The 72,089-nt window shown below is 40.9% G+C and overlaps 1 protein-coding gene across 1 annotated transcript; it reads right to left on the bottom strand.

Moving 5' to 3' along the window:
• Positions 1 to 37,405: 37,405 nt before the first annotated feature.
• LOC114570210 (uncharacterized) lies at positions 37,406 to 47,596 on the bottom strand. The gene is made up of 6 exons (XM_028600465.1): positions 47,553 to 47,596; positions 43,271 to 43,570; positions 39,920 to 40,243; positions 38,000 to 38,134; positions 37,686 to 37,912; positions 37,406 to 37,411 (listed from the first exon to the last, which is right to left on the bottom strand). Exons 2-6 carry the CDS (start codon positions 43,542 to 43,544, stop codon positions 37,406 to 37,408), a joined length of 966 nt encoding a protein of 321 aa, XP_028456266.1. The 5' UTR covers positions 43,545 to 43,570; positions 47,553 to 47,596.
• Between the last annotated feature and the right edge of the window lie 24,493 nt (positions 47,597 to 72,089).

The raw sequence follows: 72,089 nt of genomic DNA, 5'->3' as shown, positions 1-72,089 counted from the left end.
AAAACTACTAGTGTGACCACATCCTTAGAGATGTTCACTTTTGATCAGATCACCCATGAAGGATGCATGTTTTTAAGTTTAGAGGCAGAAAATAGAATTTGAGGCACAAACAGAAATCTGTTTGTGCCTGTAGTTCTGAGATATAATTTCTCAGTCTAAGACCCATTTCCCATCGAAATACCAGTAAAATAATACACCAAAGAAACATGTTTGTACTTCGGGAGTGTTTTAATCCAAATCAAAATCTTTTTCCTTAACTTAACTATTCATTTGGTGCCTAATCTTAACTATTGTCGCCTCATGACACTTACCTTTAGTCCGCTAAACTTTACTGCCCCTAAAAGGAACATCTGGCGGTGCTCTGTACCTGGCTCAAAGTCACCTTTTGTCGGCTAAACTCAACTAGCAACGGCCGCTGATACGACCGATTCACAGTAGAGGCTGTTCTCATGAATCATTCGTACATATAGCTTTGAAAAGTTAAGCACTGCAATTCTTATGTATTCCATATTCTTTGCTGCATGGACTCCATTGTGTGTTGCTTTATAAGAATGCTGTGAGCCACATATGGAGGTCGGGGTGGATGGGTGGGTCATAAAACACAGTGTTTTCATGCCAGGCAGCAGAGTTTGCATCCTGGGGAATACAAAACACTTTCACCCAGGAAATGTGTGTCTGTTCCTCAAGAGTGTTTTAATCCAAAACCGTGTTTCATAAACTTAACTACTTGTGCTTGTGCTTAAACTTAAATGTCGTCGTGGCATGGTGCCCCCTTATGGTTGGCTAAACTTAAATGTAATGTCCGCTCATAAGACCGACAGCTCACGGAGCTCTGTAGCTGGCTACCAGTAACCTGTTGTCGGATAACTTAACTACCAACTGCAGCTGATACCAGCAGCAGCTCACAGAGCTCTGTAGCTCTGTAGCCGGCCCGTGGTCACTTACTTTCGTAGGATATCATGAATTGGTATTCATACATTTTCGTACAATATCATACAAACCTGTTCATAAGAATGTGTTGGGAGACTATTGAATTTTGGTTTCCGCTCAGGCGTGACCAATTGGCTCCATAGCCAGTCGTGTGGATATGTGGACAGTTTATTGGTGTTTATCGTTTATTAAAGATTACCATTAGTCATGCTGGGTTTCGTAGGGCTCAATGAAAAAAATTAAATGTTAAGAGTGAAAAATGTATTACCTTGAGCTGAGATATATTTTTCAGTTTTAAGATGTGATAGACTTTATTAATCCCACATTGGGGAAATTCCCTTGTTGTTTTATAAGTTGGCTGAATTGCTTAATTAATATATTTTTTTGTTTCTTGCAGAAGTTAGATGAGAAAATTAATCAATCAATCAATCAAATTTATTTATAATACCACTCACATGTGTCTCCTAATATAACTCTCAAGAAAGCCATTAACTTTGCAAACAAAATGTTTACACATAAATTTTTCGGGGAACTGACTGATTTCCTTACCAGTAACAGAGAGCCTGACAATGTTACTTTGGGGTGAGATGAAGTCTTGACTTGGACTCGTTATCTGATACTGACACTGGTACGATCCTTCATTGTGAAAGTCCACTTGGACAATGTTAAAGGTAGCAGAGTTGGTACGCGTTTCTGTCTTTCTGGATGAGCCTGAGGAGTGCTGCAGGATGAATGTTCCTCCTAAAACATCAGTTGAGATCAAACAAGTGATGCCAACGTCTTGACCCCAGGTAACCTCACCAACAGGATTCATGGATAAGCGAGGTTTTGGGAGGCTCACTGAAAAAAATAAAATGTTAGAGTGAAAAATGTATTAACTTGAGCTGAGATATATTTTTCAGTTTTACGATGTGATAGACTTTATTAATCCCACACTGGGGAAATTCCCTTGTTTTATAAGTTGGCTGAATTGCTTAATTAATATATTTTTTTGTTTCTTGCAGAAGTTAGATAAGAAAATTGATACCATTCACAGGTGTCTCCTCCTATAATTCTCAACAAGAAAGCCAATAACTTAACAAACAAAATGTTTAAACATCAATTTTCGGGGAACTGACTGATTTCCTTACCAGTAACAGAGAGGCTGACAGAGTCACTTGAGGAGGTGAAGTCTTGACCTGCAACTGTTATCTTATACTGACACTGGTATGATCCTTCGTTGTCAAAGTTGACTCCACGCATGTTGAAGGTAGCAGAGTTGGAACTTGACGTTTGGGTTTCTCCAACTGAACTTGAAGCCTTTTTCAAAATAAATGTTGGACTTAAAATCTGTTGAGGTTGAGTTGAGACAGAACAAGTGATGCCGACGTTCTGACCCCAGGTAACCTTAGCAGCAGGATTCATGGAGATGTTGGGCTTTGGGAGGAGTGCTGAAACATAACAACAATATAATGAGGAGGTATAATGGGAACTCTGACTGATGGAACATTCAATAAATAGTACAGATTTAAAAGCCTTGTCCTGTATAATAAAAGTTTAAAGATTTGAGAATTTACTGGTCTTTTTTTTTTCTTTTTCTTTTTTTTGAGTAACCATATTTGCACCAGTCAAGCTGAATTACTGTAAAGAGGCAGTGTTTATGTTCTATGGGCCTTTCCCGAATTGCACAACTTTTTCAGGTTCACATGCTTGTTTTTCAAATCTAATTTCTCTTCCACTGATATTTGAAAAAGACAACCAGAGTTTAAGCTGTAAAAGCTGCCTCATGTGAAAGGTGCAACACAAGCTGAACACTTTCAATACAACCTGATTATATGCTTGTCTCCTTGCATATGGTGTGCAGCTTTGTCCCATTTAAGTCAAGAGTGGGACCTCAAATGGCAAATAACTTGTATGATGTTCATAAAATGTTTCAAAATGAAAAGAATTTACAACAGGATTTGGGTAGAAGAGCCACATATGCATGTGTTGTATTTAAGCATTTGCGTCTCTTTCTTATTTTGAGAACATTTCTCTTGATGTTTTAATTTACTCATGTATAGACTTTGATATTTTAAGCATTTTGAATTTGGAGTGTTTTTTTCCTAATGTTTGTGTTTTTGATTTTAGTATGTGATGTATTTTTCACCACAGCATTGCTCTATGGATGTAAGTAGGCCCTTATCTCACAGCAACAATTTTGACATTTTCATTGAAGGGCAAGTAGGTGTAATTAATAACATTAAATATGGCCCTACCATTTAAGTGGGCCACGGCCGGGGAATGAGCTAGCATGCAGAAGGCCCTGCTCACTGGAATGGTAGGGAAACACTAAATAACCCCCCCTTCTTATCAGTCTATAAAACGGGCCTATGTTGGTCTGCAGTCAACCACCTAGGTCTAGGCTATGATATCTCAACAACTACTGGATGGAAAACAATGAAATTTACTAAAAACATTCACGGTTTTCCCTTGACTTCACCTATAGCACGACCACGAGGTTAGCATTTTTGGTCTCAAATAAAACATCTTGACAACTTTTGGATGAGATTGTATGAACATTTGGGGTACTTTGAGCTAGCAGAACCATCTAGCTGACTTTGAGAAAACCATTACTCACCTGAACAGACCACACCAGCATCCTTTCCATGTCCACAGTTGTGTTTCCCAAATCCTCTGTGCTTACACTGAGTTAGAGACCTCTCACTTCCTGAACAGGCCACATCATCAAGCCAGATTTGTCCGGTTCCTTCACCAAAGTAGGCTGACTGAGTGGCCCTCAGTGCCTTACCACAGCCCAACTGTCTGCAAACCACCTGAGCATCGTTTGAGTCCCAACCATCATCACAGACTGTTCCCCAGATGTTGTTGTAATAGATTTCAACTCTTCCAGAGCACCGAGTGGACCCAGACCCAGTTAATCTGATCTGACCATCTGTCAGACACATAAGAAATAACATACAATATTTAAGTATTTAGCAAAGAATGTAAACTGAAAACTAAAAGGATTGTATGCATTACACCATAGACTTGACTGACCTGCAGCAGGTGAAGTTGAACTCAAGAGAAAATAGACTATAGAGAGAAAGAGAAAAAACTGATAAGGCTCATAATTTCAACAAGCTTTAAGACATAAATAAAGTTTGTGGAAGGTTGGGTTTCTGCCACTTTGGATTTAATCCAATAAACAAAGTATCTAAACATACGCGGAATTGTGTGAAAGTGCACTTAATTTCCCTTCATCAATGACCGAATGTAAGGTGAATGTGAAAGTAGAGAGAGTAACATTTTCAATTATACAATTATACCTTATACCTTAGAATTTTTTTCCACCGAACCAAACCCTACGCTTGCACTACGTGTGCTATGCTGGTCGATGTAATTACGCCACCGTTAATTACGGGAAGGTGTTTACATAGGTGGACCGTTCAATGCAGTAGGCTGTGAGAAAGTGAAAATGTGAAAAAGTGTTGTTTGGCAGTACTTTCAGTCAAAAGAAGGCGATTCAAGTCGAGCTACATGTTCAATTTGCAATGCTGATTTGTCTCGTGGTGGCAAGGACCCTAAACAATACCCATTGCCGCTATTGCCGTTAAAACATTTGCATATTAAACATCCAAAAGAATACGAGTTGTGCATGAAGGAATCTACACACAGCAGCCAAAATACAACAACTTCACGGCAAAGGAAGGACAGAAAAGGACAAAAATACACTGCTGTGGATGTTGTTTACTTCATTAATGTGTTTACTGTGTTAATGGACTGAGGATGGGAGTACCAAACCCCAAAAATCTGGATTAGGTGCATCCCTAATTACATTCCGCTTCAAGTTTATTGGACTTCACTTCCAAACAAATTAAATTTGAAATTATGCTACTGCGGTTCAATTTATCAAAGCAACCATGTATGTTAAGCCATTCAAATTCAAACATAAATGATTTAAATTCAGTTTCTAGCAACACATTTTTCTGCCCATTCAACTGTTTCAAAGGGAGGGACTTCCATGTACTAACATGCACGCACGACCAAACAAGCTATCAAATCATGATTATGATATGAAAGGATATATTTATCAAAGAACAGAGAAGCTCGGATAACAACACACACAGAAGGAATGTGAATTCATTCTCTACTCTGGACACCACTATATCTTCACATAACCGTTTACTGCTATATTAATGTTCTGAATGTCATTTACAGCACCTTTAAGTAAAGAGAAGGAACTTAATACTGAAAAACTAAAGTTGAAAGTTAGTCTCAAGAGACTTCATGTCTATACCATACCATACTGCTAAACTTAAGACTTAACTTACAAAATCTGCTTTCCAAATACAATTTTGGAATATTGGTCTTACCCATGGCCAAATGGCAAATGTTTCTCTTCTGTTTGCTCCCCATGGCTGACACTAAGGCTGCTCTGTATCATTTATCAGTGACAGAAAACTGAACTTAATACTGCGGTGCAAAGAAGACTTCACACTGCTAGTGCTTCCTGGAACACTTCCTCTAGAGCACATGTGTCAAACTCCAGGCCCATGGGCCACATTTCAATTTAGGTTTACAATACATTTTGGCATTTTTGTCACTTTGTTTTGACAATTTTAACTTTTTACAACGTTGTTGTCACCTTTTCCGATGTTTTTGCCACTTTTTCTGACGTTGCTGCCACTTTTTTTCTATGATGGCTGAGGAACGTTTTCCTGACTGCTTTAGTACTTTATGTCGACCAAACTGTGAGAAGAAGTGAGAGAGTGAGAAGTGAGAAGACTGTATGACACATGCAATAATACAGTCAAAGTTATTTGACTTTTTTGATTTAAAAAAAATCATATCAATAAAGTAAACATATCTGGCCCTTGATGTGATTCTTATTTTCCAGTGGGGCCCTTAGTGAAGTTGAGTTTGACAGTTTTAGAGTTTAGAAGCTCTGTAGTTCTGAACCATAGAGTGCAAAGTACAAAAGCTGCGGCACCAAAGCAACAATTGCTAATTCTTTAAGTTGTTGTTGATCAAAGAAAGTTCAATAGAGGTGTGTACCACGAAGCAAGATTAGTGGGTTAGTGAGGTATGTTGAGCCTTAAGCCAGAGTCTTCAATGTCACAAAGATGGTTCTCTAATCACTCCTTTTTCTTTATTGACTTCCACATCTCAGCCTGACCTCTCAGCTACCAGCCATAGCTCCTAGCTCCCTGTTCCCACTCCTCCCCTTTCCCTCCTTCCATCTGCAAGCTCTTGGCTCCTAGTGTCACAGTTTAATGAAAGCTGGTATGGACTCAAGTACAAGAGACGAGGCAGGCAGGTTTGATGGAACAAAAGGCAAGCTTTAATAAAATACAGTTTAATCCAAAGAAATCCAAAAGTGCTAGTAATACAATATACTGGAAGATAACACTAGGATCCAGGAACAAAAGCAGTAAATCCAAATGACAGGGAAAATCCAGGACCACTAGGAAAGTGAACACTAGAAACAAAACATCTAAACACAAGGTACGCCAAAGAAATAACACCAGACAAAGGCAGCACACAGACTAAATACACAGGGCAGCAGCGGTGGTATCAAAAGAAGAGTGACATAAGGACAAAAAAAACAAACAGGTAAAACACATCTGGGTGGGGCAGACAACAAAATAAAACATGAAAGAATGAAATCCCCCCTTTCAATACCATGCATAGTGCCACTTAGCCAGGCCAGCCAAAACACTTATTTATTAACTTCAATATTCAATAAAAAATATAAAAAAACAACTCAAAATAAAATAGCACAACGTGGTGTAAATTTCCAGGCAGGGAAGGAGGCAACCCCTGGTCTATTTACTGAAATTAGGCTGTTCAGCGTGGAGACGTTCCTTCTGTTTCTGTCTGTGAGAATATGGTTCACGCTGCTAAATCCCCTTTTACACTCGGCTGTTGACACATTTGGAGTGTGAAGACAGTGGTGAGCACTATGACTCCATGACACTCTGTAAATGGCTTGCCTCTGTAATGTGTTTCACAGCATTATGAACCACAAGTTCCTTTCACAGTATTATGAACCACAAGTTCTTTCCTTACAGTGACTGACGGGCAGGTTAGGGTTAATATTCTCACGAAGGAGTGTGGCTGTTTGTCTGTATTGGCTAATCATAGCAGTGGCCCCATCAGTTGCAAAGCCAACAAGCTGGGAGTGCAACATGTCTTCAGAGATGCCCCGCATATGAACGCTTTGGAGCAGACAGTGGCGGCTTGTTAATAAAGGCCCCTTCCACAAAAATAAATGTATACTTAAATACAAAAATTATATAAAAATGAAATAAAAAAATTTAATGAAATAGTTTATTCATACGATGTGCAGGCTGGGAGTAACAGCCTCAGCATTTAATAAAAATTGTCTTTAATCGGTTAACTATTTTCTGTTTCAATATGTTTCAATATATTTCAGTATGTTTCATGCGGTTTCATAGAAAAATGAATGTCTATATAAGTCCTTAAACTTTCGTCAAGCATGTGACCTGAAGCTGGTCTCTAATTGGTTTCTTAAAGATTCTCCTCCGGGCGCAGCTCGCTGTACTGGGTAAAGCCAGCCCGATCTGCCGGAGATTTGATTTCTCCCTGCAGCTCAGGCTGTAAACCTGTACGTTTATCTATCCTGCTTCCGTTACAAATTTGCGGGAACCAATCACAAACTGTCACCCGGATCATTGGTCTGATTGGTTGAAGGACTATCCAATTGCGTACAGAGTCATTTGAACTTTGCTAGTTGATCACACCTCTTGTGCAGAGAAAATACAGAGCAGACTCCCCAGACTAATGTTCAATCTTAAAAGATTGAGCTTGGTCTGGTGACAGCCAGACTAGCAGCTCGCTGCATCCCTGGCGAATCAGAATTGGATACATGTTATTTTATCCAATCTGATTGATTCTCTACACCTGTCATTGTCAAGCTGACGATCACGTTCGTTAGAAGAAATAAAGAGGATAAAGGATCTCGGACCGGACCAACCCGATTTCCAAATCCAGCAGCAGGCCAGTGACAGAGGAGGAAGCTTCATCCGGGGCTTCACCGCTCATGTTTTGCAAAACGGAGTTGTCTGGCTGCGATGTTAGCAATGCCTTTTTATGCTTTCTATTATTTATTAAGTGTCGGCACTGGGGTTTTGTGGACAACAACAGGGGTAAGAGAACTAAAACATATCTCTGGAAAATGCAAACGTCATTACAGTAGCCGCAGCCATCTTAATAATAGTATGAAGCTAACGTTTTTTGGCAGAATTAGCATTGCTGACCAACTAGATGAAGGCTACAGGATTGGCTATAGAAGGCACAATGAAGAGGTGACAAAAAAATCAACCCATACTGTCCAGAATATGGTGGATTTTCTTGCCTCTCTCGATGGAGCTTTGAAAGAGCACCTTGACAGCGCCACTGTATTTAAGGGAATGTAAAAACTATACAACGAGCTACTGGACTGTATGTTTTCTGTTACAAGAGAAAAAAAGTGAAGTGATGAAGTCTCATCTACAGCAAGAAAGAGTTCAAAGCCTGCTGTGGTGCTGTGGAGCTATTCCAGCTGTTTTTGAGAATTATCTTGAAGAAGTCTTTTCCAAAACTGTTACTCTCCTGAAAGTTGTCATAACCACACCCATGACCACGGCTGAAGCTGAGAGGTGCTCCTCTACCTTGAAAAGAATAAAAAGTTTTCTCAGAAACACCATGACCCAGGAGAGGCTGAATGAACTGGCCATGCTGTCCAAGGAAAAGAGACTTGTTACTGAGATGACTGACTTTAATCAGAGAGTCATTTAGAAATTTGCTGGCCAGAAGGAAAGGAGAGCAAAATTGATGTTCAAGTAGTTAACATGCGGACTTCTGGTATGGCGCAGAGCTGATCAGCTGCATCTTTTTTCGCTCCGCTCCATACTTGAATTTAACCCTGAAAAAGTTCACCGTTTATTTTTACGTGCTAGGTAGGGCAAGTTTATTTTATCGGCTTCCTTTACTCAGAATGCCTCCTAAAAAGAAATCACCCAAAAAAGCAGCACCATCCAAACTAGACTTACTAGACTTTTTTTTTACTAGACTTACTTGTACATGATTTCATCTCTTCACTGCAGCTGTTCCATAAATGAACTCCTTTGGTTGTGATGCAGTGATATTTAGCATTTCTTTTGAAATACAAAAGTTCCTCTTAAGTGATGTTTACTCTCTCTTATTTGAACCAATCCTCGGATACTGTTCGATAGCTGTTAATGATTTACTTAGTACATGATTTGTGCAGTTTTAAAGTCAACAACATCTTTGAATTTTAGTGCTTTTAGTTTGATGAAAAGTGGATTAGTTGGTGCTCTATAAGTGGATTTATTTACAATTCTTAAAGCTCTCTATTGAAGGATGAATATAAATTCAGTGTGTGTTTTGTTTCCCCACACTTCCAAACAGTAAGTAATTTATGGCCGGATGAAGGAACAATACAACATGTACACTGAGCGTTGGTTTAATAGGTATCACAGTATCGCAATTGATTTGGATATTTTGGCCTTAATATGATGTATATGTGGCTTCGAACATGATTTTTCATCTATTATTACGCCCAGAAATTTAAGTTCTTTTACTTTTTCTATTTCATTGTCATTTATAAGATTTGTGTAAAATTGTTGCACGATTCCAAAAAAATAAAAATTTTGTTTTACTTAAGTTCAGTGTTAGTTTATTTGCATCAAACCATCTCTTCATCTTCCACTGTATCCATGAGTTGTTCCAGATTTTCCCCAGAACAGATTAAATTAGTGTCATCTGCAAATAAAATGGTTTTCAGGTTGACGAAGTATTTCAGTGGATGCCTGACACCTTACTAAAGCCACAAGCCTCTCATGTGTAGTGTCAATAACATATCTCAAGATCACTGAGCATTGATCCTGAGTAGTTATGCCTTGTATGGTATCCAGATGAACAGAGAACAACAGAGAACATTCCAACTTTCTGGACATCATTTGCAATGAACTAATTAATTAGATGCCATCAATTGTAGAATTGTTAGTGCTTTTAGAAAGTAGGGTGATTAGTGACCTTCTACCCCTCATTCCACTTGATTGGTGCAATGTTTTGCTCTTCTCTATACAATCATTGAGATGCTCTTTGAGGCAGATATCATACTTTCCTAACAAAATTATTAATTCCAAGAAGTTACCATGATCTATGGAGTTATTGTCCAGTGAATGTGCTACCTCATGTTTTGTGTGCCTGTAGCTCAACCCCCTTTTGCCAAGCACTTTCACAACGTCAACTACACGCTCCAACCAATCCACCAGCATACAAGTATAAACCTCACTTACGTAGGCAACGGCTTAAGGCGCTTTGTGCAAATATGCCTCCATCACTGCTGGAAACCACCCACATAAATGATGGTGAAGCAGTACCTGCGGTCAACCAACGCCATCAAACAATGGAGAAACCACCTTTTGTAGTTATAAAAAGTAGATCCAGAGTTTGATGACACCTGGATGACTACATACTTCCCATCCAGGGCACCAATGCAGTTGGGGAACTGCCATCTTTGCTGGAATCCAGCTGCAATTTCCAGCCAATCATTCTCCATCAAACCTGGCATAAGCAGAGGCTTCATCTTTGGCCATATGGCATCACACACCTCAGGAATTATTTCTGCCACCGGATTCACCAATCACTAGTTCAATTATATTGTTTTGAATGAGTCGCCTGTGGCTAAGTATCCAAAAAATGAATAATGGCAATTAATATTGAACAACATCTCACGTCATAACAAATAACATACTATCAAAGTAGTGTTCAATTTGGGTGCCGTAAATATTTAAAATCTTTGGGACTTTTTTTCTACAAAATTATGTTGCAGGAGTCCTTAATAATTCATGATATAGGCCCAGATTAACACAGTGTAGTTCCCTAAGGTGACCACATGCAGACAGAACAACTGAATAATTTATCTGGAACTTTCGCAGTTCCATACATCAGTGTTTCATTCTGCAGCTATGCACAGCATTGAGTCTAGGGTCGAGTGTCCTTTATCTAAAGCCGGACTCTGTTTAAAAAGCAGGGCAAGTCAGTTAATAAAATAAGTAAATAAATAAAGAAATGTGTCAGTGAAACGGGGACAGAAATAGAAGGGGAGATGCAAGATGGCTGCCAGTTCTTGTTCTCTAAATTACTGCGTTATTATTACCCAGCCAGCCCAGTCTGGTCATTATTTATGGTTATATGAGATCATCCAGCTTAACACTCCTCATGGTTATGTGTGCATGTGCAAAACAATAGGAAGAAATACTTCAAATACATTTTGTAAGACGTTTATTTGAAGAAAATATCAAATCTTTAAGTACTATAAAACGGTAATATATATTTAACATAAAACAATTTAATTTAAAACATTCATGAACAATGTATTTCTAGAAATGTGAAAGAAATAGTTGCGAAGTGAATGATACCACTATAGCATGTCTGTACGGTTAGTATGTAGCTGCCAGCAGCAGGTTAGCTTAGCATGGCCCTGGTCAAAGGGAACAAAATTGACCAATTAACACCTTCAAAATGCAGTAAATAACAATCTTGCTAAGCCAGCTGTTTCCCCGTTTAGTGTACACAATTTATTTTTCAGTGGTTATTTTGAACATTCATTAAGATAGATAGATAGATAGATAGATAGATAGATAGATAGATAGATAGATAGATAGATAATAAGGGAACACAATTTACCAATCTCTTAGTTTTTGTTTTGTAAGTGTTTCCCCACACTTCAAACAGTAAGTCATTTATGGCAGGATGAAGGAACAATACAACGTGTACAATGAGCATTGGTTAAATAGGTATTTGGTTTTATACAGTATTGCGATAGATTTGGATATTTTGGCGTTAATATGATGTATATGAAATTTAAGTTCTTTTACTTTTTCTATTTCAATGCCATTTAAAATATTTTTTTGTGTCAATTTGTTGCACAATTCCCAAAAATATACTTTTTTTTTTACTCTAGTTCAGTGTTAGTTTATTTGCATCAAACCATCTCTTCATCTTTTTTTAATTCATTTTCCACTGTATCCAAGAGTAAAAATATAAATATAAATAAATAGTCTCATCAGCAAATAAAATGGTTTTCTGTGTTTTTGACTCCTCACCTACATTATTGATATACAAGTTAAAAAGAACTGTCCCAACACTGACCCCTGGGGGACCCCACAGGTGATTTTCTTTAACTTTGATTTAAGGTTTTGCAATTGAACAGATTGATGTTGATTATGTAAGTAGCTATTTAACCAAGAAAGTGCAGTCCCCCTAATTCCATATTTGTGTAATTTCATTATCAATAAATTGCTGTCTACTGTATCGAATGCCTTCTTAAGATCCAATAATATCCTCACTGCATATTCTTTATGTTCTATTGCTGTTATTTCCTCTACAAATTGAATAAGTGCATGTGAAGTTGTCCTATTAGCCCTTAAACCATATTGCTGATCACACAGTATATTGTGTTTAGTAATGAAGTTGTCGAGCCTAGAGAGAATATTTTTACTAGTATTTTTTTAGAAATGGGAGAGCAGTGAAACAGGTCTGTAGTTTGAACGTGTATATTTAACACCAGCCTTGTATATTGGTATCACCTTTGCCATTTCATTTTATCTGGAAAAACTCCAGTTTTCAGAGATTGATTAAATACATGCATTAGAGGTTTAACATTACAACCAATAATACTTCATACACGCCAATACCATTCCAGTCTGTGGACTTTTTACTCTTAAATGTTTTAACAATCTCGATAATTTCTTTTTCATCAGTTCCCTTAACAAACATAGATTCATTAACATTTACATTCTTGCTTAGCACATCATTTATACTGCCATTCTTTGTAAACTCCTCAGCTAAATCTGGACAAACATAAAAAAAAATCATTAAATTAATATGCAGCTAAGGTCATATCTTTAGCTGCTGTATGTTTTAGTCAGAAAATAGTCTCCTGTTTTGCCTTTTTTATTGTTGATAATTTCATTCAACACCTTCCATGTGTTTCTTATATTGTTTCTGTTGTCCTCCAGTAGTTTACTGTAATAATTATTTTTATTGCTTCTTATATTGCTTTTTATATCTTTACATTTGTTTTCTACTTCTTTTGTTCTCTTCTTTAAAAATTCTTATATAATATTTTTTTTTCTTACATGCATTTAATATACTGTTAGTTATCCACGGTTTTTCTTCAGATTTCTGTTTTACTTCTTTTTTTTTACCAGAGGACAGTTTTTATTTTCATAAAGTGATGTTATAACAGTGAAAAATGAATCATAAACACAATTAAACATTAACCTTGTAATAAAACCAAGAAAAGATACACTGTATCAGGTTTTAGCACAATTGCTATTTTCCGTCCGTGGTTACTGGTAGATAAAACAATTAATCATTTATATAATCCAATGCAAATGAAATACAAAACACCAGATTATAGAATTCTACAAACATTAACAATTCATGACCTAATCACGATAATTCACAAATATGTGCAAAGGAGCAGCAATAAAATTACCATGGGCTACTGTCCATAGGACTATAATTTGCTGTTTGCACCTAGTGACTACATATAATAAAATGTTCATATATGTCCAGAGACCAACCAGTTCTCCTTCTGCTTCAGTTATACTAACTGGCTTCAAGTCCCCTGAAAAATATAAATTATGATACAGAGCCACAAAATTAGCTCATAATTATTAATATATTAATTATAATAATATGATGATATTGTTTCATTGGTATAAATTACAATATTCAAATATGTAAATAGGCCTGCCTACAAGAATTTGGAACTATAGGAATACAGTTGGACATATCAAATACCAAATAGTTTTTTTTCTGGCTTTGCTGGTTTTTAAAATATTAAAACCTGCAACAGTGCATTCAAGAGTTTTGGTAATTTATTTAGGTATATGCAATTCAAAATAATAAAGAATTGAATGACTAGTTGATTCCCCTGAGGCCGGAAGACACCGTGCTGCAGTTTCTTCAGCATCAATTTCCCCCTGCCTAATTTAGTTTGGTTGAAAACTGGATTACTTGCAATTTTGACTTGGGAAAGAACATCAGACCCGAAAGGTTTCATTTTAAGCCAAATCAGCAGAAAAATGAGGCTGATCGGCTCTACGTACAATTTACTGATAAGCATGGAAAGTGTGATACATTACAAAGTATATAGATGACCTAAGGGTTGAGGTTAAAGAATAATGGAAAGAAAGCTTGTCACTAACATACAAATAATAACTACTAATGAAAATCTGTGACTAATACAGTTTAAGATAATGACAAGAATCTTAAATTCTAGAGATAAAATCATCAGATATTTTTTTTAAATATAACCTATATGGTGACTCCCTTATGCATGCCTTTTGCTACTGCAAAGGAATTAAAGGAGAACTCCGGACAATTTTTACGGTAATCTTGATAACTATAAATATTCGAGACATGTCGATAAAAAAAAATCAGTGCTAGCAACAAACAATTTTTGCCGTGGAGGACATCCACCAAACCAGCGGGCGCTCGTTGGATTGTTGTCGGCCGTGTCAAGCAAGGAGGGTGGGGAGGAAGCAGAAGCAAGGACGCGGCCGGGCCTGAAATCAGATCCGAAAATTTCCCAGAGTTCTCCTATAAGATGATTTGGTTATCTAAGTATACCAACAGAAAAATCATTGTCTCCACGAATGTGTATTTTTCAAGATAAAGAGGGAATAAGATATCCAACTAGCTGGCAGATACTTTTTTCCTCTCTTATCTTTATAAATTAAAATTGCAAGACTGGAAAAATTTATAAAATTTGTTTTGGGGAGAGTAAAATTACTCGTGTTTTCCTAGTAACCTTACCAAAAAGGCTCAGGATGCTGCAAATGTTGGTATAATATGAAAATGGCTGGTGGATTTAAGGCAAAAAAAATAATTTATTGAATTAATCAAATTTGAACATATGTGTCAGTGGCTTGTTGATCTTTAAATAGTTAATTTCCTATCCTGGCCTGGGACACATCTTCATACGGTTTGATAAGGTACTTACAAGTAACAACTTATCATTGCACTTACAATAACGAGCGTAGCTGTCCTCAATTTAGGTCATCATGTACGTCTCATCTCCGGTTTTTCCTGTATCCACTGTGTGTGTGTGTGTGTGTGTGTGTGTGTGTGTGTGTGTGTGTGTGTGTGTGCTCACGTCAGTAGCGGGGGGAACTGTATGAGCAGCAGCCCTGCCCACTGCAGAGAGTTGACAGGATTGAAACAGCAGCAGCTTTCAGCCACTTTAGAGTAAAAAAACATTACTGCGTACATTAATGTTAAAATGTATACAGGTTGGAACGACAGTCTGAAATGTTTTGCACGGTCTTTCACTGTACGTTTTGTTGGTAAATGCGAGATGTTCAAGTCACACGTGTCTCGTCTTCATATCAGAAACAAAGAAATGAATTTGGCGACATACGTGTGTTACACCGTTCTCACTCCCGCTTGATCTGTGGCTCTTAGAGTATGCCTCAGAATTACGTACTAATGCAAAGAGTGGCACGTGGGACTGCTGGAATTGGTTGAAGTCGCTGGAAACTCCGGTTATTGGTCAGATTTGCGGAAAAGTTCCAGTGATTGGTCAAATTGAGAGTCGCACCAAATTCACGGTCATTAGTTGAATTCGTGTTAATTGTTCCGATCGCGACATCGCAAAATCCTGGAGGGACTGAAATGTGTGGCCAATTATGTGAATGTTGTTCTGTGACTTGTGTTGCTGCATTTTGCTTCGTTTCACCAACTCATCAGCTGATTTGGACCACAGCAAACTGTGTGGTGTGAAAAGGAACTGAAACAGCTGAAAAATGCTACAATGTATAATTTTTTGCCCTTTTGACCAAATTACCCGAACTACAGAAGTGAAAGCACCCTAAGATTTAAATTCTTTGCAGTGGGTCAAAAAACAGTGCTTCATCCACGGTAACCACTGTGACACTGACGACCATTGGACACCTTAAAAGTTTTGATAAATATCCTCTTCTCCATAAATGTCCAAAGTTTCTTCACCAAATGGCTCGGTGACATTTTCATAGTCTTCTTCTTCTTCTTCTTCTTCTTCTTCTTCTTCTTCTTCTTCTTCGGTTTTCTTCTCTGTTTTCCTCTTCGCTGAAACAGACCTTGTTTGTCTTTATAATACTTGCCTTACTGTGCGAGCACAGACATTGAATTTGGACGAGAGCTCCAGTGTGCTCGGCTCGTTTTCTCTTGCAGACCAGACAGACCACCACCAAGACTAGCAGGAGCAGCAGCAGACCCCCAGCAACTACTGAAGAGACCAGTGGCAACAAATGCACTGGGAGAGACAAACATTCAACAGTTAATCCTAAATTTTGTCCATTTCTTTTTACATGGGGATTAACAATTTGATGTAGCTACACACTAACTGCTAGCTTGTCCGAGAAGACCCTTTTTTCTTTCCGTTTGTGTTATGCCGACCCTACACCAAACGACTTTTCAAGCGTTTTCCACCGTTTCCAATATCGGCATGAAATCCGGAGAGTCTTGCTAGAGTTGGGGCATTCCGTCATCTCAATTGTTTGGTGTCAGGTGGTCAAAAAACTCACAAAAGTTTTAAGCCTTGGTAGTGAAGTTAAATTACATTGTCAACAACCAATGGGTGCGCACTGTGCGCACCCTCCAGCACCAAACAGGAAGCAGCAAACAACTACAGCCAGTGTTGTTTATGGTTACTATAGCACTAAGCTAAATGCTAAAGAGGGAAAATTGCAATTTTTCAACCTTTCTGAAGCCAAGTCATCCAACCGGAGTTTTAACGCGGATAAACGCGGACCTCCGGGTCGTTGTGTAGTCTAGCAATTTGTGACCCTGCAAGGTCTTTAACATTCCATGTGGGATATTGTCTTTAGATGTGAGATGTTGTCATGTTGTTTTCAAAGTCTGTTAAAAGTCTTGTAGTGTATGGTAGACATTACTTTTAAAACACAGGACTTTAAACCATGAGACCGGGTTTAAGTCCCGTTTGAATTTTTTTTTTTTACTTTACAGAACAAGCTGAGCTACGTCATGTTCAGCGTCACATGCATAACCGGAAGTAAAGTTACTGATTTTAACCCAAACCACAATGTTATTCCTAAACCTAACTAAACAGTTTTGGTGGCTAAACATACCCAAGCTGTGAACATAGATATGATATGAAGATGGAAAAGACTCTTGTGGGTCATATTTGAGGGTAGAAATAAACTACCTATTTCATCATATGGTTTGAAGGACTTTTTGCAAATTAGATTTTGTCCATGAATGCATCTTAATGCATTGGCCTAGTCTCGCATTGCCAGGCCTATATCCACAGCGCTGTGGAGTAAGGTCTGGCTACACCACACATACATTCTGGTATAGAAGAAAGAAACATAGAAATTTCTTCAAAACTTGCCATTTTCAGAATACAGTTTGCTAACTCAAGATTTGTTGTTTCCCAGAGCGAAGGGAATTTGAGAATGGCAACACACAAAGAGTGGAAAGCGAGAGACATCTGGCGCAATGACAGGCAGTTATCCCGAAATGTACTTCCGTTAATCCAGACTACTATAACAGTAATATAGATTTTATCCCCATAAACAGGAAGTAGTCTATGTATCATTCAAATGTTTCTGATAAAACATTGCAAAATTTAGTTCAGTTACTTTTTTGTTCATTCTACTTACTTTTAATGACAACTCTAATAGGTGCTGTCTGTGTAGAAGTGAATGTTCTCGAGGACAGTGTGACTTCATACACACAGCTGTAGTTGCCCTGTTGTTCATACTCAGCCACCGGGAAGGAAAAGGAGGCTGACTGGTTGACTGCTGGCTCTGTGTTGGTGAGGTTTGAACCAGAGAAGATGAGATGGAAAACACCTCCAGGATAATGGGAGGAAGTGGAGCAGGTGAAGACAAAGCTGAAACCCCTGGTGATCTGTGCACCTTCAGGGCCCCAGACCAGCCCTCTGTTAGGAGATGTTAGGGAGATGCTGGGCTGCTGCAGCGGCACTAAAGTAAGAGGAAAAGTACAAAACGGACAAGACTATTAGGAGAATATCAAATTAATGATAACATAGATCAAGATGGAAAAGGTGGGCAAAGGTTTTGGCATGTTGACCCTTTATTACACAAACCTTTTTTTTTATGAGAACGGACTGCACACCCTGCACGCTGTTATTGGCGGGGGTTTCTTTAATTTATCCTATATATATATATGAAGAAACAGTATAGCGACATAAAGAAACAGTACAGGAAAATAGCAAGGAGTTTGTTACTCCTTGCTATTTTCCTGTACTGTTTCTTTATGTTCAGTTATTCTTGGCTATTCTGTGTTACTTGTTGTGTTATTAGATTATTTGTCCATTAATCTTACCAGAAACAGAGAGTCTGACAACGTTACTTTGGGGTGAGATGAAGTCTTGACTTGAACTCCTTGTCTGATACTGACACTGGTACGATCCTTCATTGTGAAAGTCCACTTGGACAATGTTGAAGGTAGCAGAGTTGGTACGTGTTTCTGTCTTTCTGGATGAGCCTGAGGAGTGCTGCAGGATGAATGTCCCTCCTAAAACCTGAGTTGAGATCAAACAAGTGATGCTAACATCTTCACCCCAGGAAACAGGATTCATGGATATGCTGGGTGTCGGGAGGCTCACTGAAAAACATTAAATGTTAAGAGTGAAAAATGTATTACCTTGAGCTGAGATATTTTTCAGTTATAAGATGTGATAGACTTTATTAATCCCACACTGGGGAATTTCCCTTGTTAGTTGCCTTAATTGCTTTAAGGAGAATTCCGGCCAACCTTTACGTTAATCTTGATCGCTATGAATATGCTTGTACTTTCGATTCAAAAACCCCGACCCGGTGCAGGTAACTACCAACTTCCACTAAGCTAAAACAGCAGTTGTCGGGGCAGGTTTTAGAGTGCCTTTATGCCTCTTAAGAGACACAAAATGCAATTAAAATGTCTGTGCAACATGAACAGGGCTCTTACTTGACAACAATATGTGTTCTCTGACATTGTTTAAATTCACCTATCCTGTCTCGATCCTGCCGGAAGGTAGCTAGCCCTGTTAGCTGCTAGCTGTTAGCTGCTAGCTGCCATCTGTGACGAGTGTGTTCAGCCAAGCTTCTTTTTTAATTATCATGCAGCAGTTCCGTGTAGGTCATCCATTTTGTGTGTGATAGTCTGGCGTTGGTGAGTAGGAGGCTTGGCAGTGTTGATTTGTGTGTTAGTTCCCTTAGCCGCGCTAACATGCCCGACTGGGCATATATATATTATATTGTGTTTCTTGCAGAAGTTAGATGAGAAAATTGATACCACTCACAGGTGTCTCCTCATATAACTCTCAACAAGAAAGCCAATGACTTTGCAAACAAAATTTTTAAACATCATTTTTTGGGGAACTGACTCCTTACCAGTAACAGAGAGGCTGACAGAGTCACTTAAGGAGGTGAAGACTTGACCTGCAACTGTTATCTTATACTGACACTGGTATGATCCTTCGTTGTCAAAGTTGACTTCAGGCAGGATGAAGGTAGCAGAGTTGGTACTTGATGTTTGGGTTTCTCCAACTGAACTTGAAGCCTTTTTCAAAATAAATGTTGGACTTAAAATCTGTTGAGGTTGAGTTGAGACAGAACAATTGATGTCGACGTTCTGACCCCAGGTAACCTCAGCAACAGGATTCATGGAGATGTTGGGCTTTGGGAGGAGTGCTGAAACATAACAACAATATAATGAGGAGGTATAATGGGAACTCTGACTGATGGAACATCCAATAAATAGTACAGATTTAAAAGCCTCCGCGGTTTTTAATAAAAAGTTTAAAGATTTGAGAATTTACTGGTCTTTATTATTATATTTTTTTAAGAGTAACCATGTTTGTACCAGTTAAGCAGAACAACTGTAAAGAGGCATTGTTTGTTTTATGGGCCTTTCCTGAATTGCTCAACTTTTTCAGGTTCACATGCTTGTTTTTCAAATCTAATTTCTCTTCCACTGATATTTGAAAAAGACAACCAGAGTTTATGCTGTGAAAGCTGTCTCATGTGAAAGATTCAACACAAGCTGAACACTTTAAATACAACCTGATTATATGCTTGTCTCCCTGCATATGGTGTGCAGTTTTGTCCCATTTAAGTCAAGAGTGGGACCTCAAATGGCAAATAACTTGTATGATGTACGTAAAATGATTCAAAGTGAAAATAGTTTACAACAGGATTTGGGTAGAAGAGCCACATATGCATGTTTTGTATTCAACCTTCTGACACTGTTCCCGTCAATAATGACTGATTTACACATTCCCTGTAGCATAAATATGGCATTTTTCATCAGATTGCCTCAAGACCCTACGATATCCTTCACAAAAGGCATTTGAACACATAACATTTATTGTGACTACTTTCTTTGAATTTTGAGTGATTTATTCAACTTACTCACACTTCTTTTGTTTATGGTCAAGAATGACCGCCATAGGAAATGGGAAAGAGTATAATTTTCATCCAGGAAATAAAAGACATCTGCATACACACACTCCTACAACTTTCCTGTGCTTGTGTACCCATTCACAGGTGCAAAGCTTCCATTTGCAAGGGACACTGCGCCATGACTGCAATTTGCCATTTGTGTGTGTGAACCACCAATGTTCGCACACACATGCATGCACGCACACACAGAAACACACACATACAGACACAAATACACACACATACACCCACATGTACACCCACACACACACTCACCCACATACTTCATATTGTCAGTTCACGTTGTCATGTTGCCACTTGTGCATGTGAACCACCAATGTTCGCACACACATGCATGCACACACACACAGAAACACACACACACACACACACACACGTTGTGGGTGTTAATGTTCTAATAAGGTTCTCTTACAATAAATCCATCCATCCATCCATCTTCGTCCGCTTATCCGGTGTCGGGTCGCGGGGGGAGCAGCTCCAGCAGGGGACCCCAAACTTCCCTTTCTCGAGCAACATTAACCAGCTCCGACTGGGGGATCCCGAGGCGTTCCCAGGCCAGGTTGGAGATATAATCCCTCCACCTAGTCCTGGGTCTTCCCGAGCCTCCTCCCAGCTGGGCGTGCCTGGAACACCTCCCTAGGGGGCGCCCAGGGGCATCCTTACCAGATGCCCGAACCACCTCAACTGGCTCCTTTCGGCGCAAAGGAGCAGCGGCTCTCTCCGAGCTCCTCACGGATGACTGAGCTTCTCACCCTATCTCTAAGGGAGACGCCAGACACCCTCCTGAGGAAACCCATTTCGGCCGCTTGTACCCTGGATCTCGTTCTTTCGGTCATGACCCAGCCTTCGTGACCATAGGTGAGGGTAGGAACAAAAACTGACCGGTAGATCGAGAGCTTTGCCTTCTGGCTCAGCTCTCTTTTTCGTCTGGCACGGCGATAGATTGAATGCAATACTGCACCCGCTGCGCCCGATTCTCCGACCAATCTCCCGCTCCATTGTCCCCTCACTCGCGAACAAAACCCCAAGGTACTTGAACTCCTTCACTTGGGGTAAGGACTCATTCCCTACCTGGAGAAGGCATTCCATCGGTTTCCTGCTGAGAACCATGGCCTCAGATTTAGAAGTGCTGATCCTCATCCCAACCGCTTCACACTCGGTTGCGAACCGATCCAGTGAGTGCTGAAGGTCGCAGGCCGATGATGCCATCAGGACCACATCATCTGCAAAGAGCAGCGATGAGATCCCCAGCCCACCAAACTGCAACCCCTCCCCACCCGACTACGCCTCGATATCCTGTCCATAAATATTACAAACAGGATTGGTGACAAAGCGCAGCCCTGGCGGAGGCCAACCCTCACATGAAACGAGTCCGACTTACTGCCGAGAACCCGGACACAGCTCTCACTTTGGTCATACAGAGATTGGATGGCCCTGAGTAGAGACCCCCTCACCCCATACTCCCGCAGCACCTCCCACAGTATCTCCCGGGGGACCCAGTCATACGCCTTCTCCAAATCCACAAAACACATGTAGACCGGTTGGGCATACTCCCAGGCTCCCTCCAGGATCCTTGCGAGAGTGAAGAGCTGGTCCGTTGTTCCACGACCAGGACGGAATCCGCATTGTTCCTCCTCAACCCGAGGTTCGACTATCGGCCAAACCCTCCTTTCCAGCACCTTGGAGTAGACTTTACCAGGGAGGTTGAGAAGTGTGATACCCCTATAATTGGCACACACCCTCTGGTCCCCCTTTTTAAAAAGGGGAACCACCACCCCAGTCTGCCACTCCTTTGGCACCGTCCCAGACTTCCACGCAATGTTGAAGAGGCGTGTCAACCAGGACAGCCCCTCCACACCCAGAGCCTTGAGCATTTCTGGACGGATCTCATCAATCCCCGGGGCTTTGCCACTGTGGAGTTGTTTGACTACATCAGTGACTTCCGCCTGGGAAATCGACGACAATCCCCAGTTATCCTCCAGCTCTGCCTCTAACATAGAGGGCGTATTAGTCGGATTCAGGAGTTCCTCAAAGTGCTCCTTCCACCGCCCTATTACCTCCTCAGTTGAGGTCAACAGTGTCCCATCCTTACTGTACACAGCTTGGATGGTTCCCCGCTTCCCACTCCTGAGGTGGCGAACAGTTTTCCAGAAGCACTTTGGTGCCGACCGAAAGTCCTTCTCCATGTCTTCTCCAAACTTCTCCCACACCCGCTGCTTTGCCTCTTTCACGGCAGAGGCTGCAGCCCTTCGGGCCCTTCGGGACGCCGGTACCCTGCAACTGCCTCCGGAGTCCTCCGGGATAACATATCCCGGAAAGACTCCTTCAGTCGGACGGCTTCCCTGACCACCGGTGTCCACCACGGTGTTCGTGGGTTACCGCCCCTTGAGGCACCTAAGACCCTAAGACCACAGCTCCTCGCCGCAGCTTCAGCAATGGAAACTTTGAACATTGTCCACTCGGGTTCAATGCCCCCAGCCTCCACAGGGATGCACGAAAAGCTCCGCCGGAGGTGTGAGTTGAAAGTCTGTCGGACAGGGGCCTCCTCCAGACGTTCCCAATTTACCCGCACTACACGTTTGGGCTTACCAGGTCTGTCCAGAGTCTTCCCCCCCCCCCTGACCCAACTCACCACCAGATGGTGATCGGTTGACAGCTCTGCCCCTCTCTTCACCCGTGTGTCCAAAACATACGGCCTCAGATCAGATGAAACGATTATGAAATCGATCATTGACCTTGACCTAGGGTGCTCTGGTACCAGGTACACTTATGAGCATCCCTATGTTCGAACATGGTGTTCGTTATAGACAATCCATGACTAGCACACAAGTCCAACAACAAACAACCACTCTGGTTTAGATCAGGGAGGCCGTTCCTCCCAATCACGCCTCTCAGGTGTCTCCATCATTGCCAGCGTGTGCGTTGAAGTCCCCAGCAGAACAATGGAGTCCCCCACTGGAGCCCCATACAGGACTCCAGTCAAGGTCTCAAGAAGGCCGAATACTCCGAACTCCTGTTTGGTGCATATGCACAAACAACAGTCAGAGTTTTCCCCCACAACCCGCAGGCGTGGGGAGGCGACCCTCTCGTCCACGGGTAAACTCCAACACAGCGGCGCTCAGCCGGGGCTTGTGAGTATCCCCACCCCCCCGGCGCCTCACACCCTGGGCAACTCCGGAGAAGAAAAGAGTCCAACCCCTATCCAGGAGTATGGTTCCAGAACCAAGACTGTGCGTAGAGGTAAGCCCCACCAGATCTAACCGGTAGCGCTCCACCTCCCGCGCCAGTTCCGGCTCCTTCCCCCACAGAGAGGTGACGTTCCACGTCCCCAGAGCCAGCGTCTGCCGCCCGGGTCTGGTCCGTCGAGGCCCCTGACCTTCACTGCCACCCATGTGCCATCGCACCCGACCCCAACGGTTCCTCCCACAGGTGGTGGGCCCATGGGCTTCTTACAATAAATGTTATATTAAAAATACTTTTTGTCATTTTTATTGGCATTCCATCACTGTTACATTTTAAATAAATATAAAATTTTAAACTTTGTTAATTTTGTTAATCTTAGATACATACAGTTTTATTTTAAATGTTTAGCTGGACTTGCACCTGAACCAATTTGTAAATTTGTGAACAGGTTGGAATCTTCAAGATCCACAAGAGCTGCTGCATGTGGAGACTGTAAATTTCCATTTTGTAAAACCTCTTTTGCCCAAAATGTTTTTTCCGTGAAGGGAGCCAAATTGTGGAACTGGCTCCCTACAAATATAAAGGCTATACCCAAATTGTCCACTTTTAAAAAATTAATAAAAGCATGGTTAATACAGCAGCAGCAGTGTGATCATGTATGTGAGGTGTGCATCTGTGTGAGTCCGAGTTAATGTGTTTATTTACTACACTTATTTTTATTGCTGTTAACTGTTTTTTTGGACATTTTATTGTATTCATTGTAAAAATTTGACTTCTTCTATTATTTGAACTGTTAAAAGCCCTCATAGGGACAGGTGTTGCGAATTAGCCATGGCTACAAACACTGTGATACAGCCATCGGATTGTTATTTCTGTAATAATCTATGTTTTTTTTATCTGTCCCTATTTAAATAAACTACAATTAAAATAAACTACAATTTATGTTAAAATAAGAGTAGTTAAAACTGTCCGGTCAAATTTGACCAAAAACAGTAAATTAAGGAGAGTAGCAACAAACAGTGTTTAAATGTTAAGCATTTGCGTCTCTTTCTTATTTTGATAACACATCTCTTGATGTTTTAATTTACTCATGTATAGACTTTGATATTTTAAGCATTTTTAATTTGGTGTGCTTTTCTCCTAATGTTTGTGTTTTTGCTTTTGTGTATGATGTATTTTTAGCCACAGCATTGCTCTATGGATGGCAATAGGCCCTTAACTCACAGCAGCAATTTTGACATTTTCATTGAAGGACAACTAGGTATACTTAATAACATTAAATATGGCCCTACCATTTAAGTGGGCCACGGCCGGGGAATGAGCTAGCATGCAGCAGTCGCTGCTCACTGGAATGGTATGGACACACTAAATAGATCTTTCTCACCTGAACAGATCACACCTGCATCCTCTCCATGTCCGCAGTTGTGTGTCCCAAATCCTCCGTGCTGACACTGAGTTACAGACCTCTCACTTCCTGAACAGGCCACATCATCAAGCCAGATTTGTCCAGTTCCTTCACCAAAGTAGGCTGACAGAGTGGCATTCAGTGCCGTACCACAGCCCAACTCTCTGCAAACCACCTCAGCATCGTTTAAGTCCCAACCATCATCACAGACTGTTCCCCAGATATTCGTGTAATATATCTCAACTCGCCCAGAGCACAGAGTAGACCCAGCCAATCTGACACCTAGGCAGAGAACACAGAAGACAAATCATTGTTGGGTGGTCTTCATTTAGTCACGACAGAAACCGTCTTTGTTAAACACATTTGGCAAAAGTTATGACTAATTTACATGCTTTACATTCCTTACAAGACTGTGAGTATGATATTGATCAACCACTACACTGCTTCACTTCCATTACAGTTTAAGTAACAGTTTATGGTGTGTTAGCAACATTTCACATTTGTTCTGCTTTCTAATTCTAAAAGCATGCTGTGGTTACCAGCTCTTTTCCATTGCTGCATCTGAGTGATAGAGCTGTCTATAGAAAAGGATACATTTATTTAAAACACTTGATCCAAAATCTTCCTCACCTGAACAGACCACACCAGCATCCTCTCCATGTCCACAGTTGTGTATCCCAAAACCACTGTGCTGACACAGAGTTACAGACCTCTCACTTCCTGAACAGGCCACCTCATCAAGCCAGATTTGTCCGGTTCCTTGACCAAAGTGGGCTGATTGAGGGGCACTCAGTGCTGTACCACAGCCCAACTCTCTGCAAACCACCTCAGCATCGTTTAAGTCCCAACCATCATCACAGACTGTTCCCCAGGTTTTGTTGTAATAGATTTCAACTCTTCCAGAGCACAGAGTAGACCCAGCCAATCTGACACCTAGGCAGAGAACACAGAAGACAAACCATTGCTGGGGGGGTGTTGGTCTTCATTTGGCAAACGTTATGACTAATTTACATGCTTTACATTCCTTACAAGACTGTGAGTATGATATTGATCAAGCACTTGATACACTGCTTCACTTCCATTACAGTTTAAGTAACAGTTTCTGGTGTTTTAGCAACATTTCACACTTGTTCTGCTTTCTAATTCTAAAAGTATGCTGTGGTTACCAGCTCTTTTCCATCGCTGCATCTGAGTGACAGAGCTGTCTATAGAAAAGGATACATTTATTCAAAAAACTTTATCAAAAATCTTTCTCACCTGAACATACAACACCTGCATCCTCCCCATGTCCACAGTTGTGTGTCCCAAATCCACTGTGCTTACACTGAGTTAGAGACCTCTCACTTCCTGAACAGGCCACATCATCAAGCCAGATTTGTCCGGTTCCTTCACCAAAGTAGGCTGATGAATGAGGGGCACTCAGTGCCGTATTACAGCCCAACTCTCTGCAAACCACCTTAGCATCATCTGAGTCCCAACCATCATCACAGACTGTTCCCCAGGTGTTGTTGTAATAGATTTCAACTCTTCCAGAGCACGGAGTAGACCCAGACCAAGCTAATCTGATCTGACCATCTGTCAGACACATTACAAATAACATACAATATTTAAGTATTTTGCAAAAACTGAAAACTAAAAGGATTGTATGCATTACACCATAAACGTGACTGACCTGCAGCAGGTGAAGTTGAACTCAAGAGAAAATAGACTATAGAGAAAAAGAGAGAAAAATGGTAAGGCTCATAAATTCAAAAAGCTTTAAAACATAAATAAAGTTTGCGGAAGGTTGGGTTTCTGAGCCGCCATTTTGAATGGTGGGCGTAACACTTCTGTGATGCAACACCGGTCCCTCCCGCCATGGAGACCGGACTCTTGATTTGCGCCTCCTGCTGCTACGGAGTTAGCAGTGGTGTTTGCTAGGTGTGCTAATTAGCATTTGCTATTGACCGGTAGCCCTTAGCTACTAATCATAGGCGCTAACTCACTCCGTTGTAAGATACATTCATTTGTCAAATTTATTCTTGTTTAAGAAAGGGTTAAGGGTAAGGGCATTTGTAGTAATGTTTTAATAATTTTTTATTATTTAACATCAATATTTTTACTTTAATAGCCTATCTTCAACTTACTCATGCGGACACATAGGCTCTGCAATCATGCGCAACAAAATAAAACATGCAAGAATGAAACCTCCATTTCAATACCATGGATAGTTCATAGTGCCATTCAGCCAGGCCAGTCAAAACACTTATTTATGAACTTCCAATATTCAATAAAAAATATACATATATTTTTAAATAAGAATTGCACAACGTTAATGAAAATAAGTAACAGTGAAGGCCTATGCGTCTTACTAAGAAAACGGACTTCAGTCATTGTTTTCTGCTGTCCTGTGGAAGGGTCATCTGTGGCATGTCGCCACTTCGAGGCATAGGCAAACATGTAAATAGGCTATACACAGGGCTTAATTTGAGCCGGAACATGTTCCGGCACCGCCGATGTTGGATCCGGAACCTTTTTTATTATTCATTTTTCCTGTCTCACCAGGAAAAATGAATCGCCTAAATGTAAAAAAACAAACTACTGTTTGTGTAGTTTTCAATGTTGTTATCTGTTTTCCTGTCATTATTTCCCATTGAAGTTCCAAAAAATCTTGTGTTTGCATTTTCGATACGTTTTGACGTGAATTTTCAGGGTAAGACAGAGGGGGGAGAGGGACAGAGGGAGGGGAGGCACTTCAACAGCGCGGTGCTGCACTTGTGCTGGTTGAGATTGCTGTTAGCCTCATTTCCCTAAGGGCGAAAAATGTCAAAAAGACAACAAAGTTTGCTTAACTTGTTCAAATTCGCTGGCCAGTCGGATCCCAAACAAGCAAAAACCGTTTCTGCCGATCAAGAATGTGAAGACCACGGTGGGTTTTTTGGTTAATTTAATAGTCCGATGGATAACTGTTGCATCGCACCAATGCGGTGCATGTTCTGAAATGAAAATAAACATTGCCCTGATGTACACACATCATTGTTTAGGTTTTTTTGGTAAGAGAAGCTACTAGGCAGTGTGATTTTTTTGTTCCGTTACTTCCAACCCCCGTTTTGAGTCGCCCCCAGGGGCTCCCAGGGGCTCCGGGACCTCCCACTTTACAAATTAAGTACTGGTTATACAATCCATTTCTTAACTGCTAATTAACTTGCTAGTCCTAACTTTGAACCAGGAAGTTGAGTTTTAAGCTGCTCTTTTTTCTGCTTGTGGAGAGCTACGTGACACTTCAATCTATATTGATGAGGACCGTAGACAGTAGAGGAACAGAAGAAAGTATCTGCAGCTTCACCAAAATGAAGACAGAAAAACAGAAATATTTTGCTTTAAACATTTACTTGCCATGTGGCTTATTGCTCTCTCACATTTACTCGCCAAACGGAAAATGGGCGACTGGCCAAAGTGTTAATTTCGGAGCCTGCTTACAACCCGTACACTGACTGCCAGTAAAACACTTTCGATAAACTTCTTCACTTACATTACAGTATCATTTCTGACATTTTAGCAACATTTCACACTTCTACTTTCCAATTATAAAAGCATGCTGTCAAATCCCAAGCCACAAAGACTTAGTGACAGAGCTGTCTGTAGAAAAGGATAGGGGAGAGTGGGCTGATTTGTGCCAGGGGGGAAGTAGTGCCACCCCTTGTTTGTGGAAAACCAAAAAAAACCAGAAGGGAGACACATGGCATGAGAAGTAAGCACATTTTAGCTCAAAAAAGGTTTTTGGATTGTAGTGTCTGAACAATTATATTACATTTCACACATGTTTTAGTTCTTTAGCAGGCTACACAATGAGTCTATAGAGTTAGCATGATGTTAGCTCTTAACTGCTGGATCATGCTAGTTTTTCAAACTTGTGGGTCTGGGGTGATTTGTGCCAAAGGGCCTGGGTTAAGTTGTGCCAGTGATGAAGGAGTCATCCCTAGAGGTGAGGTGCTCAAGAAACTACCCACACCTCAAAAACTTGGTGGTACAGCCAGAAGGGAGCAGAAGTGTATATTCCCCTGCAGCATTGACAAGAGGGATGTTAAGTAGTAGGCCAGACCCAGACCACTTAGACCTACATACTCACAGGGGATAATCTGGAGAAGTGAGGAGATGGGCATGCCTTGTCAGTGTTTGATTTAGGCCTACCTGCCATTTGTTTAATTTAATTTAACACTGATTTCAGTTTTGAGTTTGCACTATGTTATTAAAGATAAGTTTAATTAAGTTTTGAAGTGGCTTAAGTCACAATAGGATGTTTAGAAATTAGCCTAGTCTCTTTATTCTTATATGTTACATAACTGACAGACAGCATTCTTTGTATGTAAACAGGCATCTATTGCCAAAGCCTTTTTGCCTGAAATGATTCACAAATATCACATATTGTGTATGTAAGTTTTTTGTGTTTTCCCAAACTACAAAATATGACATATTCCAACAGTTTAAAAGGGTGACAATATCTAAATAAACCTTAAATGTGTAATTTTGTATTGCATTTGTCTTGCTTTCATATAGCATTACAGTTCATAACATTAAAATGTTCTGTTTTACTTCAGAAATCACTGGCACAGTTTACCCCAACGTATTCCCCCCAAAGGCACAACTTACCCCGCATCAGGGGCAAGTTGTGCCACAAGACCACTTTTTTCCAAAAAGCTATATTTCTGAAACAATTTATTTCAGATCCAAAGTTATTGTTCTCAGGGATGCACCACATCCTGAAATATATGCACATCCTTAAGTTGAAGGCATTACTGTCATGGCTTCACTTTAAAGTCACTTTGAGTAAAAACTGGCACAACTCACCCCACTTTCCCCTACATTCATTTAAAACACTTTATCCAAAAGTTTACTCACTGCAACAGACAACACTAGCATCCTCACTATGTTTACAGTTGTATGTCCCAAACCTTTTAACGGACACTCAGTGAGAGACCTCTCACTTCCTGAACAAGCCACATTATCAAGCAAGATTTGTGTGGTTCCTTCAACAAAGAAGGCTGATTGAGGGACACTCAGTGCCGTACCACAGCCCAACTCTCTGCACACCACCTTAGCATCATTTAAGTCCCAACCATCGTTACATACTGTTCCCCAGATGTTGTTGTACTAGATTTCAACTCTTTCAGAGCACCAAAATGACCCTGACCCAGCTAATCTGATATGGCCATTTGTCAGACACATAACACATAATATACAATATTTAAGTATTTAACAAAGAAATTAATTGAAAAACAAAGAATTGTATGTATCACACCATAGAATTGACAGACCTGCAGCAGGTTACGTTACAGTCAAGAGAAAACAGACTATAGAGAGAAGAGAAATAAATGACAAGGCTCATTTTATTGAACAAGCTGAAAAGTGCAGAGATAAAAGAAGGTTCCTGATCCGGCAAGGCGTTGGCAGTTAGACAGGTTAGACCCAGCGTAGAGTAGCTACAGTCGCTAACGGAAGGTTGGATTTCTGCCACTTTGGATTTAATCCAATAAAGAAACTATGAAAACATAGACCGACCAAAGTTCTTCTCTTCGTCTACCAATGATTATGTTTCTCATTAAACTGAATGTGAATATTCTGAAGATCAGATACAGTTTCTACGCAAGAGGATTAGGGCCACATGGAAACTATTTATAATTTATATTATATTGATTTGAGTTCTGACTCAGAACTCAAATAACTGGTTTCCATGTGGCCTTAATCCTTTCATGTAAGTTTTAGGGCAACTAAATTCAATTTCATAATATTACATTAAGTTTCAAGTTTATTGGAATTCTCTTCCAAACTGAAAAATTATATTTCAAATTATGACATTCAGTTTAATTTTTTCAAAGCAGTTATTCAAGTTAACCAATTCAAACGTAAACGATTCAAATTTCAAGTTTCTAGTGAAATATATTTCTGCCCGCTCAATAGTTTTAAAGGGAGGAACTTACATGCACTAACATGCACGCATGGTCAATATCAAGAATATATACATATCAAAGAACAGAGCTCGGAAAACAAGACACACAAAAGGAATGTGAAGTCATTCTCTGCCAGGACACCGCTATATCTTTATAGAAAATAGCCGTTTACTGCTATTTAAAGAGTAGAACCTTTATACAGAAACATCTTAGAGTTAAGAGACTTCATTCCTATACAATACAGCTGCTATACTGTACAAAAAAGCTGTTTTCCAAATCATTTTTTTGAATATTTGTCTTACCCATGGCCAAATGGTGAAGGTTTCTCTGTTGTTTGCTCCCCATGGCTGAACTAAGGCTGCTCTGTATCATTTATGAGTGATAGAACAGATGACAGAAAACTGAACTTAATACTGCGGTTCACAGACGACTGCACATCCCAGAACACTTCCTCTTGCACGCATTTATTTTAGCTTTTTTCAGCTAAATTTACAGAGTACAGAACCACTGTAGCTCCAAACCATGCAAAGTACAAATGCTAAAGCAACCCATCAACCACTACTTCTGCCTCTTAAAATTGTTGATTAAAAGAAAATTCAAGGGAGGAGTGTACCTTGAAGCGAGATTGATAAATTAGCGAGGTATGTTAAGGCTAAAGCCAGAGTCTTCAATGTCACGAAGATGGCTCATCTGCATATCATCTGCATGGATTAAAGGGCTGTCCACACCAAGAATGATAACTATAAAGATCGTTCTAATTAGTTAGTTAGTTAGTTAGTTGGTTTAATTTTATTTCTGTGTCATGCCAAACATTTGGCCCATCCCACATGAGATTACAAGACACCACAAAATCCGGTCGCATATACAAATCATTCGGAGAAATACATGAGTACAAGTGTGTGTGTGTATATATATATATATATATATATATATATATACACACACACACACACACACACACACAGTCTATACAAACAACAATCCTTATTTGTTATTTTATTATTTGATATAGGCTTGTTCGGCAAGTTATATGGGTTCATAGTGTTTTGCTGTGGTGTGTGTGTGTGTGTGTGTGTGTGTGTGTGTGTGTGTGTGTGTGTGTGTGTGTGTGTGTGTGTGTGGTGTAGCTCAGCAGCTCACCAGCTTAATCAGGGAGAGTGGATGCAGGTTTGCCTCATTAGGTCCTTTCTGTAGGGAGGGGCTGGGCAATACTAAGGTGAAAAGCAATGGGTAAGATAGTTCTGCAGTAAATGACATGTTTATAATATTTGAGTCGTCTTTTGTAGTGGGTGCACATATATGTATAAATAATAATGTCGGCAGTAACTGATCTATCCAATTGTAATGATGTTTTAAGAAACTTAAGTGTTACTGTTGCTTGCTCAGGTTAGCTCACCCTATAATCACCTGTGCAGGTGGTTGGTTCCAATTAGGGGGAGGGAGGAGGGGGCAGTTAAAAGGGCATCAGGAGAAGAAAGAAGGGTTGGCAGCTTTCTGTGAGGTGACCGGTTTGTTTGCTGCTATTTTACCTCAGTTTAATATTTTGGTTTGGTTTGAGTGAGGGTGTTTTTGTTAATAAAGCCACAAATTGAGCACTTGAAAAGCCTCCTCTCCAATTGTCATATCGTCACAAAAGTACCCAATTTTGGCTTAGCCCATATATCATCCGCCCAAAGCTCTACGTGCTGAATCGGCACGAACCTCAACACCTTTTCTGGGTGCCAGTGCCAGAAATAAATGGACAAACAGAGATGCTTATCATCTCAGCAGAAAAAAAGACAACTAGCAACAGTGGAGATGCAGTCTAATATGGGAAGCCTCATAAATATGCTGGTATACTGGAGTTCATGCTCCTGCACCTCCAGTACAGGGGAGTGAGTTTGTAATCAATAAGCAAATTCTGTAGTTGTACAGATTATATTTGTAAGGATTAAATGTTTTCAGTAAGGACCTCATACAACAGATTATTTCTCACATGAAACTGTAGCAAACCACATGACTAAAACACAATTATCTTAAAAGGTGCTCTAAGCGATGTCACCTGTTTTTTTTTTTTTTTTTTCACTATCCACTAGCTGCCTGTCCCCTGAACACACTGTATAAAAAAAAAAAAACGCGGTCTCTGTAAACAGCCCAGGCTCCACAAATACCAACAAAAACAAACTGGCCAACCTGCACCACCAAACATAACTAACATTCCTCCAGCGTTCCAGCCAATAACCCACAAGAAGGATTCGGGGGTGGGGGTCGGGGGGTTAGTGCGCGGAAGCATGAAAGGGAGGGGGAGGGGATTATTAGTCAATCATCATAATAATAATAATAATAGTAAATGAATTTATATAGCACTTTTCATAGACTCAAAATCACTTTACAGGGGAGGTAGATTACAAAAACGGAACAAATCAAGATTCAGGCACAGATGAAAAGGGAGGGGGGCGTGGGGCTACGGATAGGCAGAGGTGAAGAGATGGGTCTTGAGGTGGGACTGGAAGATGGTGATGGACTCAGAGGTGCGGATCTCTTGGGGGAGGGAGTTCCAGAGCCTGGGAGCTGACCTGGAGAATGCTCTGTCCCCAAAACTGCGGAGGTTGGATTTTTGGATGGAGAGGAGACTGGCTGAGGTGGATCTGAGGGACTGTGATGGTTGGTACGGGGAGAGGAGGTCAGTGATGTATGAGGGGGCCAGATGGTGGAGGGCTTTGTAGGTGACGACCAGGATTTTGTAGGTGATCCGGTGGGAGATAGGAAGCCAGTGGAGTTGTTTTAGGACTGGAGTTATTGCAATTGCTGTTATTTTTTTTTTTTTTTTTTTTATTACATTTTTTTTTTTTCAGTAGTTTTAGGCACTGAGTGGTTTCAATTTTCAACTCTCAAGAAGAAAGTGAAAAATGTATTTAAAATAATACAAGACAGTTAATATAGGCGTAAATAAAGAATTAATTGAAATGTACTGAAATGTGTTTTAAAGACCCATGCTGGACTTGAATGGTTCAATAAAAGCAATAAAGGTAGCATAAACATGAAAAGTACATATTTGAATATTTAAGAGGTTAACATATTATGTGCATGATAAAACAATTATTATTTCTGGATACTGTGTACATGGGGGCCATGTAATGTCATTTTATTCAGACCGGGACAGTGCACATTAATGTTATGTTTCCGGGGATTAAAGGACCCAAATGCAAGGAGAAGGCAGGCAGGCAGGCAGAAGGTTTGAACTCGAGGCGACACACTGACGAGGCACGAACAGACAAGGAGGAAACACAAACTGAGACAAAGCGTTCTGACAAAAGAAAGTAAACACAGAGGCTAAAAAAAAACTAGGTAACGAGCAAACACGGGACAGGTGACACCAGGACTGGGGAACAGGTGGAACACATTAGACAATTGCACAGGCGGGAAGACACAGGAAGTAAAACTAGACACAACAAGACAGAAAACAGACTATCAAAATAAAAAATATACACAGCGGCAAACCGAAATATACACAACAAAATATACACAGTCCACAGAATACAATATACAAAACAGGAAACATGCAGAATAATAACCGGCAACATAAATGTCCAAAACCACAACAATTAACCTTCTAATAAAAACAAGGAGCGATGCACCGTATCTGGTTTTAGCACAATTGCTATTTCCCGCCCATGGTTACTGGTAGATAGAACAATACATCATTTATATAATCCAATACAAATGGAATACAAAACGCCAAATTATAGAACATTTCATTCAACAATTCATGACCTAAATACGATAAATCACAAATATATAATAAAATTCATATACTGTATGTCCAGAGACCAACCAGTTCTCCTTTTGCTTCAGTTATACTAACTGGTTTCAGGGCTAGACTGGGACAAAATATCGGCCCGGGTATTTTTGGCCCAGGCGGCCCACACCCACCGTGATTGGTCAGACACATTCCCTGCAGACAGTCCTCTTAAAATATGCATGCATTCTATGATAAGAGTTGCCTAGTGTTCTGTGTTCATGTGATCATTTTGGATCCTTCAAGAGAGGTCTCAGGACGTATCTGTTGGTCTTACACTTAAATAATTCATTCATTCTTAGAGTTATGATTTGTATATTTATGGTATTTTTTATTATTGATATTTGATATTGTATTGCCATTATTACTATTTTGCTTAATAGTGGCAACTTTAAAAACAGTTTACTGATAATTTTAACTATTGAGATTCATACTTTGTCGCTTTAGACACAAGTGTCTGCTAAATAATACTGTATAACAATAACTATAACCCTTCCCAAAAGCTACAATAAAGCTGAGAGTAGTATATGCCCTGGAGAGAAGCTAATTAAGCCATTCAAGGAACACTGATGCTTGTATCAACACTGATTTTATAGATCACACAGACTTTTCAGCTACCCAACAGGCTAACCGCTAGCATTTACAATGACGGCCACTATCTTTAATGTTACAGCCAAACCGCTTGTTATCGTTATGACGTGAGACACACACACACACACACACACACACACACACACACACACACACACACACACACACACAGCCTCCCTCCCTTCATGAGAGTCCCTGTTCATTTGCCTACTCCTTACCACATCGTCATCTACTCTCTCTTCCATCTTTTCCTCACTCGCTCCCATGGCCCTGTCATGGTCACTCTCCTCCTCCTTGTCTTCATCCCTGTTTTTCTGCTTCTCTGTATAGCCAGCCACCTCTCCTCCTCCTCGGCTTCAGGTAATGCTGATGTTGAAGCAGCTACTACATCCCCAAACATGTAATTAAAAATGATAATATTATTTAATTGGTATACATTTACAATATTCAAATATGTAAACAGGCCAGCCTACAAGAATTTTGAACTATAGGAATACTGGTTTTTAAAATATTATAACCTAGATCATGCATTCAAGAGTTTTGGTAATTTATCTAGGTATATGCAATTTAAAATAATTATTATTAATTACGACTAGTCAATTTCCCTGAGTCTGGAAGACACCATGCTGCAGTTTCTTCAGCATCATTTTAACATGTATCTACTCCATCTATTTGAATAGTCACTTTAAGGGGACTTTCACACCTGCCTAATTTAGTTCGGTTAAATCTTTGAATTTGTTTGTGGTGAGAATGTGATCCGACCTGGAACAGACCCAACTACTGGAAGAACTGTGCATGTTTGGACTAAACCAGCTGCCGTAGTCAGCTGTGCTATGATGACCAGGGCTACAATCAACTTTTGCAGTTGTCTCTCCATAGAACGTAGAAGGCAAAAACACATGTAGTCTGCTGGCTTTTCCTCCTCTCTTTGTTTACGACCGGGAGTTCTGTTTGAATTTTCCTGCATGTTAATTCTGACCAATCGAAAAGCAGTTTAGGTAATGTCAGTCCCTCCAGGATTTTGCGGCCTTTTTTTTAGATTGTTGTGGCCCAAAATGGCTGTGACTTGTGTTGCTGCATTTCGCTTAATTTCACCAACTTATCAGCTGATTCGAACCAGAGCAAACTGTGTGGTGTGAAAAGGAACTGAAACGGCTGAAAAATGCTACAATGTATATTTTTTTGCCCTTGGTCTTGACCAAATTAGCCAAACTACATTAGTGAAAGCACCCTAAAATTTAAATTCTTTTCAGTGGGTCAAAAACAACAGTGCTTCATCCACGGTAACCACTGTGACAGTAGCTATGTTTCCATCTACACGTTTTTTATCCGAATTAAGTGATATTGAATGAAAAATGCCTTATGGAAACTATAAAATTTGATAGAATTTCATGAATATCGACTCAAAGGAAATTTGTTCGGTCTCATCAGATTTTCTCTTGATCGGTATACGGCTTATGCGATAAACGCTGATGGAAACGTTATTTGCTGAATAAATTAATGAATTGCGATTAAGTTTTAGGTCATTTTACGGTTGCAACCCGCCACAAAACGAAGAAGATTTAGTTCATTTCCACTCAGTATTTTCGCTCTGTTTGCACACGTGACAGATGTAAACAAAGACAGATGTAATGGACGAACGAGGAGACAAGAGAATTCTTTTTTAATTTAATTTACGAGCAAAATATAACGGTTATTTTAGATGGCAAAAATCTAAGAAATGCCATAATTTATCAGGAAATCGCAAAGGAAATGACCACCAAAGGTTACAACAAGCCGTGGGACATCCTCCGGAGTAAATGGAAGGCGCTCTAACAGCGATACATGTCTCAAAAAAGAGAGTTGTCTCGCAGCGGTGCTGAGGGAAAATAAAAGGCAAGTTCCACCTTTTTGATGAGCTGGATTAGATCCTCGGCCAAAGGCCCATCGTAGCTTCCTTTTAATATTAACAACTACTTTTGTCTAGCAAAACTTTGTTTGCAAATGTTTGCTTGAATGTTGTGCAATTGAATGCGAAAATGAATGGAAACACCTTAAAATGTCTCAAATCAATTCGATATACCAATTTAATCGCAAAACAGCATGTGACGTCATTACGCGCAGGTTTGTATTCGCTTTAAAGCTGTTGGATGGAAACACAATTTCACCAGCTTTATTCGCATGAGTTTTTTTTTGTTTTTTTTACCGAACTTCAGATAATTCGATTGACAAGTGGATGGAAACTTAGCTATTGTTGTCCATTGGACACTTTAAAAGTTTTGATAAATATGCTGTTCTCCATAAATGTCCAAAGTTTCTTCACCAAGTCGCTTGGTTACATTTTCATAGTAGTCGTCGTCTTCTTCTTCTTCTTCTTCATCTTCTTCTTCTTCTTCTTCTTCTCTGTTTTCCTCTACGCTGAAATTGATATCATTGGTCTTTATAATACTTGCACTTGGGCACGCTTCCTCATCATCATGATCTTCGTCGCTCTCTGGCTCCACATAATCATTGGTCTCCTCTTCCTCCCCTTTCCCTGCTTCCTCTTTAAGATTCTTCTTGGTGTCCATTGGATCAACATTCTCATAGTCAGACTCGTCGTCCTCATACTCATCTTCATAAGCATTCCTGATTCTGACAGCCACTGAAACACAAGCATCATGAACATCAGAAGAAATTATTTACAAGAATTTGAACTCATTGGATGAATGTGTACTGTGTGAGCACCGACATTGAGTTTGGACGAGGGCTCCAGTGTGCTTGGCTCGTCGTCTTCTCTTGCAGACCAGACAGACCACCACCAAGACTAGCAGGAGCAGCAGCAGACCCCCAGCAGCTACTGAAGAGACCAGCAGGAACAAATGCACTAGGAGAGACAAACATTCAACAGTTAATCCTACATTTTGTCAATTTTTTTACATTGGGATTAACAATGTTTTACATATATATATATATATATATATATATATATATATATATATATATATATATATATATATATATATCTCTATATATATCTCTATATCTATATATATATATCTACACACCAACTGCTAGCTTGTCAGAGGAGATCCTTTTTTTCTTTCGGTTTGTGTTATGCCGACCCTACACTAAACCATTCTTCAAGCGTTACCACCGTTGAGACTAATTTGCAATCCATCAGAATGAAATCCTGAGGTTCACTCATGCACTCCCATCATCTCAATCATTTGGTGTAAGGTGGTCACAAAACTCAGTCTGAGTCACTACCAATGGATGAACACTGTGTGCTCCCTCCAGCACCAAACAGGAATCAGCAAACAGCTAGAGCCAGTGTTGTTTATGGTTGCTATGGCGCTAAACTTAACGCTAAAGAGGTACATTATTATATAAACGCGGACCTCCGGGTAGTTGTGTGGTCTTGTAATTTGTGACCCTGCAAGATCCCCAGTCTTTAACATTCGATGTGAGATGATTGTCTTTAGATGTGAGATGGTGTCAGACTTTAGTCTTTTCAAAGTCTATTCAAAGTCTTCTAGTGTATGGTAGACATTACTTTTAAAACACAGGACTTTAAACCAGGTTCAAGTCCTGTTTGAAAATAAAAGTAAATGGTTAATTTTTTTTCTTTTTTTAACTTTACAAGACAAATCGAGCTACATCACGTTCAGGTCACATGCATAAGTAAAGTAAAGTTACTTAATTTAACCCCAAACCACAATGTTGTTCCTAAACCTAACTAAATAGTTTTGGTGCCTAAACATACCCAAACTGTGACCATCCTTAAAACTGTGACCATTACGTTCTCTGTTTTAGATATGAGGATGGAAAATGCTCTTGTGGGTTGTATTTGAGGGTAGAAATAAACTACCTATTTCATCATATGGTTTGAAGGACTTGTTGCAAATTTGGTTTTGTCCATGAATGCATCTTAATGCATTGGCCTAGTCTCACATTGCCAGGCTTGTCTCCACAGCACTGTGGAGTAAGGTCTGGCTACACCACACATACAATCTGGTATAGTAGGAAAAAAACAACGAAATTTCTTCACAACTTACTATTTTCAGCATGTAGTTTGCTAACTCGAGATTTGTTGTTTCCTGGAGCGAAGGGAGTTTGAGAATGGCAACACACAGAGTGGAAAGCGAGAGACATCTGTTGCAAAGTCAGGCAGTTATCCTGGAAATGTACTTCCGTTGATCCAGACTACTATAACAGTAATATGGCTGGTACATGTACAATCATGTAGCTCATTATTTCTCTATCTGCTCTGGCTTTCTGGAAATATGCCTTTTTTTTTTTTTTTTTTTTTTCTAACCTTTTATTTATCCAGGTTATCGATTGAGAAAAAAATTCTCATTTAGAACAACGACCTGTCACATTCACACAGTTACACATTCATACCTGGAAGCTGCCCAGTACAACCACAGTCTGAGCAGCTCCACTGGAGCGGTTGGGGTTAAAGGCCTTGCTCAAGGGCACCTCAGTGGTGGTAATGAGGGAGGGAAAAGCGCTGCTCTTTCACTTTCCCCAACCAGATTTTATCCTGTTGGTCTGGGGATTGAACCAACGACCTCCCCCCATATACAGGAAGTAGTCTATGTATCATTCAAATATTGTTGATAAAACATTGCAAAATTTAGTTCAATTATTTTGTGTTCATTCTACTTACTTTTAATGACGACACTAATCGGTGCTGTCTGTGTAGAAGTGAATCTTCTCGAGGACAGTGTGACTTCATACACACAGCTGTAGTTTCCCTGTTGTTCATACTCAGCCACGGGGAAGGAAAAGGAGGCTGACTGGTTGACTGCTGGCTCTGTGTTGGTGAGGTTTGAACCAGAGAAGATGAGATGGAAAACACCTTCAGGATAATGGGAGGAAGTGGAGCAGGTGAAGACAAAGCTGAAACCCCTGGTGATCTGTGCACCTTCAGGGCCCCAGACCAGCCCTCTGTTAGGAGATGTTAGGGAGATGTTGGGCTGCTGCAGCGGCACTAAAGTAAGAGGAAAAGTACAAAAGGGACAAGAGTATTAGGAGAATATCACATTAATGAATCAACATAGATCAAGATGGAAAAGGTGGAGGTTACTCAAGACGCATATGGCGAAACATTCTACTAATGGGTGTGAACACGTGCTTAGAACTGTTCACTTTTGATCAGTTCACTCATGACGGATGCATGTTTTTAGTTAAGTGGCAGCAGTTTGAAGTTGCGGCAGAAAAAGAAGTTCTGATATATAATTTCTCAGACTAAGACCCATTTCCCATCGAAATACCAGCAAAAAAAGACCCAAAGGAAATGTGTTCGTACTTCAGGAGTGTTTTAATTAATTGAATTTCCACTTGGGGATCAATATGTATCTATCTATGTATCTAATCCAAACCACAATCTTTTTCCTTAATTTAACTATTAATTTGGTGCCTAAACTTAACTGTCGTCTCCGCATGACACTTACCTTTTGTTGGCTAAACTTTACTGCCCCTGAAAGGACTGTCATCTGGCGGTGCTCTGTACCTGGCTCAAAGTCACCTTTTGTCGGCTAATAATAAAAGCTGATACGACCGACTCAAAGTAGAGGCTGTTCTCATGAATCATCCATTCATATAGCTTTGAAAAGTTAAGCACTGTAATTCTTATGTATTCCATATTCTTTACTGCATGGACCCCATTGTGTGTTGCTGTATAAGAATGCTGTGAGCCACATATGGAGAAGGTCGGGGTGGATGGGTGGGTCTTAAAACACAGCGCTTTCAAGCCAGGGAGCAGAGTTCGCATCCTGGGGAAAACAAAACCCTTCCACCCAGGAAACGTGTGTCTGTTCACGAGAGTGTTATAAACATAACTACTTGTTTTAGTGCTTGAACTTAAATGTTGTCGCGGCATGGTTGACTAAATTTGAATGTAAGGTCCACTCATCAGACCGACAGCTCACAGAGCTTTGTAGCTGGCTACCTGTAACCTATTGTCGGATAAACTTAACTACCCCTTAAGTGCCGCTGATTGGTATTCATACATTTTCGTACGATATCATACAAACCTGTTCATAAGAATGTGTTGGGAAACTATTGAAATATTGAAATTTGGCTTGGGCTCAGGCATGACCAATTGGCTCAATAGCCAATAGTGTGAATGTGCGGACAGTTTATTGTTTATCGTTTATTAAGGATTACCATTAGTCATCACTGTAGTGAAGACTATTCTTCCTGGGGTTCAACACATACGACCGACAGCTCATGGAGCTCTGTAGCCAGCTACCTAACCTATTGTTGACAGTATTTTTATCATTACTTAGAATTCCTCATGGGGGCAACAGAAACTATGCATTATAGCTACAAAGAAATCCTCCACACCTACAGATTTGAATAGATACATTTAAAAAATAATTCTGTACAATCCAAAGACCTTATTAAAAACTTGAATTTTTGTTGAACAGTGTGACGTGGCATGGCAACCATTTTGCATGTTTTGCTATAAAACAAGAAGTCTTTGCAACTCAAATGTACATTGTTCATTCTGCCTGAAATTGCTCATGCTTGATAAGAGTCCAGATCTGAGGATGACTCATAGTCATAGCATTATTTATATATATATATATATATATATATATATATATATATATATATATATATATATATATAGATAGATAGATAGATAGATATAGATAGATATAGATATAGATAGATATAGATATAGATAGATAGATAGATATAGATAGATATAGATAGATATAGATATAGATATAGATATATAGATAGATAGATATATATATATATATATATATCATTGCCTTTTCCTAAGGCACTGTACATTAACAAACTCCTTGCAATATTCCTGTACTGTTTCTTTGTTTGGTTATTCTTGGTAATGCTATTCTGTGTTACTTGTTGTGTTGTGTTATTAGATTATTTATCCATTAATCTTACCAGAAACAGAGAGTCTGACAATGTTACTTTGGGGTGAGATGAAGTCTTGACTTGAACTCCTTGTCTGATACTGACACTGGTACGATCCTTCGTTATGAAAGTCCACTTGGACAATGTTGAAGGTAGCAGAGTTGGTACCCATTTCTGTCTTTCTGGATGAGCCTGAGGAGTGGTGCAGGATGAATGTCCCTCCTAAAACCTGAGTTGAGATCAAACAAGTGATGCCAACATCTTGACCCCAGGTAACCTCACCAACAGGATTCATGGATATGCTGGGTGTTGGGAGGCTCACTGAAAAAAATTAAAGGTTAGAGTGAAAAATGTAATACCTTGAGTTGAGATATTTTTCAGTTTTAAGATATGATAGACATTATTTATTAATCCCACACTGGGAAAATTACCTTGTTAGTTGCCTGAATTGCTTAAAGGAGAATTCCAGCCGATTTTTACGTTAATCTTAATCGCTATAAATATGCGTGTACTTTCGATTGGAAAATACCCCGACCCGAATCGTTGCAGGCAACACGAAGTAGCTGCAGCTACGTACACCAGATCCACTGAGCCAAAATGGCAGTTGTAGGGGCAGGTTTTAGAGTGCTTTTGTGCCTCTGAACAGACACAAAATGCAATTAAATTGTCTGTGCAACATTACCAGGGCTCTTGCGTGACAACAAGATGCGTTTTCAACTCAGACATTGTTTAAATTCAACTACCCTGTCTCGATCCTGCTGGTAGGTACCTAGCCCTGTTAGCTGCTAGCTTTTAGCTGCTAGCTGCCATCTGTGACGAGTGTGTTCAGCCAGGCTTCTGTTTTAATTATCATGCAGCAGTTCCGTGTAGCTCATCCATTTTGTGTGTGATCGATCTGGTGTTGGTGAGTAGGAGGCTTGGCAGTGTTGATTTGTGTGTTAGTTCCCTTAGCTGCTAACATGCCCGACTGGGCATATATATATTATATTGTTTCTTGCAGAAGTTAGATGAGAAAATTGATACTACTCACAGGTGTCTCCTCATATAACTCTCAATAAGAAAGCCAATAACTTTGCAAACAAAATGTTTAAACATCAATTTTTGGCGAACTGACTGATTTCCTTACCAGTAACAGAAAGGCTGACAGAGTCACTTGAGGAGGTGAAGTCTTTACCTGCAACTGTTATCTTATACTGACACTGGTATGATCCTTCGTTGTCAAAGTTGACTCCACGCATGTTGAAGGTAGCAGAGTTGGTACTTGACGTTTGGGTCTCTCCAACTGAACTTGAAGCCTTTTTCAAAATAAATGTTGGACTTAAAATCTGTTGAGTTTGAGTTGAGACAGAACAAGTGATGCCGACGTTCTGACCCCAGGTAACCTCAGCAGCAGGATTCATGGAGATGCTGGGCTTAGGGAGGAGTGCTGAAACATAACAACAATATAATGAGGAGGTATAATGGGAACTCTGACTGATGGAACATCCAATAAATAGTACAGATTTTAAAGCCTCAGTGGTGTTTAATAAAAAGTTTAAAGATTTGAGAATTTACTGGTCTTTTTTTTTTAAGAGTAACCATGTTTGTACCAGTCAAGCTGAATTACTGTAAAGAGGCAGTGTTTATGTTCTATGGGCCTTTCCTGAATTGCACAACTTTTTCAGGTTCACATGCTTGTTTTTCAAATCTAATTTCTCTTCCACTGATATTTGAAAAAGACAACCAGAGTTTAAGCTGTAAAAGCAGTCTCATATGAAAGGGTGCAACACAAGCTGAACACCTTCAATACAACCTGATTATATGCTTGTCTCCTTGCATATGGTGTGCAGTTTTGTCCCATTTAAGTCAAGAGTGGGACCTCAAATGGCAAAGAACTTGTATGATGTACATAAAATGTTTCAAAATTAAAAGAATTTTCAACAGCATTTGGGTAGAAGAGCCATCTACAGAATGTATGTGATGTATTTAAGCATTTGCGTCTCTTTCTTATTTTGAGAACATTTCTCTTGATGTTTTAATTTACTCATGTATAGACTTTGATATTTTAAGCATTTTTAATTTGGAGTGTTTTTCTCCTAATGTTTGTGTTTTTGCTTTTGTATGTGGTGTACTTTTAGCCACAGCATCGCTCTATGGATGGCAATAGGCCCTTAGCTCACAGCAACAATTTTGACATTTTCATTGAAGGGCAAGTAGGTGTAATTAATAGCATATGGCTGTACCATTTTAGTGGGCCAGGGGGATGAGCTAGCATGCAGCAGGCGCTGCTCACTGGAATGGTATGGACAGACTAAATAGAACTCATCATTTTCACGCTGAGCATATACCTGGTTTGAATAATCAAGTGGCCGATTCTTTGTCTCAATTTAATTTTCAGAAATTCCATCTCCTGTGTCCAGCTGCAGCCCAATCGAGCCTGGAATGCCCTCCTTTCAGCCAGACCATTCTAGATTGAATAACCCTCTCCAATCTTATGTGTGCTCTGCTGCGCAGTACATGCGGGGGGGTCTGGCTAGCTCTACATTAAAATCGTATGACTCGGCTTGGTCTAATTTCATCACCTTTTGTGCTTGTTTATCTGTAGCTGCTCTCCCTGTCAATGTTTCGTATATTAGTGCTTTTATAGTTCACTGCTTTGAGGATCGAAACCTGCAGCCTTCTTCCGTCGCTGGCATTCAATTCCATCTGCGCTGCCTGGATCCCTCTGCCTCCAGGATTTTGGAAAACCCATCCATTCGCCTTTTACTGAACGGCCTCAAAAGACAGTCACCACGAGGCAATGATAAACGTCTCCCTTTTACTTTACCTTTGGTTAAACAACTCATATCTCAATTACGGAATGGGTGTTTTGGGCCTTACACCGATCAGTTGTTAGAGACGGTCGTTCTCACAGCTTTTTTTGGTTTTCTAAGGGCTGGTGAAATTTCTTCACACACATGTTCCTTTGATCCAAATCACAATCTGACAATATCTGATGTTTCCCTTAATGATCACCATTTCACATTGTTTCTGAAACACTCTAAAACTGCTATAAATGGTGAAGGTGTTGTCGTATACATTTCTGAGTCGAACACTGTCTTTTGTCCTCTGATTTCCGTGCTGGCCTACTTGAGGTGCCGTCCTGGTGCTGGTCCACAAGAGCCGCTGTTTGTCACGAAGGAGGGGAAACCAATGTCGCGAGCCTGGTTTGCTTCTCACCTGCGCCTCCTCTGCCAGTTCTGTGGACTGCCATGGGGCGCTGGTCTTCTGCTGCTTACGAACGTTTCCTTCGTCCTGATGTTCGAGCTATTCTTGATGCTCAGAAGGCTATGAGCTTAGGTCCCTGATTGGTTTGTCTTAATAAACCATTGTGCCTCATCTACTGATCTCCTAATTTGTGTGAGCTTCCCCTAATGCTGCTGCTGTCCCCTGACTTTCTGCTAATACATGGTGCTCATGAATGGTCAGGGGGCTCATCTGATCAACCGTATTTCCAAATTAATTCGTACATTTATTCATAAAGATTCCAATCATTTTTAATTCCATCCTCTTGTTTTCATTTCCCAAGAGGATTGCCAGGTGTGGTTTGTTTGGGGGGAATAGTTCAGCTCACACAGTCCTAAACTGTGTGAGCATTCCCTAATGCTGCTGCTGCTGTCCTCTGACTCTGCTATTTCATGGTGCTCATGAAAGGTCAGAGGACTCCCTGAACAGAGCCATACCGCCAAAATTTAATTCAGAATTTATTAGCTGAAATGCAATTATTCAATAAAAATTTCCTAAATAATTTTTATTGTCATGTGTGTTCTTGACTTTATGGACCTGACAGAACTAATTTACATGCTTTACACTCCTTACAATGAGTATGATATTGATCAATCACTTGATACACTGCTTCACTTACATGACAGTTTAAGTAAGTGTGTTATCAACATTTCACACTTGTTCTGCTTTCTAATTCTAAAAGTATGCTGTGGTTACCAGGGGCCCGTTTCAGGTAGGAGGTTTAACAAACTGAGTCTAACCCTGATGTCTGAGTTGATTTACCCTGAGATGGGAAACTTTTGAGTTTTCGGTTTCAGAACATCTGATAGGAGTTGGTTCACGCGCGGGCACCACCACAATAAAAAGTGAGCATGAATGGAGTCATGATACTACAATTCACCATGGTAAAAACCACAAACGGGTCGGCGGAAATACTCATGCACACATACAGTGGGTTAAAAAAACAACACAGCGGCTGCTGCTGCAAAAAAGAATTTGCGTGGCAGAAAATTGCTGCTAGAGTAAATGCTAACCCTAACCCTAGTTTATCATATTTAATCATAAGTATAGCCTAATATTACTGGTGAAATGGTATTGAACCTATAATCTATTTCATTTAAGTGCAATACTGTGGGCGAAAAAGTACTAGGCCTACTAATTCCACTGAGGCTGCAGCACCATTAACAGAATAATAATTCATATTTTATTTCAAAGGGTTTACATCATTCACCTGCAATACTGTGGAACTCCTTTTTAATGGCTCTTACTGGTTTGTGTCCAGGGAACACTACAAAAATGTTTACAAAAACACGTTTCAGAGCGAGTCACATTCTTCTGACGGTGCTATTCTATACAGTGGCTTTTCTTTTAAAGAAAACTGCCATTTTCCAAAAACATTTATGTGACAAAAATGATCTGCTGGGATGCAGAGCATGCCCAAGATGGGTGATGTTAGTTATATGAGGACAGATAAGGTTATGTAAGCTGCATAACTGATCAACTGGGAAGAAAAAAGATACCGCTCAAATTGTAAGTTATCTGAAAATTTAAAATGTCTGGGCTTCAATATCTCCCGACTTATAACACCCTGCGCAGTAAAGCAGAAGTAAAGCAGCTTCTTCATCAACGAGATCATTGACAAAAGGAAATGCCATGTTTGCAGAAAAAAACATTTTATAGTCTGCCTAACATGGTTAATAAACCAACACCAAGGTAGAGGGCGGGGCTGTGGCCTTGACCAACTGCCACTTTGCTCGTTTGAAAGCCATGATGTCTCTCTCTCATGGGTGGGCCAAATTCTCTGGGCGGGCAAAGCAGAGAAAGGGGAGGTAACCTCGCTCCTTATGACCTCATAAGGAGCAAGATTCCAGATCGGTCCATCTGAGCTTTCATTTTCTCAAAGACAGAGCAGCATCGGTTTACACCTATCACCATTTCTAGCGACTAACGGGACTATAGGCAGGCTGGGGGAACTCATATTAATGTTAAAAAACCTCATAAAGTGACATTTTCATGCCATGGGACCTTCAACAAACTCAGAGTTTTCACTAAACCTGCTTTCTGAAACAGGCCCCAGCTCTTTTCCATCACTGTATCTGAGTGAAAGAGCTGTCAATAGAAAAGGATACATTTATTTAAAACACTTTATCCAAAATCTTCCTCACCTGAACAGACCACACCAGCATCCTCTCCATGTCCACAGTTGTGTGTCCCAAATCCTCTGTGCTGACACAACGTTACAGACCTCTCATTTCCTGAACAGGCCACATCATCAAGCCAGATTTGTCCGGTTCCTTCACCAAAGCGGGCTGATTGAGTGGCACTCAGTGCCGTACCACAGCCCAACTCTCTGCAAACCACCTCAGCATCGTTTAAGTCCCAACCATCATCACAGACTGTTCCCCAGATGTTGTTGTAATAGATTTCAACTCTTCCAGAGCACAAAGTAGACCCAGACCCAGTTAATCTGATCTGACCATCTGTCAGACACGTAAGAAATATCATACAATATTTAAGTATTTTGCAAAAACTGAAAACTAAAAGGATTGTATGCATTGATTTGATACTATAAATAAAATTGAAATTGAAATTACACTATAGATTTGACTGACCTGCAGCTGGTGTAGTTGAACTCAAGAGAAAATAGACTATAGAGAGAGAGAGAGAGGAAAAATCTGGTAAGGCTCATAAATTCAACAAGCTTTAAGACATAAACTTCACGGAAGGTTGGGTTTCTGGGACTTATATAAATACTCCAATAAATAAGTATGCAAAAATACACAAACCAGAGTTGTGTAAAAGTGCACTTTATTGCCCTTCATCAACGACCGGATGTGTGTCTCAATAAACTATATGTGAAAGTATAGAGAGTAACATTTTCAATTATTGATACTGAATTCAATTTCATATTACATTCCGTTTCAAGTCTGCTCAGGACACCTTCATATCTTCACATAGCAAATAACCATTTACTACTATATTAATGTTCTGAATGTTATTTACAGTTTCAAGAGACTTAATGTCTATACCATACAATACAGCTGCTAAACTAAATCTGCTTTCCAAATGCATTTTGTAATATTGGTCTTACCCATGGCCAAATGGCAAATGTTTCTCTGTTGTTTGCTCCCCATGGCTGACACTAAGGCTGCTCTGTATCATTTATCAGTGACAGAAAACTGAACTTAATACTGAGGTGCAAAGAAGACTTCACACTGCTAGTTCTTCTTGGAACACTTCCTCTTTCTTGCATTTTTGTAAGCCAAAACTACAGATTACGGAACCTCTGTAGTTCTGAACCATAGAGTGCAAAGTACAAAAGCTGCAGCACCAAAGCAACTCATCAATTGATAATTCTTAAAATTGTTGTTGATCAAAAAAAGTTCAATGGAGTTGTGTACCACAAAGCAAGATTAGTGGGTTAGCGAGGTATGTTGAGCCTTAAGCCAGAGTCTTCAATGTCAAGAAGATGGCTCTCTAATCACTCCTTTTCTTTTCTTTTCTTTTTTTGCTGGGGTGGCAGTAGCTCATCAGCTTAATCCAAAGAAATCCAAAAGTGCTAGCAATACAAAATACTGGAAGATAACACTAGGCGCCTGGAACAAAAGCAGTAAATCCAAATGACAGAGAAAAACCAGGAACACTAGGAAAGTGAACACTAGAAACAAAACATCTAAACACAAGGTACAACAAAGAAATAAGACCAGATAAAGGCAGCACACAGACTAAATATACAGGGCAGCAGTGGTTGTATTGAGAGACGGGTGACATGAGGGCAAAAAAACAAACAGGTAAAACACATCTGGGTGGGGCAGACAATCACAAATGTGGGAAAACACACAAGGCAGGAAGACAAACAAGACATGACACATGGGAAGTACAACCACATCCAAGCAAAGTGGTTTCATCAAAGTGTAATCATTTATTTTCTTAAATTCAGCAAACCAAGACGCTTATACTCATAAGCTATATCTACAGACATAAGACTGCCTTGATGCTTTATGTGATCTCATCCTTCATAATGTGATGTTTTTCATGGTTTGATGTTCACAGTATTTGTTTTTATGCTAAATAATATTAGCAATGTTTGTATTAAATCAAGTTAATCCAAACGGCAGATTATCTCATTCTAGACACACTAGAATAAATGAAGTGCTGATTGAAAAGTTGTCATTTAATGTACAGTGGGGCAAAAAAGTATTTAGTCAGCCACCAACTGTGCAAGTTCTCCCACTTAAAAAGATGAGAGAGGCCTTTAATTTTCATCATGGGTACACTTCAACTATGAGAGACAAAATGAGAAAAAAAAATCCAGAAAATCACATTGTAGGATTTTTAATGAATTTATTTGCAAATTATGATGGAAAATAAGTATTTGGTCAATAACAAAAGTTCTCAATACTTTGTCATATACCCTTTGTTGGCAGTGACAGAGGGCAAATGTTTTCTGTTAGTCTTCACAAGGTTTTCACACATTGTTGCTGGTATTTTGGCCCATTCCTCAATGTAGATCTCGCTGTCGCTGGGCCACACAGACTTTCAACTCCCTCCAAAGATTTTCTATGGGGTTGAGATCTGGAGACTGGCTAGGCCACTCCAGAACCTTGAAATGCTTCTTATGAAGCCACTCCTTCGTTGCCCGGGCGGTGTGTTTGGGGTTATTGTCATGCTGAAAGACCCAGCCACGTTTCATATTCAATGCCCTTGCTGATGGAAGGAGGTTTTCACTCAAAATCTCACAATACATTCGTTCTTTCCTTTACACGGATCAGTCGTCCTGGTCCCTTTGCAGAAAAACAGCCCCAAAGCACGTTTCCACCCCCATGCTTCACAGTAGGTATGGTGTTCTTTGGATGCAACTCAGCATTCTTTCTCCTCCAAACAGTTGAGTTTTTACCAAAAAGTTCTATTTTGGTTTCATCTGACCATATGACATTCTCCCAGTCCTCTTCTGGATCATCCAAATGCTCTCTAGCAAACTTCAGACGGGCCTGGAAATGTACTGGTTTAAGCAGGGGGACACGTCTGGCACTGCAGGATTTGAATCCCTGTTGGTATAGTGTGTTACTGATGGTAGCCTTTTTACTTTGGTCCCAGCTCTCTGCAGGTCATTCACTAGGTCCCCCCGTGTGGTTTGGGATCTTGCGTGGAGCCTCAGATCGAGGGAGATTATCAGTGGTCTTGTACGTCTTCCATTTTCTAATAATTGCTCCCACAGTTGATTTCTTCACACCAAGCTGCTTACCTATTGCAGATTCAGTCTTCTGAGCCTGGTGCAGGTCTACAATTTTGTTTCTGGTGTCCTTTGACAGCTCTTTGGTCTTGGCCATAGTGGAGTTTGGAGTGTGACTGTTTGAGGTTGTGTACAGGTGTCTTCTACTACAAGAAAAATCTCTCGTGATTGGTTTGCAGGTTTGTCATGGGTCAGGCTATTGGTCACCCTGGGACATTATTATTATTATTACTACTACAATAATAAAATAAAATATATGCGCGCTATGTTGTATATTTACGTCATTGTTATCCTAAGGAAAACTATGTTGTTGTTTTTTTATGCCAGGAATGTGCTGTGTATTCAAAGAGAGCTTTATTAACACAAAACGCAAACGCAATCAGAAAAAAACTATGTACAAAGCATAGGAGACACACAGCACACACACAACAAATATCCCTCGCTCACGAGAAGTCAAATCCTACAGCACCATCAACTGTCTGCCTGCCACAGCTGCCTCGGAGCTGTTGGCAACTGGCAGCATTCTGTCTGTATTCGGTCCATTTTGCAGACATCTGTGGTGCTTTGCCCTGTATTTCGGATCATCAGGTCTATGGTGGCGCACTTCCAAATGCCCACCTCACCTGTAGCCAGCACACTCTCGCTTCCAACAGCTGTAAAATCAATCAATAAAGACCATCATTACTGCGCAATGCAGTGCTTATGGACACATCTATGAATGCACCTGAAAAATATTCACATTGACCAAAAACGGATCTAATCTAATAAGTCTTACCCTCTTTTCTTCTCGATCAACTCCAAGCTGAACTAGTCACAGCTTCTGACCGCGATGCCAGATCTGGTTGTCTCGTAATATGTCTTACAGGCACCTGGAAAACAATTAAATGAGATGGTATGAATAAAAAAACAAAAACAAGTCACACTAAAATTAAACAAGGAAGGATAAAACAGTAAACGTTACTTACACACTTATGGCCTCGATATGAGGCGAGGTTAAGATCGGTATCTATTAACGTAGTTATGTCCTTATACAGCAGAATGAATGAAATTCATTCAATGAAAGCATATTCTTTAAATCTTACCCTTGCTCCGGTTCGTAGCACCTACTACAATTTGTCTGAGTTGTGAAGACGGTGTACTGCTTCCTGTAAATTATAAGACCCAAAAATTACACTTTTATAAAGCAACTCACCCGCTTAGCTCTGCTAAAAGCTTTTGCTCCAACTCTCGGACTCATCTCCCTCCACTATTTTTCAAATCAAAGCAGTGAAGGCAGGGCGGGGGTGTTAGGGTTAGGACAGAACTGACCTAAACGCAGATCTCAGCACAAGATACTTTATTGGGGAAAAACAAATGGGAAAGAGGATGGGGAAGTGGGAAGGTGGACGCCAGGGAGGAGAGCACAGGCACGGGGGCTGGAACAGGGAACAAAGGCAGAGGGGGAACACAGAGAGAAACAGAGCCAACACAAACTAACAGCAAAACATAAGCGGGAAAAAGAAAAACAGAGTCACAGCCAGCCGGACTCCAACCACCACAGTACCCCCTCCTCAACGGACGCCTCCGGGCGGACCGCCAAGCTTGTCCGGGTGGGCCCTGTAGAAGTCGTCCAGCAGGGTCTTGTCAAGAATCTGGCTGGTGGGAATCCATGACCGCTCCTCGGGACCATACCCGGCCCAGTCCACCAGGTACCGATAACCCCGACCTCTACGTCGTACATCCAGTAGGCATCGCACTGTGTAGGCCGGGTGGCCGTCGATGATGCGTGAAGGGGGGATGCGCTGCCACTGGGACGGAGAGAGGACTTATGGAGACTGGTTTGATCTGGAAGACGTGGAAAACTGGGTGGATCTTCATGTGTGATGGGAGCGTTAGCCTGACGGTGGTGGGGTCCAAAACTGACTCAATGGGATAGGGACCCACATACCGGGGGGTGAGTTTCTTGGAGGTAGACGGAAGGGGAAGATCCCGGGAGGAGAGCCACACCCTCTGGCCCGGCCGGTAGGAGGGAGCGGGGATGCGATGGTGGTCTGCCAGGCGTTTGTTCCGGGCGGCTGTTTGTTGGAGAGCATCCCTAGCCTCCCTCCACACTCGACGACACCGTCTGAGATGGGTCTGGACCAACGGAACCGTCACTTCCTCCTCCAAGGACGGGAACAGTAGAGGCTGGAACCCCATGGCGCACATAAACGGAGACATCACAGTGGCAGCGCTGATGAGGGAGTTGTGGGCGTACTCGACCCAGGGGAGGTAGGAACTCCACGAGGTGGGATTGCGGTAGACCACATCCACCTCCACCACGAATTGAAGAGAGGGGTCAGGGTTGGTGAGAATGGGGACAGAGGTGAACTTGGTTTTCAGGAGGGAGAAGGCTGCAGCGGCCTCTGGAGACCAGACGAAGGGGACAGAGGCGGTGGTGAGACGAGTGAGAGGAGCGACCAGAGAACTGTAATTACAAATAAAGTGCTGATAGAAGTTGGCAAAGCCCAAAAAGCGCTGTAGCTGTTTGACAGAAGTGGGAGTGGGCCACTCTACAACAGCCTGGATTTTGGCCAGGTCAGCGAGAAGCTGCCCATGCTCAATGATAAAACCGAGGAACTGTACAGATGGGACGTGGAATTCACATTTTTCTGCTTTCACAAAAAGTCGGTTCTCCAGAAGCCGCTGCAGAACCAGGCGGACATGCTCTATGTGTTCAACTGGGTCGGGGAAGAAGATCAGGATATCGTCTAAAACAAAAATGAACCGGTGCAGAAAGTCACGAAGGACGTTGTTAATGAGGGCTTGGAAGGAGCGAATAAAACGCTCCGTACGTCTTGAACAACTCCTGTGTGTTTCCAAGTGAAGTTTGACACAGTGCAGACAACTCTTACCAGTTGGCCCGAAATACTCCTATACTTTGGAAGCTTTTCCTCCAACTCTCGGAATCATCTCCCTCCACTATTTTTCAAATTAAAGCAGTGAAGGCCGGGCGGGGGTGTTAGGGTTAGGACAGAACTGACCTAAACGCAGAGCTTAGCACAAGATACTTTATTGGGGAAAAACAAATGGGAAAGAGGATGAGGAAGTGGGAAGGTGGACGCCAGGGAGGAGAGCACGGGCACGGGGGCTGGAACCAGGAACAGAGGCAGAGGGGGTACACAGACAGAAACAGAGCCAACACAAACTGACAGCAAAACATAAGAGGGACATGCTCTGTGTGTTCGACTAGGTCGGGGGTGAAGATCAGGATATCGTCTAAATAAACAAAAATGAACCGGTGCAGAAAGTCATGAAGGACGTTGTTAATGAGGGCTTGGAAAACGGCGGGGGCGTTGGTGAGGCCGAATTGCATTACGGTAGTCAATACAAGGGTGGAGGGATTTGTCTTTCTTGGAGACAAAGAAAAAACCAGCACCTAGAGGGGCGAATAATGCCAGCAGCCAGGGAATCTTTAATATACTGCTCCAATTCCTGATCTTCCTCCGCGCCCAGTCCACATTGGGGTTATGCAGAATGAGCCAGGGGAGACCTAGAACAATAGGGTTGACGGGGGAGGTGACGAGGTGAAACGAGATTGACTCATGGTGATTACCCGAGGTGAGGAGGCGGAGCTGGGGAGTGCAGTGAGTAACTGTGGTGAGGGGCTGACCGCTGAGGCCGGTGGCATGGAGAGGAGTATCTAGGGGAATTTGGGGGATGGCAAGCTGCCGAGCGATCAACGTCTAAAAGATTTTCGTCGGCACCAGAATCGACTAACGCCCCCAGAGGGAGCGTTTCCTCCTGCCATGACAGGGAAATGTCCAGCAGGAGGCAGGAATTGGGAGAATGTTGGCTCGCCAGAGCTCCCAAGGCTACTGCTGAGCAGACTCTTTTGGGCGAACCGGGCAGGTGGTCAGATAATGACCGGGCTGACCACAATAGATGCACACCCCGGCGAGGCGACGGCGTTCGCGCTCCTCCGGGGTGAGGTGTGCGCGGCCCAATTGCATGGGTTTGGGTGGAGGAGGAGAGGGAGGAGCCGGGGTTGCCGCCGAACGCGACTGGGAAGGCAGGGGAGCAGGAACCCGTGGCGGCGGAGGGCAAAACCGGGGAGAGGAGGAGCCGCGGGACCCGCGTTCTCTATCTCTCTCTCCCGGAGACAATTGTCTAAATCGATGGCTGCTTCAAATGAGTCCAGCGAGGCTCTCCGGCTCGTCCCTGGCGGCCAAGTGGTCCTTAATCCGCTCACTAAGGCCGTCCAGGAACGCGCAACGGAGAGCCGGACTGTTCCAGCCGATCTAGCAGCCAAAATGCGGAAGTCAACAGAGTACTCCGCGACGCTGCGAACCCCCTTACGGAGCGTAATGAGCCGGGAAGCCGTCACCCTCCCTTGCACAGGGTGATCAAACACCCTCCTCATACTCCTCCACAAAGGAGGAGTATGAGGAGAGGAGGTGAGGCTGCCCCTTGCTCACAGAGGTGTACCACTCGAGAGCGCGGAGCAACCCGGCGACGCAACACACTTTGGCCTCGTCAGAGCTGTAGGTTACGGACTGCCTCCGAAATACCAGGTCGCACTGCACGAGAAACCCCTCGCAGGTTCCCAGTACGCCGGAGAATTTCTCGGGGAGGGAAACTGGGGACTCGAGAGGCGGAGAAGCGACGGAGGACGCAACCGGATCGTGAGCGGGGGTGCGAGATGCAGAAACGGGCTGAGAGACACTACTGGGAGGATTGGACGTGTCGGAGTGAGGAGACTGGGAACTCAGACGCCGGACCTCCTCGGTCAGGGTGCGAATGGACTCGGCCATGGCCTGAATAGCCGAGGAATGCTGATCGAGCAACACACCCTGGGCGGTCACGGCGAACAGCAAATCCTGGGGCAGGGGGTTGGGAGAATCAGAGGGGGATTGTGAGTCTGCTAGGTCCATGATGGCTTGATCGTTCTGTTACGGTTAGGACAGAACGGACCTTAAGGCAGAGCTCAGCACAAGATACTTTATTGGGGAAAAACAAATGGGAAAGAGGATGGGGAAGTGGGAAGGTGGACGCCAGGGAGGAGAGCACGGGCACGGGCACGGGGGCTGGAACAGGGGCACGGGGAGACCAGGGCTGAGAGATCGACAGGGGAAGTACTGAAGCGCGGAGAGGCGAGAGATGAGGCAGGCTGGTGCAGGAAACCGTGAGGGAGGGACTGGATGGAGGAGCCAGCTGCCTGGAGGCAGAGTGACGGGGAAGGTAATGACTGAAACGAAAAAACAGAAAACGGATTACAAAAAGCACAGGCAGGAAAACACACAGGATAATATGCAGACGCTTGAGACATGTGTCACCGAGGAGAGAGGAGCAACGATCAAGCAAAGATGGTGAGTCAGTCCGGGGTTTATATACTGGGCTTGATTGGAGTTGATGACCGGCAGGTGTGTATGGCGGGAAGAGTGGTAGTGAGGAGGCGAGCAGGTGTGCACAATCAGCTGGCTGGCACAGGCAGGAAGGGAGTGGGGAACACAGAGAGAAACAGAGCCAACACAAACTGACAGCAAAACATAAGAGGGAAAAAGAAAAACAGAAACTCACAGCCAGCCGGACTCCAACCACCACAGGGGGTAGGGGCAGAGTGATAGAGAAAGACAAAGACGAGCAGATTAAATATGGACAGATGTGAATATGGTGCTGAATTTGCCAGTATTTTAAGAAGACAAATGGTTGGGACTTTGTCATGCAATGACACAGCTGATATGCTTTATGTGAAGCACAGTGTTTTGGTGTCAGCAGAAAGACTTCTCTTAAAAAAAATTGTACAGTGGTGCCTCTGTCTCCATTCCATTAGACAATCTTGGATGAGCAAGACCAAAGAAAGGTGTAGTCATGCCACCACGCACAGTGGTTGAGCTCTATAGGAGACTGTGATGTTGTTTGGAATGAACATTTTACCTTTGTGGCAAAGCCTGATTAAAACTAATTGTTGAAATAAATTATTTTGTGTATCTTTTTGACATAACATTGGTCATTTCTAATGACATACACGGTAATTAATCTAGCATACTTTCATTAAATAAATCAATTCAAGCTAAAATTTAAGAGCCTACAATTAGGCTATACTGAGCCTGATCTATTTTAAGAGATTTTCTTAAAATTAAGTTAATACCTTTTAGAAAAATGTCACCTGGGTTAAAACTCCACCTGCTGCTACCCAGATTTGAAAATCCCACTTTTCATGCAGTGACTTATTAAATTCCTGTCACTACTCGATGTGACTGTGAGTCTAGTGCAGAGCCTAACTACAGCATGCAGTAGCCCAAACCACTGTGAAGCAAGGGAGGGGAATCAAAATGTTTCTAAACTTAAAAAGCATTTCTGGGGGTTTGTATTGTTTTCCTACTTACACAGATATTTTAAGTATACTGTACATCATATGTTATTTACAATACACAGCATTGTTTTAAATATATTTCTAGGGGGGGGGGACAACCCTTAGATGGGGGGGTCCTGACCCCCTCTGGTATTTACGCCCTTGGTTTGGACTAAACCAGCTACTGTAGTCAGCTGTGCTGTGATGACCAGGGCTACAATCAACTCTTGCAGTTGTCTCTCTATAGAACTTAGAAGGCAAAAACACATGTAGTCTGCTGGCTTTTCCTCCTCTCTTTGTTTACGACCGGGAGTTCCGTTGGAATTTTCCTGCATGTTAATTCTGACCAATCGAAGAGCAGTTTTGCAAATGTCAGTCCCTCCAGGATTTTACGGCCTCTTTTTTAGATTGTTGCGGCCCAAAATGGCTGTGACTTGTGTTGCTGCGTTTTTGCTTCATTTCACCAACTCATCAGCTGATTCGGACCAGAGCAAACTGTGTGGTGTGAAAAGGAACTGAAACGGCTGAAAAATCCTACAGTGTATATTTTTTGCCCTTGGTCTTGACCAAATTAGCCGAAATACAGAAGTGAAAGCACCCTAAAATTTAAATTCTTTGCAGTGGGTCAAAGAAACAGTGCTTCATCCACGGTAACCACTGTGACATTGTTGACCATTGGACACCTTAAAAGTTTTGATAAATATCCTGTTCTCCATAAATGTCCAACATGCCTTGGTTACATTTTCATAGTCTGCTGCTGCAGGTCACGTCACGTGCAGAAATGTCAAGTGGGAGAGAGGCCACTGTGTGCATGTATTGCGCAACATGCATTCAATATGCTAATTTTAGCTATATATCATATGCTGAAGTATATTCTGGAGTGAAAAAATAACAAGAACCGTACAGAACCGAAAACCGTGACCCTAAAACCGTGACCCTAAAACCGTGAACCGTGGGTTTTGTGAACCGTACCACCCCTAGAAAGCACCCTAAGATTTAAATATCCAGTTCACCATAAATGTCCAAAGTTTCTTCACCAAATTGCTTGGTTACATTTTCATAGTCCTCTTCATTATCATCATCTTCTTCTTCTTCTCTGTTTTCCTCTACGCTGAAATAGACCTTGTTGGTCTTTATAATACTTGTGCTTTGGTCCGCTTCCTCATAATCATGATCTTCGTCGCTCTCTGGCTCCACATAATCATTGGTGTCCTCTTCCTCCCCTTTCCCTGCTTCCTCCTTTGAGTTTCTGCGTGGTGTCCATTGGATCAACATGTTCATAGTCAGCCTCGTCGTCCTCATACTCCTCTTCAGAATCATTCCTGACTCTGACAGCCACTGAAACACAAGCATCATGAACATCAGAAGAAATTATTTACAAGCATTTGAACTCATTGGATGAATGTTTACTGTGTGAGCACCGACATTGAGTTTGGACGAGGGCTCCAGTGTGCTTGGCTCGTCGTCTCCTCTTGCAGACCAGACAGACCACCACCAAGACTAGCAGGAGCAGCAGCAGACCCCCAGCAGCTACTGAAGAGACCAGCGGCAACAAATGCACTAGGAGAGACAAACATTCAACAGTTAATCCTACATTTTGTCAATTTTTTTACATTGGGATTAACAATGTTTTATATATATATCTACACACTAACTGCTAGCTTGTCAGAGGTGACCCGTCCGAGAAGACGGAGTTTTTTGACCACTTTAAACTAAACGTTTGAGATGACGGGAGCACCCCAACTCTAGCAAGACTATCAGGATATTGGAAATTAGGTGGAAAATGCTTGAAAAATCGTTTGGTGTAGGGTCGGCATAACACAAACATAAAGTTTTTTCTTTATGTTTGTGTTATGCCGACAAAAAAAGGACTGACAGCCTCATTCTTTGCTATAAGCGCATGCTACTTTTGTGAAATCATTCAGGGAGAATGCATATCTTTTTCATGGTGCATGTATATTTTTCAGGGAGAGCGGGCCTTATGCTTATTTTATGTGAGATTATCTTTTTTGAAAAAGCCATGGTCAGTGTTTTTGACATTAAGAATAAAATAAAATGCATGTTTTGTATTACAACCGTTAAATCTGTGTCTGTATTGCATATTCAAACCTTAATAACATTCCGTAACAGACTGATGGATACTTCCAACGACTGGAATTTCTGGAGAAACATTTAGTCAACTAAGTCCACTGTAGATTTAGTCTACTAAAACTAGACTAAGACTAAAAGACTTAAGACTAGACTAAGACTAAAACTCTTAGGATATTTAGTCGACTAAATCTAGACTGAGACTAAAAGATTTCAGCTGACTAAAATATGACTAAAACTAAATGGTGTGTTATTCAAAAGACTAAGACTGAATCAGAATTTGCTGTCAAAATTAACACTGCTGTTAGGAGATGTCTGCTGCAGCGACACTGAAGTAAGTGCAAAAGTACAAAATGGACACGAGTATTAGGAGAATATCAAATTAATGAATCAACATAGATCAAGATGGCAAAGGTGGGCAAAAGTTTTGGCATGTTGATCCTTTATTACACAAGAAACATTTTTTATGAGAACGGACTGCACACCCTGCACGCTGTTATTGGCTGGGGTTACACACCCAATTGTGTGTATGTATACAGGTTGTTTGAAAGGGAGAGGAATGTTTTTTGCAGCATGCTGAGAGGTTGCCCTTTTGTTGGTTAATGTTTTTTGCCTGTGTAATTTTTTATTTTGTTTTTTTTTCTCGGAGTTCAGTTTGTGCCATTTGTTTGAGTATGTATTTGTTGTTTCGTTAATAACCGGTTTTGCACTTATGACATTTTCTGTCCAGCTTCCTCAAAACATCGTTTCATCGTTCATTGCATGAGGTGGTGATGTGACACCCGCCCAGTGATTTGTTTGAATTTGGTCAGACTGATCTCAGACAGAGTTTCAGGCAAATGTGCTGCAGAAATGGGCAGTATGAGAAACATGTTTTTTTAACATCAAAGCATGTAAACCTATTTTAGTAGACCCCAAGAGTACAATTATGACGCTGAAAAGGAATAGTGTACTAGGCTATCAATATGCAAATTCATTTTTAAATTCATTTTTACTGACCCCTAACCCGTAATCCAATCTCACTTCCCCACATAAAGATTAACACATGTTAATCTTTATGTAGGGAAGTGAGATCTTGACCTGCAACTGTTATCTTATACTCACACTGGTATGATCCTTCGTTGTCAAAGTTGAATTTAGGCCTAACCGTGTTTGTACCAGTCAAGCTGAATTACTGTAAAGAGGCAGTGTTTATGTCCTATGGGCCTTTCCTGAATTGCTCAACTTTTTCAGGTTCACATTGTAAATGTCTGATAAATTGCATTAATATTCTCATACACAGTATTATATTTATGTATTAAAAAGAAATTGTTCTACAGTGCCACCTTGTGGTCTGTTCTGCTTTTATTTTGAAAAGCACCGTTTTGTTCTTCTGAGGTTTTTGTGATGCTAAACTTCCTGCTACTCTCTCTTCACAATGTGGTGCTCACGCATCGTCGGAGGAACGGTAAAAACTTGTAAACACACTAGTAAACACATTAGTTATTTATCATGTTCATCCATTTGAATCCTGTAAAGAACAAGTTTACATTGTGATTTAATTTATTATTTTTGTATTGTTCGTACCTGTTATTTCTAAGAGCTCCAAACTGTGAGGGTGTGTCGAGCTAGAGAGCATGCTAGCTGACGGTGGAAACTCTTTGATTAGCGCCCTTGGAGAGCAGAATGAGGTATTAAGGAAAAATGTGTGGAGTGTGTAGCTTATTACAGTTTTACTTAATCGATTTGGTACATTTCTCAAAAAAGTGAAAAAGAATGGTGAATAAGCACGTAATTGCAAACTTTGCAAATTTAGCATCCATTCCTCATCAGCCACAGTCTGTCCCAAAAAATGAAAACACACTAACACTAGCACTACTAAACGTTAGGTCTTTGACAGGAAATCGTTTTTAATCAATGATTTTATTATTAAGCACAATCTTGATTTCATGTTTTTAACTGAAACCTGGTTGGACCATAATAACAGTGCTGCTGTTCTCATTGAGTCAGCCCCCCCTAACTTCAGTTTTATGAGTGAGAATAGAGTGAATAAGAAAGGAGGTGGAGTTGCCATTTTGTTTAATGACTCCGATGTACGCAATTATCTTATGGAAATTTTGCTTCTTTTGAATATGTGGCTCTTCAGCTAAGATCCTCCCCTCAAGCTATACTTCTAAATATCTACAGACCACCTAAATACTGTGCAAACTTCTTTGACGATTTTAATGAACTGCTGTCTATAATCTGTATTAACTTTGACCGTGTAATTATTGCTGGTGATTTCAACATTCATGTTGACAACCCAGCAAACTAAACACACTATTATGTTGGCGCAACAGTTAAGTATTCACTGCACAATAAAACACAGCATTTTATTCTAGTAATGCATTTATTAAAATTCAGTATTAACATCAAAACTAAAAGTGTGTTCTCTGTTTATTTGATAACAAATTCAGCTGAAGATACACAAAGAAATAAATGAAAATACATGCTTTTCATTAAGTTCTTTAATGAGGAGTTCAGGTGTATAACAATGAGTTGTCACCCCACAAAAAAATATTATGCAAATAAGTACATAGGTAAATAAAAAAATAAATAAAAAAAATGTACTGCATTATTTGAATCAATTAATGTATTGATCATGCCTCTCAATTACATCTGAATTTCATCAACATCACAGCAAATATTTTCACGAGTCATGCATCGTGGGAAAAAACGCCTTGAATGCTGTATCCATCCTTGACGTGCTTGTACCCCAATATCTCCACAGGGGCACACACTGGACTTGATTATTCAATTTCAATTCAATTCAATTCAATTTTATTTATAGTATCAAATCATAACATAAGTTATCTCGAGACACTTTACAGATAGAGTAGGTCTAGACCACACTCTATAATTTAAAAAGCCCCAACAATTCCAACAATTACAGTAATTCCCTCAAGAGCAAGCAGTGCGACAATGGCGAGGAAAAACTCCCTCTTAGGAAGAAACCTCGGACAGACCCAGGCTCTTGGTAGGCGGTGTCTGACGGGCCGGTTGGGGGTCTGATGAACAGTGGCAATAGTAGTCACATTAATAATGGAACAGTGACTGGATGTAGCGGGAAGCTGCAGGGTTCAGCAGGAAGCTGCATGACATTGCAGGGCACCGCTGAGCTCAGCAGGGAGTGCAGCAGGACCACGGCGACAGCTGGAACCAGGATCTTGCTGCCAACGTTCTCCAAGGAAATACGCTGGGGGAAAAAACATAAGGACTCCGGGGAGTAAACTCCCCAGAAGCTAGGATTAGCAACAAGCATTTCTGGGACGGGATACACACAAATAGTAATAATAATAGTAATAGAAAGGGAGAGGAGAGAGCAGCTCAGTGTGTCAAAGGAAGGAAGTCCACCGGCAGTCTAGAACTATAACAGCGTAACTATAATAGCGTAACTAAGAGAGAGACAGGTCATAAGGAGAGGTAGCTTTTTCGTGCTTAGAACTCTCCCCCTACTTTGTTATGTATTATTAATCTAACAATTATGAAGAGAAGCAGGTGGGCCAGTTAGGTGGACACTGCAACTCCTCACTCCCTAACTATAAGCTTTATCAAATAGAAGAGTTTTAAGTTCATTCTTGAAAGTGATTACAGTTTCTGCCCCCCGAACCCAGATCAGGAGCTGGTTCCATAGGAGAGGAGCCTGATAACTGAAGGCTCTTGCTCCCATTCTACTTTTAGAGAGTAACTCTGCATTCTGGGAGCGCAGTGCTCTAGTGGGACAATAGGGTATTAGGAGCTCTTCTAGATATGATGGTGCTAGACCATTTAGAGCTTTGTAGGTCAAGAGAAGGATTTTAAACTCAATCCTGGATTCAACAGGGAGCCAGTGCAGAGAAGCTAATACAGGAGAAATATGATCTCTTTTCTTAGTTCTTGTGAGAACACGCGCTGCAGCATTCTGGATCAGCTGGAGAGTCTTAAGGGACTTATTTGAGCAACCTGACAGTAGGGAGTTACAATAGTCCAGCCTGGACGTAACAAATGCATGGACTAGTTTTTCAGCGTCGTTTTGAGACAGGATATTCCTAATTTTGGCAATGTTACGAAGATGAAAAAAGGCTGTTCTTGAGGTTTGTTTTAGATTGGCATTAAAGGATATATCTTGATCAAAAATAACTCCTAGATTTCTGACAGTAGTGCTGGAGGCCAGGGCAATACCATCCAGAGTATGTCTTTAGATAATGAGGTTCTGAGGTGTTTAGGTCCCAGTACAATAACTTCAGTTTTTTTAGGGTTTAACATCAGAAAATTATAGGTCATCCAGGATTTTATATCTTTAATGCACGCTTGAAATTTAGCTAGCTGACTGGTTTCGTCTGGTTTGATTGACAAGTATCATTGGGTGTCATCCGCATAACAGTGAAAGTTAATTGAGTGTTTCCTAATAATATTGCCTAGAGGAAGCATATATAAGGAGAATAGAATTGGTCCAAGCACTGAGCCTTGTGGAACGCCATGCATAACCCTTGCGTACTTGGAGGATTTATCATTAACATTAACAAATTGAGATCGATCAGAGAAATAGGACTTAAACCAGCTTAGAGCAATTCCTTTAATGCCAACTAAGTGTTCCAATCTCTGTAACAGGATTGAATGGTCAATAGTGTCAAATGCAGCACTAAGATCTAGTAAAACAAGAATGGAGACAAGTCCTTTGTCTGCAGCAGTTAAAAGGTCGTTAGTAATTTTCACCAGTCCCGTCTCTGTGCTATGATGCTTTCTAAATCCTGATTGAAAGTCATCAAATAAACTATTGCTATGTAGAAAATCACATAACTGATTAGCAACCACCTTCTCAAGGATCTTGGAAAGATAGGGAAGGTTAGATATAGGTCTATAGTTTGCTAAGACCTCAGGATTGAGGGTGGGTTTTTTCAGAAGAGGTTTTATCACAGCTACTTTAAATGACTGCGGTACATAACCTGTTAATAAGGACATATTGATCATATCTCGTAATGAAGTGTTTAGCACGGGTAACGCTTCTTTGAGTAATCTCGTTGGGATGGGGTCTAAGAGACAGGTAGAAGGCTTAGCTGAGGATATCTTTAACATTAATTGTTGAAGGTCTATAGGATAAAAAGAGTCTAAGTATGTGTCGAGACTAGTCGTTATTTCTAGCGACTCTGCGTTTAAAGGTGAACCATTAGAAGTTGAGGGCAAAAGGTGACGGATTTTATCTCTAATTGTTGTAATTTTATCCTTAAAGAAGCTCATGAAGTCATCACTACTCAGAGCTAGAGGAATAGATGGCTCAGTAGAGCTGTGGTTATCTGTCAGCCTGGCTACAGTGCTGAAAAGAAACCTTGGGTTGTTCTTGTTTTCTTCTATTAGTGATGAGTAATAGTCTGATCTGGCCTTTCTTAGGGCCTTCCTATAGGTTTTGAGACTTTCTTGCCAATCCAAACGGGATTCTTCCACTTTTGTGGAACGCCACTTACATTCGAGGTTTCGCGAGATTTTTTTTAATTTGCGAGTTTGGGAGTTATACCAAGGTGCTAATTTCCTTTGCTTCATCATCTTCTTTTTCAGGGGAGCAACGGAGTCTAAGGTAGCACCGTCTACAAATGTATCAATTTGAGAGGGACTGAGGTTAACATAGAGGTCCTCTGTTATGTTAAGGCATGACATAGAGTCGAATGCTGTTGGAATATCTTCTTTAAATTTAGCTATAGCACTGTCAGATAGGCATCTGGTGTAGAAGCTTTTATCTAATTTAATATAGTCAGGTAGTAAGAATTCGAAAGTGATTAAAGAATGATCTGATAATACCGAATTCTGCGGAAATATTATTAAATCCTCAATTTCAATACCATATGCCAGCACAAGGTCGAGGGTGTGGTTAAAACAGTGCGTCGCCTTGTGCACACTCTGACTGAAACCGATTGAATCCAGTAATGAGTTGAAAGCAGTACTAAGGCTATCATTGTCAATGTCCACATGGATATTGAAATCACCTACAATAAGTACTTTGTCTGATTTAAGGACTAAACATGATAAAAACTCTGAGAATTCAGATAAAAATACGGAGAATACGGACCTGGAGCCCTGTAAATAACAACGAATATAATTGGCTGTAATGTTTTCCATTTTGGATGTTGAAGATTAAGAACAAGACTTTCAAAGGAGTTATAATTTAATTTAGGTTTAGGAGTAATTAACAGGCTTGCATCAAAGATGGCCGCAACTCCCCCTCCTCGGCCTGAGCCTCTAGGAATTTGAGTATTAATATGACTGGGAGGAGTGGCTTCATTTAGACTAACATAGTCGTCATGGCCCAGCCAGGTTTCAGTAAGACAAAATAAATCAATGTTATTATCTGATATCAACTCGTTTACCAATAATGCTTTAGAGGAGATCTAATATTAAATAGTCCACATCTAATTTTCCTATTTTGTTCTATTGTTGCAGTCGTTTTAATTCCAATTAGGTTGTTAAGTATAGCGCATCTTTTGTTTACCTTTGATTTAACCGATCTGAGTCGGGGAACAGACACCGTGCTTATTAGACTATGAGTGGGTGACTGCTCCAACGGAAGCACACAGGGGCGCGTAGTACTGCACCCCTGATTACTAATATCAAACTTGGGTTGTCATGGTTTATGTCTGATAAACTCGGTCAGATTATTTGATATGAGAGCGGCTCCGTCCCAGGTGGGATGAATGCCGTCTCTCTCCATCAGACCAGGCTTTCCCCAGAACGCCCCCCAGTTATTCACATAGCCCACATCATTAGCTTGGCACCACCCCGACAACCAGCAGTGGAAGGATGATGTACGGCTGTACATTTCATCATTGGTCAGGTTTGGCAGGGGTCCAGAGAAAACTACTGAGTCCGACATTGTCTTTGCGTATGCACAAAGTGACTCAACATTCAATTTAGTGATCTCCGATTTACGACCATTACCCTCTACGTGAAGTATGATCTTACTGTATTTACAGTTCTTTTTAGCCAGCAGCTCTAGGTGGGTTTCTATATCGCCCGCTCTAGCCCCGGGGACACATATGACCGTAGGTACTGTAGCCGCCAGGTCCGCCGGCTTCACATATCGCAGTATAGAGCTCCCAATAACCAGAGTTGGCTTCTCAGCAGGTGTATCACTGAGTAGGGAGAAACTGTTAGAGAGGCAAAGACACTCCAGTTTAGAGCGACCGTCATCATGTGCACTCCCTGGTCTAGATCTAACGCTACGCTTCCCTATAACGCTACGCTTCCCTCGGACAGTAACCCACTCGCCCGGCTGCTCGGGGTCTGACGGGGGACAGCTAGCAGAAGTTAAAGAAGCTACAGTATGGTGGTCCGCATTAACTACATGGTGCTGGCTAGCTACGGAAGCATACGATTCTGATTCCATGGTGCGGATCCGTGACTCAAATTCACTAAGCCTTGCCTCCAGAGCAGCGAATATACTACATTTATTACATGTATCGTTATCACTAAAGGAGGCAGAGGAATAGCTAAACATTTGACACACAGAGCAAGAAAGAGCAGGAGAGGGAGAGGAATTAGCCATTGCTAATGGCTAAGCTAAAGTAGCTAACAGCGTTCTAACAATTGTAAATTCAGCGAGTCAGTCACTGTACATGAAGCTAAGTATAAGTGCTTGAGTAAAACAATTGTAATTCAAATGCAATCCAGGCAAATAGCCGCTAATTTAAACAGTAAAGCAGAGTTCAGTATGTTTTTGCCAGAGCAGCAAACTAGCGTTTGTTATCACAGGAACACCGGAAGTGACACAATACGCTCACCTTATACGTCCTTACACATTATCTCAAAGGGTGTAAACATTTCCAAGGTTGTGGTGACTGATGCTGCTCTCTCTGATCATTCCTGTGTTTTCTTTAACGGCACTATCTCTGTGTCCAAAAGTGTTCAAACTAAGTTAATCAGAAAACGGTATATCACTGAAAACACCAGTGAATCATTCATTCAGCTTTTCTCCTCTACACCCGCCCTCACTGGGGCCTCAGTGACTGAGCTTGTAGATAATTTCAACTGTAAAATTACGAATGTTATTGATGCTATTGCTCCCACTAAGGTCAAAGCTGTCTCTGGTAAGAAAAGATCTCCATGGAGAAATTTTATAGTTGTGAGAACAGAAAAAAGAGAGTGTCGAAAAGCTGAACGCAGTTGGCGAAAATCTAATCTCCAGGTCCATTATAACACTTATAAAGACAGACTTCGCATTTATAATATGGAACTAAGAAATGCAAGGCGGTCCTTTTTCTCTGACATTATCGCCAGAAACAATAATAATTCACGTGCTTTGTTTGCTACTGTTGATAGATTAACAAACCCTCCAGTACCAGTAGCATCTGAACTGTTGTCTACCAAGGCTTGCAATGACTTTGCCTCCTTCTTCACAGACAAAATTCAAAAAATTAGACAAACAGTCAGTGCTTCCATATCAAGTACAGGATATGTGTTGTCACAGTGTGCACGCAAAACAAATTCCAACATGACACAATTTCATACAATCAACCTTAAAAACTTGGAGGACATTATACAACATCTGAAAACCTCCTCCTGTTGCCTTGATATTCTACCAACGGGTGTTTTCAAAAATGTTTCGAATTGTTAGGCTTCTGATCTTCTACAGATTGTAAACACGTCTCTGCTCTCAGGTATCTTCCCACAGGCCCTGAAAACTGCAGTCATCAAGCCACTCCTAAAAAAGAACAATCTAGACACGACACTAATGAGCAACTATAGGTCAATATCAAACCTTCCATTTTTAAGTAAAATCATAGAAAAAGTGGTTTTTCAACAACTCAACTTTTTCTTATCACTAAACAACAGTTTTGATGCCTTCCAGTCAGGTTTTCGACCACACCACAGCACCGAGACGGCTCTTGTTAAAGTCTTTAATGACATCCACTTAAACACAGATAGTTGCAAAATTTCAGTCTTAGTATTACTTGATCTCAGTGCTGCATTTGATACGGTAGACCATGACATATTGCTTGACCGATTGGAAAACTGGGTTGGTCTTTCTGGCTCAGTACTAAAGTGGTTTGAATCCTATTTAAAGAATAGGGACTACTTTGTGTCTATAGGTAACTATACATCTGAGCATACAAATATGATGTGCGGAGTTCCCCAAGGCTCAGTTCTGGGGCCTCTTCTGTTCAACATCTACATGCTTTCACTGGCTCAGATTATGGAAAACAACAAAATAAGTTTCCATAGTTATGCGGATGACACACAAATTTACATAACCTTATCGCCAGGGAACTATAGCCCAATACAACAATTAAATAAGTGCATTCAACAGATTAATGATTGGATGTGCCAGAACTTTCTTAAATTAAATGAAGAAAAAACGGAGGTGGTTGTTTTTGGAGCAAAAGAGGAACGATTGAAAGTCAGCGCTCAGCTTCAAACAACAATGTTAAAAACAACAGACAAAGCCAGAAATCTTGGTGTAGTCATGGAATCAGACATGAATTTTAAAAGCCACATTAACATAATTAAAAAATCAGCCTATTATCACCTTCAAAATATTTCAAGGGTTAAAGGACTTATGTCTCAGCAGGATCTGGAAAAACTTGTCCATGCTTTTATCTTCAGTAGACTTGACTACTCCAACGGTGTCTTTACAGGTCTCCCTAAAAAATCAATCAGACAGCTGCAGCTGATTCAAAACGCTGCTGCTCGAGTCCTCACTAAAACCAAGAAAGTGGATCACATCACTCCAGTACTGAAGTCTCTACACTGGCTTCCAGTGCCTCAAAGAATTGATTTCAAAATACTTTTACTGGTTTATAAATCACTAAACGGTTTAGGGCCAAAATACATTACTGATCTGCTACTACATTATGACCCAACCAGACCTCTCAGGTCGTCTGGGACAGGTCTACTTGTTGTCCCCAGAGTCAGAACTAAACAGGGGGAAGCAGCGTTCAGTTTTTATGCTCCACATATCTGGAACTGATATGTGAAACTGTAGGTCCGCTGCAACTCTCAGTTCTTTAAAATCTAAGCTAAAGACCTATCTTTTTGATGTTGCTTTTCTTTAAATAATCTATTTTTATTAACTTTAATTTCTTATACTGCACTGTAACTTTTATTCTTATACGGCACTATCAATTTTATTCTTGTCTTTTAATGTTTTTAAATTGTTTTTAATTGTCTTCTAACTGCTCTTTAATGTTTTATGTAAAGCACTTTGAATTGCCCTGTTGCTGAAATGTGCTATACAAATAAAGCTGCCTTGCCTACAAGTATTTTGTGTAATATTTACAGCATTTCAGTTTTTAGCCACAGTTTCAAAATATGAATCAATGGAATCAATAAAATCTGAATCAAAGCATTTCTGATTCTGGATCCAATTGTCCAGTAATAGGCTACAATGACAAGCAGTGGTGCACTGATTCACACTGAGTGCTGTATTTTGTTGTCCACTTTGTAATGGTTGATTGGAAGAGCTTGTTTGCAAGTTGTGTTGTTTGAAGGCAAAATTTGCTTTTGTTGTATATTTTAAATGTTTGGCACAGTTAGAGCCTTTTGCAAACAAAATGTGTCATTTTGACCATGAGTGCCACTGTTTTGGCCTGTGTCATAACTGTTTTGAAAAATGTGGAGTTTGAGTTGACTGCTGTGTCAAAGCAATCAAGAAAAACTGTAACAGAGATGAGGAGACCATTAAAAATAGCTAGCTAGCTAACATACCTAAGGTAACATTAGCCTTTTAATATAACTGTCTCGCCTTGATATGATCAATAATCAATCAATAATCTGCACCAAATAATCCATAAAAATGAATAAAGAAGTGTGTTAGTGAACCAAGGCAGGCCAGGGACAGAAATAGTAAGAGAGATGCAAGATGGCTGCCAGTCCTTTTCTTTTAATAACTGGGTTATTATTACCCACCCAGCCCAGTATGGTCATTCTTTATGGTAGTATGAGACCATCCAGCTTTAAACTCCTCATGGTCATATCTGGGTTATGTGTGTATGTGCAAAAAGATAGGCAAGAATACTTAAAATACATTTTAAGACATTTATTTGAAGAAAGTACTTATATTTGACATGATATAAAAGTAAGGGTATATTTATCCATCCATCCATCCATCTTCGTCCGCTTATCCGGTGTCGGGTCGCGGGGGGAGCAGCTCCAGCAGGGGACCCCAAACTTCCCTTTCCCGAGCAACATTAACCAGCTCCGACTGGGGGATCCCGAGGCGTTCCCAGGCCAGGTTGGAGATATAATCCCTCCACCTAGTCCTGGGTCTTCCCCGAGGCCTCCTCCCAGCTGGACGTGCCTGGAACACCTCCCTAGGGAGGCGCCCAGGGGGCATCCTTACCAGATGCCCGAACCACCTCAACTGGCTCCTTTAATAAAATCTTCATATGCCCAGAGACCAACCAGTATTTCTTTGCTTCAGTTATACTAACTTGCTTCAAGGTTCCTAAAAAATGTAAATTATGATAAGGCATCACATAACTAGCTCATAATACTAGCTAGTTATATAATAATTTTGTTTTATTGGTACATATTCAAATATTCAAATTGGCTGTCTTACAATATTTTTGAACTATGGGATACATTTGGGCATATAAAAACCAAATAGGTTTTTTCTGGCTTTGCTGGTTCTTAAAATATTAAAACCTAGATCAACAACAAAACAAGAGTTTTTGTAATTATCTAGGTATATGCAATTCAAAATAATAAAACTTTGAGTGACTAGCCAATTCCCCTTAGACACTGTGCTGCAATTTCTTCAGCATCATTTTAACATTTATCTACTTCATCTATTTGAATAGTCACTTGTCACTTAAAGGGGACTTTCACACCTGCTTAATTTACTGTGGTTGAATCGGACTAGAGTTCATTTTCCTTCTTGGTATGGTTCGTTGGGCAGGTGGAATGCAGCAATCGCACGCTGATGTGCACCAAAAGCGGAAGAAACAAGCGTACGATTTCAAACAAACTCTGGAGCAATGTGTTTGTGGTGAGAACGTGATCCAACCTGGACCAGAGCCAACTGCTGAAAGAACGGTGCATGTTTGGACTAAACCAGCTGATGTCGTTATCCGTGCTATGCAATGATGACCAGGGCTACAGTCAAGCCATGCAGTTGTCTCTCTATAGTAGTATACTTGCAAGAGCGGAGTTCCATTGGAATTTTCCCGCATGGTAATTCTGACTGATCGAAGAGCAGTTTAGGAAATTCGTTCAGAGACACATTTGGCCAATGATGTGAATGTTGTCACGTGACTTGTGTTGCTGCATTTTGGTTTGTTTCACCAATTCATCAACTGATTTGGACCAGAGCAAACATTTTAGTGTGAAAAGGAACTCATACAGCTGAAAAATGCTACAATGTATAATTGTTTGTCCTTGGTCTGGACCAAATGAACCAAAGTACAGATGTGAAAGCACTAGGGGTGGTACGGGTCATGATAGAACATCCGAACCGCTCGGTCCGCTAGTCTCGGTTCGGAGTGTGTGTGGGTCGCACGGTTCGTCAGTACCCTGTTAATGTGCACTAACCACTTACTGCCGTAGCACCCACTTTCGACACCTATGTTAAAACACTTACTGGAAATGAGGAGCAGGATGAGTTTGACGAACGCGACACATGGCAGCTGATTGGACAATTGCGTCACATGGGTCTTGCTGCTCCCGAATTTCAACACAGACTGTCATGGCGGCTCGTTCAGAATACGATCTCATATTGTACTAAAATAGTTCACCGAAACGTGTTTCTGAAAACATTTTAAGCGAGAAATGGGCCGTGCAGTTGCTGATTCGGTCTTCATTTCCGATCGACAAAGGTCAGTTTAAAAGATTTTAGTCAGATTTTGAGAGACACCGAGCCAACCGGTCCTGCTGCTGCAGGTCACGTCACGTGCAGAAATGTCCAGTGGGAGAGAGGTTGCCCGGAGCTGGAGGATGCGCCAGCGTCGTTTATAGTCTGATGTGTGGGAACATTTTGGATTTCATGTTACCTATGATGAAATAAAACAATATATAGAACTGCCACTGTGTGCATGTATTGCACAACATGCATTCAATATGCTAATTTTAGCTATATATCATATGCTG

Source organism: Perca flavescens, chromosome 15 (assembly GCF_004354835.1).
Source record: "Perca flavescens isolate YP-PL-M2 chromosome 15, PFLA_1.0, whole genome shotgun sequence".
Taxonomy (NCBI): domain Eukaryota; kingdom Metazoa; phylum Chordata; class Actinopteri; order Perciformes; family Percidae; genus Perca; species Perca flavescens.
This window is presented reverse-complemented; position numbering and strand designations above follow the sequence as displayed.

Coding starts and splice junctions, on each gene's coding strand:
- LOC114570210 (XM_028600465.1), bottom strand. CDS start 43,544: ATGAATCCTGCTGCTGAGGTTACCTGGGGTCAGAACGTCGGCATCACT. Junction 40,244..43,270: donor TGTCAGCCTTTCTGTTACTG/GTAAGGAAATCA, acceptor CTCTTACTTTAG/TGCCGCTGCAGCAGCCCAAC. Junction 37,913..37,999: donor AGCCCTCGTCCAAACTCAAT/GTCGGTGCTCAC, acceptor CTTGTGTTTCAG/TGGCTGTCAGAATCAGGAAT.